This window comes from Hordeum vulgare, chromosome 2H (genome assembly GCF_904849725.1).
Source record: "Hordeum vulgare subsp. vulgare chromosome 2H, MorexV3_pseudomolecules_assembly, whole genome shotgun sequence".
In the NCBI taxonomy this organism is placed as follows: Eukaryota; Viridiplantae; Streptophyta; class Magnoliopsida; order Poales; family Poaceae; genus Hordeum; species Hordeum vulgare.
Window position 1 is genome coordinate 380987864 of NC_058519.1, and position 72089 is coordinate 381059952.

The following is a 72089-nucleotide window of genomic DNA, read 5'->3' on the forward strand; positions in this document are numbered from 1 at the left end:
CTCGGGCAAGTTCTATACCGATAGACAAAGGGAATCGAATACGGGATTGATTGAATCCTTGACATCATGGTTCATCCGATGAGATCATCGTGGAGCAAGTGGGAGCCACCATGGGTATCCAGACCCCGCTGATGGTTATTGGCCGGAGAGGTGTCTCGGTCATGTCTGCCTGTCTCCCGAACCCGTAGGGTCTACACACTTAAGGTTCGATGATGCTAGGGTTATAGGGAATTGTTATACGAGGTTACCGAAAGTTGTTCGGAGTCCCGGATGAGATCCCGGATGTCACGAGGAGCTCCGGAATGGTCCGGAGGTAAAGATTGATATATAGGACGGATGGTTTCGGACACCGGAAGTGTTTCGTACATCACCGGTAACGTACCGGGACCACCGGGACCACCGGAGGTGGCCTCGGTGATCCACCGAAGGCGGGCAACGACCCCGGGAGGTAAGGTGGGCCAAGTGAGGGAGGTAACTAGCCCCTAGGTGGGCTGGTGCGCCTCCCCACTCAGCCAATGCGCAGGGGAGAGGAAAGGAGGGGGGGGGGGGTAAACCCTAAGCCAGGTGGGCCTAAGGCCCACCAGGGGTGCGCCACACCCCTCCTCCCCTCCTGGCCGCCACCTCCTGGCGGAGATGGGGGTTGTCGCACTCCTTAGGGTTGGGAACCCTAAGGGCTGCGCCCCCTCCCCCTCCCCTATATATAGTTGAGGTTTCGGGGCTGTTTTGGACACGGTTTTCTCTCTCTCTCGGCGCAACCCTGCCCTTCCTCCTCCTCCTCTCTGTCGGTGCTTAGCGAAGCCCTGCCGGGAGACCTCGTCTCTCCATCGAGACCAGGCCGTCGTGCTGCTGGAGTTCTTCCCCAACCTCTCCCTCCTCCTTGCTGGATCAAGGTGCGGGAGACGTCACCGGGCTGCACATGTGTTGAACGCGGAGGTGCCGTAGTTCGGCACTAGATCGGAATCACACTGCGATCTGAATCGCCGCGAGTACGACTCCATCAACCGCGTTCTAGTAACGCTTCTGCTTAGCGATCTTCAAAGGTATGAAGATGCTCTTACCCCTCTCTCGTTGCTGGTTCTCCATAGGAAGATCTGAATATGGCGTAGGAAAAATTTGAATTTATGCTACGTTTCCCAACAGGAATAAGTTCCCACTAAGGCCCATAAGGATTGCAAAGAAAAGAACACACAAGGTGGAAAGAGTTTCCAAGTGGGAAGGTGGAATCCTACTCGAAGTAGGATTGGAGTAGGACTCCTCCACCTCCAATTTCGGCCAAACACTCAGATTTTGAGGCTGCCTCCTCCCCTCCCTCCCTCCTATATATAGTGGTGATTTAGGGTTGATTTGAGACAACTTTTTTTCCACATGCAACTCAGATCTAGACACCATAGTTCTTCCTCTAGATCGTATTTCTACAGAGCTCAGGCGGAGCCGTGCAGGATTAGATCGTCACCACCACCGAAGCACCGTCACGCTGCCGGAGAACTCTTCTACCTCTTCTCCCCCTCTTGCTGGATCAAGAAGGTTCACATAACACCACTAGAGGAAAAACAACATACAACGCATCAAAATATCGAACGAATACCAAATTCACATGACTACTTATAGCAAGACTTATCCCATGTCCTCAGGTACAAACGTGACTACTCACAAATCATAATAATATTCATGACCAGAGAGGTATTGAATAGCATCAAGGATCTGAACATATAATGTTCCACCGAGTAATCCAACTAGCATCAACTACAAAGAGTAATTAACACTACTAGCAACCTTACATGTACCAATCGGAGTCGCAAGACGGAGATTGGTTACAAGAGATGAACTAGGGTTTGGAGATGAGATGGTGCTGATGAAGATGTTGATGGTGATGAGTCCCCTCCGATGAGTGGAGTGTTGGTGATGATGATGGCGACGATTTCCAGCTCCGGGAGGGAAGTTTCCCCGACAGGACGACCCTGTCGGAGCGCTAGATTGGTTCTGCTCAAGTTCCGCCTCGTGGCGGCAACGATTCCTCCCGAAAGCCTCCTCTTGATTTTTTCTAGAACGAAACCCTCCTTATAGCAAAAGAGGGGAGCCAGAGGGCCAACAGGGAGCCCACAAGCCCGCTAGGCGCGGCTAGGGGGTAGGCCGCGCCTAGCAAGCTTGTGGCCTCCTGGTGGCTCCCCTCTGATACTTCTAACGCCCAGTATTTTTTATAAATTCCGAAATAATTCCTCGTTGATTTTCACGGCTTTTGGAGTTGCATAGAATAGGTATCTCAAACTTGCTCCTTTTTCAGGCGAGAATTTCAGCTGCCGGCATTCTCCCTCTTCATGTAAACCTTGCAAAATAAGAGAGAAAAGGCATAAGTATTGTACCGTGAAGTGCAATAACACCCCATAAAGCGATAAATATCAACATAAAAGCATGCTGCAAAATGGACGTATCAACTCCCCCAAGCTTTGACTTCGCTTGTCCTCAAGCAGAAACCGAGATCAATAAATATGCCCACATGTTTAGAGAGAGAGAGGTGTCGAAAAAACAAGATATGGACATGCATGCATCATGATCATAGTTAGAACAGCAATATCATCATATAATCTCTTATGCTAAAGTGATAATTCCTTCACAAAGTAAAGTAAGGATGAAGAACCTTATTGAGAATTAACAACCAATAGCCTTTAGTAATTGAAGCAATTGCAATTTATCATAACATCGGAAAGAGTCAAATAAGAGCTTGTAAAGAAAATCCACATACTCAATCATCCTTTCGTCTTCTATAATTGCAACAAGTCACGTGGTACTCATGAGATCAAAGTTTCAGTCGGACACAGAGAAAGATAGGGGCTTATAGTTTTTCCTCCCAACTATTTACCTCAAGGGTAATGTCAACAATAAAAATTCATGAATACGTACTTCCAAGTTGACATATGAATATAGATCTTTCCCTAGCATATGACGCTAGCCAATATAAAGGCGAAATAAGGAATTGGTGTGGATCACCATGATTCTTTTAGGGACAAAAAGTAAAGGTACAAGATAGGCCCTTCGCAGAGGGAAGCAGAGGTTTTCATGCGCTTTTGAGGTTTGGATGTGTGTCCTCTTAGTGTAAAGGAACGTCACTTTATATTGCCCCCTGTGATAAAAAACTTTATTATGCAGTCTGTCGCTTTTATGTCTTCCTCATCACAGGTTCGTACAAAGCTTATTTTCCACACACTAATAGATCATACATATTTAAGGAGCAATTTTTATTGCTTGCACCGATGACAACTTACTTGAGGGATCTTCTTCAATCCATAGGTAGGTATGGTGGACTCTCATGGCAAAACTGGGTTGAAGGTTTATGGATGCACAAGTAATATCTCTACTTAGTGTGGAAGTTTTGGCTGATATGAGGTGGAAGCAATCGTCACATGCTAAGGGATCTCTAGTCATATAATCATTGTTCGGAACCAAGCAGACATAATTCATTATGTTGTCTTCCTTGTCCAACATCTACTTCTAAGCATGTAATAGTTTAGTGAGTGTTCACAATCATAGATCGTGTCAAAGATGATATATTTATATCTTAACCTCTCCTTCTTTATTACTTCCTATTAATTGCAGCTATGACCAAGGTCTACGTTTCTCCACCCACAACAAGTTTCAATCAACATTCTTTTTATATCTGAAGCCATCACTTCCCATAAGATCATTACATGATCTTTCATGCCTTTGTTCTCTTATCATTCTTTTGATCATGCCATGAGGCAAGGCCCTTAACTAAAACACTCTTTATTATATGACTCACGATCTCAAATACATCGGGGGCGACACAAAGAAAAACTCAAGCCTAAAACACTAAGAACTTTATTCTACTCGAGAAAGATAAAACCAAAAAGGATCGAACTAAGAAAAGGTAAAGACAAAGGGGCCAATGACAATACCGGGGCAACAAAGATGTGATGGTGATACAATACCCGTGCTTAGTTGTCTTCCTTCGGAGGTGATGGTGGTGGAGTTGTTGCAATCTGGGTTTGATCCTCCATCTCCATCATGGAAAGATGACCGAGTCTCCGGAATCCTCAAATCTGCAGCCAACCATATTGATTTAAATCTATACTCATACTCACAGTTTTGGTTCTGCAGGTCATAGATCTGGGCTTGGAGGTGACCAATTCTGTCATAGAGCCTCGAGAGGTGCTTCCCGATGTCATTGGCATCGATCTTGTGCTTGTTGGTGAACTCCGTGATCATCATGTGGTTGGCGTTGAGTCCGCGTTCCACCATCCCTTGGCAATTGAAGACTTGTTGCTCCATTGCTTCGAGCCTCACCTCCACGCTTCCGGTCTTCTTGGGCCCCTCAACATCACGGATGTGCAGCACCCCCTCACGCATATCGATAGATTGAGGGTGTTGCAGCACTCCCGCGAGGTAGGGATTGATGACCTTCTCGAAGAACTTGTCCCTCGGAGCTTTTGGGGACGCCATAGCAATCTAGATCTGTTTGCACAACAGCTCGAAAAGAAAACAGAGGAAATTTGCGTGATACGAGGGTCAGACCTTTCAGGAGAATATATAATGATTTTTTCTGACCAGAAGGAGTACTCCGCAAGAAAACGGAGTCCGGGAGGCACAGGAGTGGTCAGAAGCCCCCCAGGCGTGGCTAAGGGGGTGGCCCACGCCTGGCAGGCTTGTCGCCTCCTTGTGCGCTTTCTGGACTACTTTAAATTTTTCTATTTTTCTAAAAATTCCAAAACAGAGAAAAATTCCTACTGGAAAAGTTTTGGAGTTGGTTTACTTACCGAATCACATACCTCTTCGTTTTCGGAGTCTCAAACAGGCTGATAAATATCCCTTATGTACTCCTCCGGAGTGATTGTATTGATAATATTGCTTTCAGCATTTATGGGTGTACCTGAGATATAATGCTTGATTCTTTGCCCATTTACCACTCTTGGAAAATTACCTTTCGTGTTGTTGATCTTGATGGCACCGGAATGATACACTTCCTCAACAATGTAAGGACCTTCCCATTTAGAGAGAAGCTTGCCTGCAAAAAATCTTAAACGAGAATTATATAGCAAGACATAATCACCTACATTGAACTCACGTTTTTGTATCCTTTTATCATGCCACCTCTTAACCTTTTCTTTAAACAACTTGCATTTTCATATGCCTGAGCTCTCCATTCATCAAGCGAGCTAATATCAAATAACCTCTTCTCACCAGCAAGTTTGAAATGAAAGTTGAGTTCTTTGATTGCCCAATAAGCCTTATGCTCCAGCTCAAGAGGTAAATGACATGCTTTACCGTAAACCATTTTGTATGGAGACATGCCCATGGGATTCTTATAAGTAGTTCTATAAGCCCACAGTGCATCATCGAGCTTCTTAGACCAATTCTTTCTAGACCTATTAACAGTCTTTTGCAGAATTAGTTTAATCTTTCTATTACTTAGCTCTACTTGACCACTAGACTGAGGGTGATAGGGAGATGCAATTCTGTGGTTGACATCATACTTAGCAAGCGTTTTACGGAAAGAGCCATGAATAAAATGTGAACCACCATCAGTCATTAGATATCTAGGAACTCCAAATCTAGGGAAAATAACTTCTTTAAGCATCCTGATAGAGGTGTTGTGATCAGCCCTACTAGTCGGGATAGCTTCTACCCACTTAGTAACGTAATCAACAGCAACTAGGATATGAGTATACCCGTTGGATTTTGGAAAAGGTCCCATATAATCAAAGCCCCAAACATCAAATGGTTCAATGAAAAGTGAATAATTCATAGGCATTTCATGACGTTTACTGATATTACCTATTCTTTGACATTCGTCACAAGACAAGACAAACTTACGGGCATCCTTGAAGAGAGTGGGCCAATAGAAACCTGATTGCAATACCTTGTGTGCAGTTCTATCTCCCGCATGGTGTCCTCCGTAAGCCTCGGAGTGACACTTCTATAGGATCTGTCCCTGTTCATGTTCAGGTGCACAACGTCTAATACTACCATCTACTCCTTCCTTATAAAGGTGAGGATCATCCCAAAAGTAATGGCTCAAGTCAAAGAAGAATTTCTTCTTTTGCTGGTATGTGAAACTAGGTGGTATAGATTTGGCAACGATATAGTTTGCATAATCAGGATACCATGGTGTACTACGTGAAGCATTGATGACATTCAATTGCTCATCAGGAAAGCTATCATCAATAGCTCCAACCTAGACAAGTTATCTGCTACGGGGTTCTCAGCACCCTTCCTATCAACAACATGCAAGTCAAGTTCTTGTAGCAAGAGAACCCATCTGATAAGTCTAGGTTTAGCGTCTTTCTTTTCCAAGAGGTACTTAATAGCAGCATGATCAGTGTGAATAGTAACCTTGGAATCTACAATGTAAGATCTAAACTTTTCACATGCGAACACGACTGCTAAAAATTCCTTTTCCGTAGTAGCATAGTTTCTTTGGGCACTGTCTGGAGTTTTACTAGCATAGTGAATAACATTCAACTTCTTATCAACTCTTTGTCCTAGAACAGCGCCAACAACATAATCACTAGCATCACACATGATTTCAAAAGGTAAGTTCCAATCAGGTGGTTGAACAATAGGCACAGTTATCAAGGCCTTTTTAAGTAATTTGAAGGCTTCCTCACAATCATCGTCAAAAACGAAAGGAATATCCTTTTGCAAGAGATTGGTAAGAGGCCTACAAATCTTAGAGAAGTCCTGAATGAACCTTCTATAGAAACCAGCAAGACCAAGGAAACTTCTTATACCTTTGATATCTGTAGGGCATGGCATTTTCTCGATCACATCAACTTTAGCCTTATCGACTTCAATACCTCTTTCAGAAATTTTATGTCCTAAGACGATGCCTTCTTTAACCATAAAGTGGCACTTCTCCCAATTCAAGACAAGATTGGTATCTTTACATCTCTGCAAAAATCGGTCAAGGTTGCTGATGCAATATTCAAAAGATGACCCTAAACGGAGAAGTAATCCATGAAAACCTCAACAATCTTTTCACGAAAGTCAGAGAATATAGCCGTCATACATCTTTGAAAGGTAGAAGGTGCATTACGTAAGCCAAAAGGCATACGTCTGTAAGCAAAAGTACCGAAAGGGCAGATGAAAGTGGTTTTCTCCTGATCAGATTGTGCAACAGGTATCTGGGAGAAACCAGAATAACCATCTAGAAAGCAGAAGTGTGTGTTTAGACAGTCTTTCTAGCATTTGGTCGATAAAAGGCAAAGGGTAATGATCTTTCCTAGTGGCTTTATTCAATTTCCTAAAATCGATGACCATCCTATAGCGAGTAATCATCCTCTGTGGGATCAATTCATCCTTATCATTAGGGACAACGGTAATACCTCCCTTCTTGGGGACGCAATGCACCGGACTCACCCAATCACTATGAGCAACAGGATAGATAATACCTACTTCGAGGAGCTTTAGTATTTCTTTTCTTACTACCTCTTTCATCTTAGTATTTAATCTCCGATGATGATCGACAACTGGTTTGGAATCATGATCGGTTTTAATTTTGTGCTGGCATAGAGTGGGACTAATGCCCTTAAGATCATCAAGAGTATATCCAATAGCAGCACGGTGCTTCCTCAGAGTTTTCAATAACTTCTTTTCTTCATGCCCTGAGAGGCTAGCACTAATTATAACATGATATATATATCTTTTTCATCAAGATAAGCATACTTAAGAGTATCAGGCAACTGTTTAAGCTCAAACACAGGATCACCCTTTGGTGGGGTGGATCTCCAAGCAGTTCGACAGGCAAATTATTCTTAATCATAGGATGTTGTTCAAAGATAACTCTATCTATCTCATTCCTTTCATCCATATGCATATCATTTTCATATTCAAGCAAGTATTGCTCTAAAGGATCAGTAGGAGGCACAACAATAGAAGCTAGGGAAATAATTTCATCCTTACTAGGCAACTCTTTTTCATGATGTTGTCTACCAAACTTGGAGAAATTGAACTCATGTGGCACAACTTCAAAGCCAACAGTGACAGTTTGTTTCTCACAGTCATTATGAGCATTGAAAGTATTGAGGAAAGGTCTGCCAAATATGATGGAATAAAAGCTATCTTGTGTGGTAGCAAGAACGAGAAAATCAGCAGGATACTTCGTTTTACCACACAAGACTTCAACATCTCTAACAATTCCCAAAGGGAAGATAGTATCTCTATTGGCAAGCTGAATAGTGACATCAAAAAGTTCCATCTCAACAGGTGCAATCTCGTCTTTAATTTAATCATATAAAGATTGAGGTATTGCACTAACACTAGCACCCATGTCACATAAACCATGATAAGAATGATCTCCTATCTTAACAGAAACAACAGGCGTGCAAACAACAAGCCTATGTTTGTCTATAGCATGTTGTTTAGCAATTCTAGCAGCATCTTCACAAAATTGAATATCATGGCCATCAACATTGTCGGACAGGAGATCTTTGATAATAGCAATGCTAGGTTCAACTCTAATTTTCTCAGGGGGTGTAGGTGTTCTAATGTAGCCCCTACGTATCGCAGTTGAAGCTTTAGAATGATCCTTTATTCTAACAGGGAAAGGTGGTTTCTCAATGTAAGCACTGGGAACAATAGGATCATTATAATCAATGTCTTTCTCTTCAACTGGATTGGGTTTAACTACATTGAATTCTAAGGGAGGATGATATTTAAACCACTTCTCTTTAGGGAGATCAATATGAGAAGCAAATGATTCACACAGTGAAGCTACTATCTCAGAGTCAAGTCCATATTTAGTGCTAAAATCACAAAAAGTATTTGTTTCGACAAAGGATTTAACACAATCAAACTTGAAATTCATACCTGACTCCTTACCTTCATCAAACTCCCAATCTTCAAAGTTCCATTTAATTCTTTCCAATAAATTCCATTTGAAGTCAATATCTCTCTTCATAAAAGAACCGGTACAAGAAGTGTCAAGCATGGTGCGATTATCATGAGAAAGCCGAGCATAGAAGTTCGGAATGATAATTTCTCTCGAGAGCTCATGGTTGGGGCATGAATATAACATTGATTTAAGCCTCCCCCAAGCCTGAGCTATACTTTCTCTGTCACGAGGCTAAAAAATATAGATATAATTCTGATCATGATGTACCAGATGCATAGGATAAAACTTTTGATGAAATTCCAATTCAATCAGTTGTAGTTCCATAATCCAGTATCATCACATAGCCTATGCCATGTCAATGCTTTATTCCTCAAAGATAAGGGAAATACCTTCTTCTTGACCTCATCCTCGGGAAAACCTGCAAGCTTAAATAAACCACAAACTTCATCTACACATATTAGATGCAAGTCGGGGTGTGATGTTCCATCTCGTGTAAAAGGATTAGCCAACAGTTTCTCAAGCATACCCGAAGGAAATTCATAGCAAATATTTTCACTAGGTGCATAAGGTTGAGGATCAACTCCTTGTGCTTCCGTTCGAGGGGAAGATACCCCGAACAAGCTCCTCAAAGGATTAGTTTCCATAGTAACAAGTGACAATAAATTTCAGCACACTATATAAATGTTTCCTTACCAAATTCCACTTACCAAAGGCGCTTCACTCCCCGGCAACGGCGCCAGAAAAGAGTCTTGATGACCCACAAGTGTAGGGGATCTATCATAGTCCTTTCGATAAGTAAGAGTGTCAAACCCAAAGAAAGGAGCAGAAGGATCTGACAAGTGGTTTTCAGCAAGGTATTCTCTGCAAGCACTGAAATTATCGGTGACAAATAGTTGTGTGAAAAGATGATTCGTAGAAAGTAGCAAGTAACAATAGTAACAAAGGTGTAGCAAGATGGCCCAATCTCTTTTGTAGCAAGGGACAAACCTAGATAAACTCTTATAGGAGGTAAAGTGCTCCCGAGGACACATGGGAATTTCTGTCAAGCAAGTTTTCATCATGTTCATATGATTCGCGCTTGCTACTTTGATAGTTTGATATGTGGGTGGACCGGTGCTTGGGTGCTGCCCTTACTTGGAAAAACCTCCCACTTATGATTAACCCCCCTCGCAAGCATCCGCAACAACGAAACAAGAATTAAGACAAAGTCTAACCATAGCATTAAACTAGTGGATCCAAATCAGTCCCTTATGAAGCAACGCATAAACTAGGGTTTAAGCTTCTGTCACTCTAGCACCCCATCATCTACTTATTACTTCCAAATGCCTTCCTCTAGGCCAAAATAATGGTGAAGTGTTATGTAGTCGACGTTCACATAACACCACTAGAGGAAAAAACATACAACGCATCAAAATATCGGACGAATACCAAATTCGCATGACTACTTATAGCAAGACTTATCCCATGTCCTCACGAACAAAAGTGACTACTCACAAAGAATAATAATATTCATGACCAGAGAGGTATTTAATAGCATCAAGGATCTGAACATATAATCTTCCACCGAGTAATCCAACTAGCATCAACTACAAAGAGTAATTAACACTACTAGCAACCTTACAAGTACCAATGGGAGTCGCAAGACGGAGATTGGTTACAAGAGATGAACTAGGGTTTGGAGATGATATGGTGCTGATGAAGATGTTGATGGTGATGAGTCCCCTCCAATGAGAGGAGTTTTGGTGATGACGATGGCGACGATTTCCCTCTCCGAGAGGGAAGTTTCCCCGGCAGGACAACCCTGTTGGAGCTCTAGATTGGTTCTGCTCAAGTTCCGCCTCGTGGCGGCGGCGATTCCTCCCAAAAGCCTCCTCTTGATTTTTTCTGGAACGAAACCCTCCTTATAGAAAAAGAGGGGAGCCAGAGGGCCAACAGGGAGCCCACAAGCCCCTAGGCGCGGCCAGGGGGGTAGGCCGCGCCTAGCAGGCTGGTGGCCTCCTAGTGGCTCCCCTCTGGTACTTCTTCCACCCAGAATTTTTTATAAATTACAAAGTAATTCCTCGTTGATTTTCACGGCTTTTGGAGTTGCGCAAAATAGGTATCTCAAACTTGCTCCTTTTTTAGGCCAGAATTCCAGCTGCCGACATTCTCCCTCTTCATGTAAACCGTGCAAAATAAGAGATAAAAGGCATAAGTATTGTACCGTGAAGTGTAATAACAGCCCATAAAGCGATAAATATCAACATAAAAGCATGATGCAAAATGGACATATCAACGGTTCGTGGGGCGGTTCGAGGGACGTGAAGACGTTCCACTACATCAACCGCGTTTCTTAATGCTTCTTACTGTGCGATCTACAAGGGTACGTAGATCGAAATCTCCTCTCGTAGATGGACATCACCATGATAGGTCTTCGTGTGCGTAGGAAATTTTTTGTTTCCCATGCTACGTTCCCGAACAACGATCACTTAGGAGTATTGACCTGTCTGCTCCAAACAGGATGGTGAATGCTACTCGCACCAGTACCTTCGGCAACCCCAGCACTTGTGATTCTAGCCAGCAGCCAGGAGCCGGTGGGTCTGCCCAAGCTGGAGGTCACCCGGAGCAGCAGCAATGCGACATTCCCCCGCCACCACCTCCTCTAGAGATCATGACTGTGGCTTAGTTCCTCCAGTCTCTCAGAGAGGAACGTCATGCCAACAACACTGCCATCCAGCAGATAGCTCAGGCCCTAGTGAACAACCCGCCACAGGGCGGAAATGGCACTGGTCGCTCCACTCTGTATGAGTTCATGAGGACTACGCCCCCAATATTCACTGAGACAACTGAGCCCTTGGATGCCGATGACTGGATCCGCACCATTGACGACCTCCTTGCGCTGGTTAAGTGCACCGAAGATCATGACAAAGCCCTTTATGCTTCTCACTATCTCGGAGGCACAGCCAGGGCTTGGTGGGACGGGTTCCAGATAATCTAAGACACGAAGGCTATCACTTGTGTTGTCTTCAAAAAGGGGTTCCGCGCTGCTCACATTCCTCTGGAATGATGACTATCAACAAGCGGGAGTTTCGTGCTCTAAAGCAAGGCAGTGGCACAGTCAGGGAATACATGCAGAAGTTCAACCTCTTGTCGAGGTATGCGCCAGAAGATGTCAGCACTGAAGCCGCTAAGGTGGAACGCTTCATGGAAGGAATTCAGCATTCGCTGCAATATCGGCTTGTTATGTGTGACTGCCTGACCTTCTATGATTTGGTAAACAAGGTCTCATGCTGGAAGACAAGCGTCGTGCTATGGATGATACTCGCAAGCGTAAGCTGATGGGCAATGGTGGTTCCAGCAACTAGAAGGCTCGTCTATGGCAATCTGCCCTGACAAGGCCTAACTATCAGCAGCAGAAGTACAAGACTCCTGCATTTCACCCAAACTATCAGCCTCAGCAGCATGCCAACCCCAAGCTGGCAATCAATACGCCCAACAACAGTGGGGGCAAGCCAACATCCCAGGGCAGGTCACCTGCTTTGGATGTGGTCAGCCTGGACACTACTCCAGGCGATGCCCCAACAAGAAACCCGATGCACCGCTCCCCAATGCACCAAATCAAGGACAAGGCCATGGAGCGCCGAACAGGAATCAGGCTCCCCGCAACCAGTAGTACCACATCAGGGGACGTGTGAATCACATCTCCGCTGAGGAAGCCCAGGAGGACCCGGAATGCATTCTCGGTACATTCATCATGAACTCCACCCCAACAACGATATTGTTTGACCATGCTGCTTCACATTCTTTTGTCACCCAAAAGTTTGCTGCAAAGTGTGGTTTGAAGCCTACCCTCCTTAATGGGAAAATGGCAGTACAGACCCCGGGAGCAGTGCTAAGGACCAACCTAGGATGTAGAGGAGTTGGGATCAACATAAATGGGATAGACTTCGTAGCAGATCTCATCGTCCTTAATTAAGTCGCAAGGCTTGGACGTGATCCCTGGTATGGATTGGTTGGCCAGACACCAAAGCATACTGGACTGCACCAAGAGGGTTGTTACCATGACAAGTGACCAAGGGGTCAAAGTCAAATGCATCCCTAAGCCTACCTCCACTCATGTACCTCACGTTAATTGCCTTTCGGAATAAGAGTTGGACTGAGTACCAGTAGTATGTGAATAACCAGACATCTTTCCTAATGAGCCGCTTGGGATGCCTCCTGACAGAGACATCGAGTTCATCATTGAGCTCATGCCTGGATCAAGGCATATCTATAAGAAGCCCTATAGGATGGGATCTGAGGAGCTAGTGGAGTTGAAGAAGTAGTTGCCCGAGCAACGCAGGAAGGGATTCATCCGTCAAAGTGCCTCATCTTGGGGATCACCTGTTCTATTCGTGCCCAAGAAGGATGGGACTATCAGGCTCTGTGTCGATTACCATTCCCTCAATGTAGTCATGATAAAGAACAAGTATCCACTCCCCAAGATTGAGGACCTATTCGACCAGTTAAATGGTGCCAAGGTATTCTCCAAGATTCATCTCAGATCTGGGTACTACCAACTGAAGATTCGGCCTGAGAACATACCTAAGACGACATTTGTGACCCGGACGGTCTATACGAGTGCACGGTCATGTCGTTTGGGTTGACCAATGCCCCAACATACTTAATGTACCTCATGAAAAAAGTCTTCAGGGAATACCTGGACAAGTTTGTTGTCGTCTTCATCGATGACATATTAATCTTCTCCAAATCAGAAGAAGAGCATGAGCAACACTTGAGGCTGGTGTTGGAAAAACTTCAAGAGCACCAACTTTATGTCAAGTTTAGCAAATGCAAATTATGGCTGCATGAATTTGGATTCTTGGGTCATACCATGAGGGCAGATGGATTGGCAGTCGATCCCGCCAAGATTACTACGGTAACCAATTGGGAGTCGCCAATCAATGTAAAGGAAGTTAGAAGCTTTTTCGGACTCGTAGGATACTACCGCAAGTTTGTGGAAGGCTTCTCCCGCATCGCCCGACCAATGACACAACTCTTGAAGAAGGACAAAAAGTTCAAATGGACACCGGAGTGCGAAGAATGTTTCCAGCAACTAAAGAAGAGATTGACCACCACTCCGGTACTGGCCACTCTAGATATCAACAAGGAGTTTGTGATATACTATGATGCCTCAAGAATCATCTCGATGGCATACTGATGCAAGGCGGCAAAGTCGTGGCTTATCTCTCATGGCAACTGCGCCTGCACGAAGAGAACTACACCACTCATGACCTCGAGTTGGCAGCGGTAGTTCATGCCTTGAAGACGTGGCGGCATTATCTCATTGGGAAGCGATGCGAAACATACACCGACCACAAGAGTCTGAAGTATATCTTCACCCAGAACGAGTTGAATATGAGGCAACGAAGGTGGTTGGAATTGATTAAGGACTACGACCTCAACATTCAATACCACCTCGGTAAGGCCAATGTGGTGGCTGACGCCTTGAGTCGTAAGGCTTGCACTTTGAATTCTATGATTAAGGAAAGGCTACCCGCCCTATATGACAAGATGGAGAGCTTTGGGTTAGAGCTAGTTGAACAAGGATTCATGGCTAACCTCAAAGTCAAACCCACTCTGGCAAACGACATTAAAGAGGCCCAGAAGTGACACGAGAGCATCGAAGGCATCAAGAATAAGATCAAGGAAGGCAGGGCCCCATGGTTCTTAGTGGATGAACAAGGAGTTGTGTGGTTTGGGAAACGTTTATGCATACCCAATAAGGCTGAACTCAAGAACTTAATCTTGCAAGAGGCCCACGACACTCCCTACTCAATCCACCCTGGTGGGACCAAGATGTATCAAGACCTCAGAGAGATATTTTGGTGGTATGGCATGAAGCATGAAATTGCCTCATATGTCGCCAAATGTGATGTGTACCAACGTGTAAAGGCTGAGCACCACCGCCAGACGGCTACAATCTCTCCAGATGCCCGAATGGAAATGGGACAAGGTCGGTATGGACTTAATCACCGGTCTGCCCAAGTCACGCAAGGGACATGACTCCATATGGGTCATTGTTGACCACCTAACCAAGGTGGACCATTTCATCCTGGTCAACACCACGTAAGATGGTAGCCAGCTAGCCAAACTATACATCCATCATATTGGGAGTCTCCACGGAGTTCCCAAGGAGATCGTATTCTGGAAGAAGTTCCAAGAAGCTCTGGGAACTAAGCTCTCCTTCAGCACCGCCTTCCACCCAAAGACGGGCAGAAAAATGGAGCGAGTAAATCAGATACTGGAGAATATGCTCCACGCTTGTGTCTTGGCACATGGAACCAAATGGGAAGATTGTTTGCCTTTCGCTGAGTTCTCATACAACAACAGCTATCAGTCCAGCCCCCAAATGGCCCCATTCAAAGTGCTATACAGACGTAAGTGCCGCACCTTGCTCAACTGGTCCGAAACTAGTGAAGGGTTGATTTTCAGGCCAGACATACTCCGTGAAGCTGAAGACAAGGTGCAGCTTGTTAGGGAGCAGTTAAAGGCTACCAAGTCGCGGCAGAAGAGCTATACAGATTCCCACCACACGGAAGTGGAGCTCAACCCCGGAGACCAGGTGTACCTCCACGTCACACCTATCAAGGGGACTAAGCGTTTCCACGTCAAGTGGAAACTTGCTCCAAGGTACATTGGACCTTTTAAGATCACGACAAGGCGTGGAGAAGTTGCTTAGCAGTTGGAGCTACCTCTAGAACTTTCGGGCGTGCACAACGTCTTCCATGTGTCACCACTTCGGAAGTGCCTTCAAGCGCCAAACTGTCCAGATCATTATAAGGACATCGACCATCAAGCCATTGACCATCAGCCTGAACTCACTTATTGCGAGAAACCGATCCGCATCCTGGACGAAGCCGAGCGTTGTACTAGGAACCGCACCATGAAGTACTTCAAGGTCCAGTGGAGTAACCACACCAAAGCAGAAGCAACATGGGAGCATGAAGACTATCCCAGATCAGAATTTCCATACCTTTTTGGCACCTAGCTTAGGAATCTCGGGGACAAGATTCTTATAAGGGGGATAGGTTTGTCACACCCTATTTTCACTTTGCCTCAAGTGTAATCTTTTCAAATTTGGATTTAACAAAAACTTTTTAAGCAAATGCTATGAGTGACATGATTGTCATTGATTGTCAATATGCTTGAGTGTGTTGATCTAAAAATAATTTTATAATATAATGTTTCCATAAAAATTCATCTTCTCATTTTTGTTAATTCAAAACCTTGCTTTGGGGTTTGCACTACAAGTCCCTGGTTTCAAGGGGGTGCCTTCACCCAAAGATTGTATTCTGATTCTAGCACTATTATAACACTCCAAAATCATAAAAAATATTTTATAAAATATTTTCCTATTTTATTTGCATGTCCTTTTCTCAGGCCAGAAATGATATTTCTGAGTGGAAAATTATGTTTCTACCTTAAAAAATATGAGAAAATTTGGAGATACTCAAAGGACATATATTTTCCATATATATGATTTTCAACCCCTATTTATATTCAAAATATTTGAGCAAACCTTCAAAAACCTATTATGTCTGTTTTGACCTTTTGAAATATTTCCAAAAGAAAAATTCTCAATAAATTCCCAGAAAATTCTAGCATGTTCCCCAAGCTATATTTGGTGATCATGCCAAGTTTAACCTCATTCCAAGGTGGTTTGGTTCACCAAATAATCCTAAAAACTTTCCTGTCCAGATTGAAGTTGAAGCAACTCTACATTGCAAAGTTTGTCCAAATATGGCCTAATACTTTGAAGGAGTGCTCAATACCCCAAATGAGGAGACCCTGCCAAGAATTAGATTTGTGGTGATTAATTTGCTCACATTTCCTCTTAATAAGGTACAACTGCCCATTTTGTCTAATGGAGCTCAATTTTGGTAGAGCATCCTAATTTTTCCTAAAATACAATCCTATTACCTTTCAACATCATTGGTGAAGGTTAGCTGCCCCAAACCGAGATCAAACACCTTCAGCCAGACTGGTCAAACAGCATCTAGCACTCTCTACACCCACACCCTTCACTCCAAACTCCTAGCATAGACTGCCAGCACCACTCCTCAACTACACACGAGTGGCCCCTTCTTGATTCAAAGTGAGTAAGCCCAAAAACCCAATTTACCTCTTGGTCCAATGCTGGCAGAACCTCTTTAAGCAGCTCCCTTTGACCAACGTTGGTTCTCTTAGTTCCTAGAAACCGCATGGCATCTAACCCACCCCACAGACACACTAGACTAGGCCAAAGCACGCCAGAGCGCGCCAGCTTGCCGTGGCATGCCAAAGCTGCACTCTGGACGCGCTACAGAGCACACCCGAGGCTAGGGAGGCCAGACCCGACTGATTCTCACCTCCCCTCGATGTCTCTCCTCGCAACCGATAACAACCCGACTTATGGCCACCTATGCCATTGCCCATCATCGCGGGCAAAAAGGTAACCGCCCCATTCATCCAATCCACGACGCCACGTCAACTGCCACGACTAGGACTTTCAGTCACGTGCACCCACCACGAGATTCGTGCAATGTATGTGGTGCACATGGCGGAGACAACCTAAGGAGGTGGGATGGCGTGGAACGACGGGATTTTAGTTACCTCTTTTTGAATTCCACGCACGAGCACGAACTTTGGGCCTGACCCAACAATGCTAGGCAAGCGAGTATGGGTCAGGCCCGGGGGATCCTGTCGGTGCACTAATAATAGAGTTCCTAGTGCCCCTGACTTATGCATGGGCGTCGGAAGCATCCCCAATCTCAAGACCAACACCAATAGTCCAAGACGCGCCAAAGACCCCCATCACTTACCGGGAGCGAAGGCGCAACCATCCTCACCAAGACCTGTCAAGGCGCCTCCCCGGCAAGCGTGGGCGAGCTTGCCACATTTCCACCACATCGCTACACTAGTCACTTGTCGATGAGGTGTCGAGCCCCCAGATGGCTAGGTGGCTCTCGCTAGCTACGTGGCGCCATGCTGGAAGACAGGTTGCATCCTGTTGACACCCATACAGAAGCGTGTCAAGACCTCAAGCTACGGCCATCTCATGGGTCGCAGAAGCCTACCGGGGACGCATCCCCGCTTGCTACCTAGGACCGCATTTATGGCGCTGTGTATTAAGTGCCAGAGTTAGGTATGATAGCATTGTTAGCTATCTGATCATGTTAGTTGCTGATGACCCACAAGTATAGGGGATCTATCATAGTCCTTTCGATAAGTAAGAGTGTCGAATTCAACGAGGAGCAGAAGGATCTGACAAGTGGTTTTCAACAAGGTAATATTTGCAAGCACTGAAATTATTGGTAACAAGTAGTTGTGTGGTGAGATGATTCGTAGCAAGTAGCAAGTAGCAAGTAACAAAAGTAACAACGGTGCAACAAAGTGGCCCAATCCATTTTGTAGCAAGGGCAAGCATGGAAAAAGTCTTATAGGAGGTAAAGCGCTCCCGAGGACACATGGGAAATTCTGTCAAACTAGTTTTCATCAAGTTCATATGATTCACGTTCGCTACTTTGATAGTTTGATATGTGGGTGGACCGATGCTTGGGTACTGCCCTTACTTGGACAAGCATCCCACTTATGATTAACCCCTCTCGCAAGCATCCACAACTACGAAAGAAGAATTAAGACAAAGTCTAACCATAGCATTAAACTAGTGGATCCAAATCAGCACCTTGTGAAGCAACGCATAAACTAGGGTTTTAGCTTCTATCACTCCAGCAACCCATCATCTACTTACTACTTCCCAATGCCTTCCTCTAGGCCCAAATAATGGTGAAGTGTTATGTAGTTGACGTTCACATAACACCAGTAGAGGAAAACAACATACAACACATCAAAATATCGAACGAATACCAAATTGACATGACTACTTATAGCATGACTTATCCCATGTCCTGAGGAACAAAAGTAACTACTCACAAAGCATCATCATATTCATGACCAGAGAGGTAATGAGTAGCATCAAGGATCTAAACATACAATCTTCGACCAAGTAATCCAACTGGCATAAACTACAAAGAGTAATTAACATTATGTGACAGCCCGAGACCGACGTTCCAGAAGATTCCCCCCTTCTATTCCATTTTCGTCGTGTGATTTATTTTATTTGTTGCATCATCATCGCATCATGCACATCGTCAGCATTGCATTGACATCTCCGTTGCCGCCAGCATTCAAACCTGCATCCGTTGTTAGTTGCCGGTTCACGTCGTTGTCCGTTCTGAGTCCGACCGCACTCGCACGCGCCCGCAGCACGTTTAAATCTTGTTTTTAAAAGTGTGTGTAAAACTTTCTCTGTTGGGGTTGAGATTTGACGTGTGGTCTTATTTTAATATAGATAGGCCCCCTACCAGTTTTTGTCGCAATCGGAGTCCGTGTGTTACCCGAACCGTCGACCGTAGCGGCACCGTCTTCGGTTATTGTCGGACGTATCGGTGTTTTAAAACTCTGTCACGGGTCACACCCGTTCTTTCTCTTCTCTCCTCTAGCCCACTTCGTACGCAGCCTATAGTCGACCTAGCCAATCCCCACAACTCGAGCCATCCGATTGCGATCGCACGGCTCAAATGATGCAACCCCCCCTCTTATTAGCTACCTGCTATAAATAGTAGATGAACCCTAGCTAATCAGCATAACCCCAGCCCCAGGGAGACAAACTCCCTCAATTCCCAAGCAGCGCCGCCACCCACCTCCCTCTCCTCGTTGTGACAGCCAGCCAACCATCACACCCAAAGCCCTGCTCAATCTGGACCATCGGATTCCAGATCCAACGGCCCGGAGAGCTCCCTTGCAACCTCAGATCCAACTGCTTCAGATCGAGAGGAGGTCGTTCTGGAGCTTTTTCCACGACCAGCACCGCCCCCGTCTCGAGCTCTTCGCTGCCTTGCCATACCGGGCACCGTCGCGACCACCTGACCAGATCAGAGCCGGACCCTCCCCTGTTGCTTCTCCTTTCCTTCCCCTTCTCCCGTTCATGTTTTCCATTCTCACATCGCTCACTATCTCGCTCCCGTATCTGTGCAGGTGACTCAACGACGCCATGAGCAGGAGCTCGATTCCGAGCATGTCCGGCCCCTGCCTCCATTGGGAAGAGATCCTCGCCCTTGGATTTGGCCTCTCCAAGTCCCATTGTTCCATTCCTGGCCTCCTCGCCCGCTGTCATCGCCGGAGCAGCGTGCAGCGTGCCGGTCTCTGAATCTGGCTGTAAGCAGTTCTGCCATGGCCTGAACGTAGATTCAGTTCCTGGACCCCGTTTCGTGTACTAGTGTTATATGTCTCAGTAGCGACCATATTTGCACACGAGCACATCAGCAGACGAGTCGGCTAGCACCGCTGGTTACTTCCCACAGGTCTGGGGTTCGAATCCCAGTTGTGCCAATATAATTTTTACACTTTTTGCGTTACCTGCACCCTGTGGAAATGCTACTACATCTGCTTAGAATCCTATGCTATATCACAAAATGAGTAGTAGTATAGTTGGCTAGCGCAACCAACCCTTATGCAAGGGCTCCTACGATCGAATCCTAGCTTTGCCCCATATTTTGTTTCTCCTCTCATTTCTTTTTTTTGCTGCACTAGGATTTTGTGAATTTCAGAAAAGACATCGATTTTCAAACACCCGTAGCTTTTAGACCGTGCACCGGATTGAGACAAGTTTTATATGAAACTTGACTAGAATTTCGCGTAGATTGACAATTTCCAACTCTCATGCATGTTTAAGGCTGTTAACGTGTTGTTTGTGTCGGTTTGCGTGTCGACGCAATAGAAACGGTTTAGGTCGTAACTATTTATCTGTAGCTCCGTTGGAGATGAGCCATATATGTAAATGGACTAGAACGGTGTGTAGTTTCACGTCAACCACTTTGTTTTTCCGTTTAACAAACCTAAAATGTGATTAGGACAAATCTGGACAGAATTAAGATTTAAAAGGTGGGGTCATTTCGGAGATTCTATATGTCGTATCCGGCCTCATTTAAAATGCCTAGATAGGTAGTTTAATTTGTGCTTCACCCCTTTGCATGTTAACAACATTTAATATTGCCGTGTACCTAATTGGGATAGAACTAAATAACTCGTATGTGGAGTTTCGTCAATTTGCACCTCTTTGCAAATTGAACTTCACTTAATGTGTAGGTTTCATTGTGTGAATTTTCATGCCATGTCCTGCTTATATTCAGCCTGATCATACATCATATGTGGATTGCATCTTGTCGTGCATGTGTCGTGGTGGATATCTGTGTTGATGCTTGTTTCCGGTTTATTCCGTCTCGATAGAGTTCCGCAAGCGTGTCTCAATATGAGGACCCGTTCGACTACATCGGTTCGTCTGCTTCACGGAGTCATTCTTCTTCCAAGCGGGATCTCATGCAAGATGACCATTTCCCCAGATACCATTACTATCATTGCCATGCTAGTTTTATCGTTTCTGTCAATTATGTCGCGTTGCCTACCACATGTTAAATATCAGCCTCTCAACAATCCCATGAAAACCTTCAACCTGTTCACAACCTAGCAAACCACTGATTGTCTATGTTACCGCTTTCTTAAACCATGTGTTAGCGTTGCTAGTTGCTGGTGCAGATGCTTCCATGTGATAACATGGGTTCCTTGTTATATCACCATATTAAATGCTATTTAATTTAATGCACATATATACTTGGTAAAAGGTGGAAGGCTTGGCCTTTCTAGCCTGGTGTTTTGTTCCACCTTTGCCCCCTTAGTTTCGGCTACCGGTGTTATGTTCCATAATTGAGCGCTCCTAACACGATCGGGGTTGTTATGGGGACCCCCTTGATAATTCGTTTTAGATTAAAGCTGGTCTGGCAAGGCCCAACTTTGGTACTACATTTTCCCAACATAATAACTTTGTTAATACTGAAAGCATAGGGCATCATGAACCCGAGGAGTAATTTTACATAATACAGGGGGGCAGTGTTGATGGTGCTGGTCCAAAACTAGAGCCGTTTGCGGGGCCAACCCGGGGCAACTCGGGAGATTTCTATCAGGCCATCGTATGCTGTGCTTATCCGTCTTGTCCTAAGACCGAGATACGCGGCTCCTATCCGGATCGTCGACACGTCGGGTGGCCTTGCTGGATTAGTTTTACCTCTGACGAGATATCTTGTGCATCGGGATTCCGGTGATGCTTTGGGTAATCTCAGAGTTGAGGTTTTCCACTAAGGAATCCGACGAGATTGCGAGTTTCGTGATTGAGGATTTTTATGCGGCTTGTGGTAATTTGTGATGGACTAGTTGGAGCACCCCTACAATGTTAAATCTTTTCGGAAAGCCGTGCCCGCGGTTATGTGGCAACATGGAAACTTTGTTTAAAACTGGTTCTAGATAACTAGAAGTCAACTTAAATAAAATATGCCAACTGTGTGCGTAACCGTGACTGTCTCTTACGTGAGTTCCTTCTCCGATCGAGGACACGGTGGGGTTATGTCTGACGTAGGTAGGTGTTCAGGATCATTCATTTGATCATGAGTAGTTCACGTCCGTTATGCGTAAATCTTCCCCCCTCTTATTTCTTGTACTCGTAAGTTTAGCCACCAAATATATGCTTAGCCGCTGTTGCAACCTCACCACTTAACCATGCCTCACCCATTAAGCTTTGATAGTCTTGATACCTTTGGAAATGAGATTCCTGAGTCCCCTGTGGCTCACAGATTACTGCAACACCAGTTGCAGGTACAGGTGAAGGTTACTTGACGCGAGCGCGTTGATTGTTGATTTGGAGTTGTTTCTTCTTCTTCTGCTTCATCGATCTAGGATGGGTTGCAGGCCGGCAGCCTGGGATAGCAAGGATGGACGTCGTTCTTCTTTTCTCGTTTGTTTTCGTCCATAGTCGGACCCTGCTCTTCTTCATGTCGATTATGTATTGTACTGATGTGACTCTGATGTAGCTTGTGGCGAGTGTAAGCCAATTATCTCTCTCTCCCTCTCTATCTCTCTCTCTCTCTATATATATATATATATCTTCTTTTCAGTACATGTACTTGTAACGATATCCATTCTTGCGACACGAAGAGATGCGCTTCTATCCCTGACGAGGCCTTCGTGCCAAATTGAGGATAGGGTCGCATGTTGGGCGTGACAAGTTGGTATCAGAGCAGTACCGACCTAGGAGCCCCCTTGATTGATTGAACTTGGCCGAGTCGAGTCTAGTGAAAAACTACTTTGAGTCTAGTTATATATCGAAGAATAGGATTCCTTTTCTCCTCTTCTATGCTCTGGTGAGGAATCTTGACGTAATAATTTATTCTACTCCTCTTCTCACTCAAAATTTATTTAGGATCACGCGGATATTTTTGGAATCTATATGATGCCGATGTGACGGAGTTCTGTCTTGGTGCCTCCTGTCTGACTTGATTTCTTCTGGGGAGTTGAGCTCCAGGGGATTCTCGAGCACATCATTATCATTCAGGTTTCTTTGTATCTCAGGACGAAGGATGTTTGTAATTGCTTCAATACTAGTAGTGGAGAGATAACCCCGATGTCCCCAGTACTGGTGCAGATTGTTCGGGAGTACCGCCATACTTTGTATCGTTGTGATCACGAGGGTCTGTAGTAGATGAAGGTCCGAGATTCTGGTTATGTGTTGACGGATGTGATACAGGTGACAGGTTAGTATAGGAGTTGTGTGATTATTACTCCTTGTATCTGTGTACCAGATTGCATGAGAAGAAATTTCGGGAATTCTTAGGTGGGAATTCAAGTAGTTGCTTATAGGACAATCTTCCAACAAATGCATGATGTTAGGTTGGGGTTCGACATCTAGTGGATTTATTTGTTGACGGTCGACTTACAGCGGTTCTCGTTGTGTCTTAAAGAGTCCTTGTAGCTTGCTACGACTCGGGGACGCTTCGTATGTCGGGTGCACTGCCTTATACTTGATGGCTATTGTAAGGTTCGAGCCCGTGTGATCCTGTCCACGAAAATATCGAACGAGATCTTTCTCATGAGTTTGTTCTGGCTTGTTTCGTAAGCCTCATCTCTTTGTTTTGTTGGAGTTTGGTAATCCAAGTTGCTTCGATGTCAAGTGGTGATTTCAGATCTTTCATAAGAGGTGTTCTCATATTTTTATGTGAGAATACAAATCCTTGTGCTCAAATCAACTTGTCATGTCAATTCTTGTCATCCGGAGTCGTCATGTTAATTCTTTTCCAACTGGTGTGCTTCTGTGCAACTGAATTCAACCCTCTCTAGTTTCTGCAGATCATTCTCCCAATTCTTTTCCAGAGTTCATCTCGTCTATCTAAAGTTGTCTTTATTTTTCCCCGCCCTCCCACCCTTTTCTTCAGTGATTCAATTTTCATCCAAGAGTTTTCTCTTCTTTGTGCTTCCGCTATCTCTTCTTCCTTTTGTAGCCGGTGATTCATTGTGTAGATTCTCAGGAGCTTCATGTTCATCTTTATTCAGTCTTGTTATCTTTTCCGGTGAATTCAATTTAGTTGTTCGTGTTCATTATATCCTATTCATCCTTGTAATTCTGTCCCGTGTTGGAGTTTCCTGTCAGCCTATCTTGTTGTCTTTTCTCTCTATCCTATCCGGAGTGTTGAAGATATCTCTGAGTTTCTGTTGCAGATCTTTCATTATTTCGAGGTTCTCAACCTCATCTAGTTTTCTTATTCTGGTGCAGTATCTCTCTTCTAAGCAATCTTTTCTAACGGTGGTTTCCTCGAGTGGGCCCATAACCCACAGGTTTTTTCCCAGGATCTTACCTGGCTCTTTTAATCTTTTCCCGGAGACTTCTAGTTATTTCAACTATGACGTCAGTATGAATTTTTCATCAGTCATATCCCTTCTTCAAGATCTATTTGAATTAAATCTCCTATTGGCTCAACATTTCATTCTTCTCTATTCTGGAGTGTCTCATTAATTCTTGGTGGTTTTCTTCTCATCATTCTCTTCTTTCAAGACCAAAGGAGTGTTTCTCTCGAATCTTGGTCCATTCTCTTGCAGATTCTTCATTTCAGCTTTGTGGCATTATCTTATTTGTTCCAATCATGAGTAATCCCTTTCGTGCTATTCGGTGCTTCTTTGAGTTGTTTTCATTCTTGATCCTCCGAAGGCCATCATTTTAGAAGATTCTTCGTTCTCAGCTTTCAGCTTTCATCCTCAATTCTTCTCAATTGTTGTCTCTTCGTTCGTCTCTCAATTATTTCGGTGCCTTGTTCAAGTTTTCTCTCAGGTGATTTATGATCTCTTCATTCTCATATATGTCCATTCATGCATGATTGCCTCATTCGTCTCAATTCTTGTCGGTGGTTGTTTCGAGACTTCTTAAGTTTGGCTTTATCTATCTCTCTTTAGTCTTTTCAAGAAGAATAAGTGTTATGTTAAATCCGTTGCTTGTCATCGATTAAACTTGATGAAGGATTAGCATAACATAATTCTTCTTCTTGTTTCATCAAGTGATCTGAATTCTTCTTCCGTAGTGGCTCTTGGTATCAATTCCTTTTTCTCAAAGTGTTCTTATCTTTTCTTCTCCGGAGTTCCAAGTTTTCTCAAGTATATCTTTGTGTAGCTTCATCTAAATCTTGGCAAGGTCATAATCTTATTCTTTTCTACCTTCATATTTGTTGCATCATTCAGTTGTATACGGATGTCCTTCTTGGTGATTCGTCAAGATTTCATTCATTCTGAACTGTTCTTCAAGATTCTTATTGGATAACCTAAAGTATTCTTTCTCTTGCATTTCTGTGCATTTGTTCTTCCTTCATCCTTTGAGGTGGTATTATAGCATTCTTGTTAGTGTAGGAGCCTCGAAGAGATTTCCTTTCAAGAATGAGATAATTAAACCCACCAATTCTATGTTCATCGGATATTTTCAACCCATGATTTCTTCATTGAGCTATCTTGGTTTCGATTTCACCTAAAGCTTTTCCTATGGATGTTGCTATTATGATGTTTATCATTGATCCAAGTTCTCAATGCACCCTCTTGGTGTAAGAAGTTTTGTTATCTTTGCTTTCAACTATCCTTGTTTCTTTAGTGGTTGGATGTCACCTCATATATGTTGAGATGATTTTCATAAGCCCACTACTATCTTGTTCTCTTCGTTGTTGGTTTTCCAACTACTACGTCAATTCTTTGTCCGGAGGCTCTTCAATTATATTGTGATGATAGTTGGCATTCTTTTCTTCATTCTCTTCTTCCGCTTGAGCTAGTTCATATTCTCTTGTTCTGGAGGCTTTGTGATGTTGCTGTTTTGGGTCTATTATGTTGTTCTATCAAGATCATGGTGTTCCCTTGCTCTACTTAGTTGTTTGTTGTGAATATTGTCTATTTCTTCCATCTTATTGATTTTTTTGTCCCATTTTCCTACCGAAGTGCTGCCGAAATTTTCCGTGAATTCTTTCTTGTTTCTCATATCAGTCCTCATCTCTTTGGAACCTTCAAGGATTGTTGGTTTCACTCGTTTGCCAAGAAGCGACTAAGTTTTACCTATTGCTTTCTCATCCTCTCCCCTTTCATTCTTGGATCTCGGGGCGAGATCCTCTTGTAGTGTAGGAGAGTTGTGACAGCCCGAGACCGACGTTCCTGAAGATTCCCCCCTTCTATTCCGTTTTCGTCGTGTGAATTATTTTATTTGTTGCATCATCATCGCATCATGCACATCATCAGCATTGCATCGACATCTCCGTTGCCGCCAGTTTTCAATTTGCATCCGTTGTTAGTTGCCGGTTCACGTCCTTGTACGTTCTGAGTCCGACCACACTCGCACGCGCCCGCGACACGTTTAAATCTTGTTTTTAAAAGTGTGTGTAAAACTTTCTTTGTTGGGGTTGAGATTTGACGTGTGGTCTTATTTTTATATAGGTAGGCCGTCTACCAGTTTTCGTCGCAATCGGAGTCCGTGTGGTACCCGAACGGTCGACCGTAGCGGCACCGACTTCGGTTATTGTCGGACGTTTCGGTGCTTTAAAACTGTGTCACGAGTCGCACCAGTTCTTTCTCTTCTCTCCTCTAGCCCACTTCGTACGCAACCTATAGTCGACCTAGCCAATCCCCGCAACTGGAGCCGTCCGATTGCGATCGGACGGCTCAAACGATGCAACCCCCCCCATCTTATTAGCTACCTGCTATAAATAGTAGATGAACCCTAGCTAATCAGCACAACCCCAACCCCAGGGAGACAAACTCCCTCAATTCCCGAGCAACGCCGCCACTCACCTCCCTCTCCTCGTTGTGACAGCCAGCCAACCATCACACCCAAAGCCCTGCTTGATCTGGACCGTCGGATCCTAGATCCAACGGCCCGGAGAGCACCCTTGCAGCCTCAGATCCAACTGCTTCAGATCGAGAGGAGCTCGTTCTGGATCTTTTTCCCCGACCAGCGCCGCCCCTGTCTCGAGCTCTTTGCTAACTCGCCATACCGGGCGCCGTCGGCGACCACCTGACCAGATCAGAGCCGGACCCTTCCCTATTGCTTCTCCTTTCCTTCCCCTTCTCCCGTTCATGTTTTCCACTCTCACATCGCTCTCTATCTCTCTCCCGTGTCTCTGCAGGTGACTCAATGGCGCAACGAGCAGGAGCTCGATTCCGAGCTGCTCCCGCCCGTGCCTCCATTGGGAAGGGATCTTCGCCCTTGCATTCGGCCTCTCCAAGTCCCATCGTTCCATTCCCGGCCTCCTCGCCCGCTGTCATCGTCGAAGCAGCGCGCAGCCTGCCGGTCTCTGAATCTGGCTGTAAGCAGTTCTGCCATGGCGTGAAGGTAGACTCAGTTCCTGGATCCCTTTTCGTGTACTAGTGTTATATGTCTCAGTAGCGACCATATTTGCACACGAGCACTGTCGTGGGTATAAGTCTGACAGTAGATGTGTAGGGTACGAAAGGATGGGCAGAGCCTTAGCTACGGCGAGGTTGTATGAGTTCAGGCCCCTCTACGGTGGAGGTAAAAGCCCTACGTCTCAGTGCTCTTAGGAGCTTGATGTCGAGTGGAATATGGATTACAGTGAAATGCTAACCCCTGCACCAGTGGGAAAGGGCGGCTTATAAAGAGTGCGCTGCCCTTCACAATGGTTCGGTGCACAGTGGTGATGTAGTGGCGAATAAATGCCTACGTTACAGGTAACGTATGCCTTAAATGCTAATAATGGTACATGAAAACATATGACCGTTGCCCTCCAGGGGGGTTACGATGTACACAGTGGAATCCAGTCGGTAAGTTTGATACGCTCCGAATGCTCATCTCCGACTGGATGATGGAGGAATCGTCACCGACTGGATGATGGGAAGTCCTTAATTCAGTCGGAACTGACTAAGGGCCTTGTCCCTTATGAAGGGTAGTCCTAGGGTAGGACCTATAGGGTAGGCCTATGACCCTACCCTGGGACTATAACCCCATCATTAGTCCCCGAATGGACTGGGGTTGGAACGACGAGGCGATGCTTGGAGTACGGATCCGACTGGTATGGATGCGACTTTGGCGTTGCTTGCCTCGATCCATTTTATCCTCTTGACCAGTGATCCGAGTGGATTTGTTTGTGAAACGAACCGTCAGAGACCGAGTGCTTCCGCGGAATCTTTTGACGTGACCGGTCAACTGACAGTGGCGGATTTTCTGGGATCCTCAAATTTCGGTTGCCGCGCGCTCAGCGGGGGTGACGACATCGTCATCGAGTAGTTTCTGCCGCCTCGATTACCGCGCCTTCATCTCCTCCACTAATATCGCAGTGTACCGAGGCTTCTCTCTGCCTCCTCATCCCTTCTTCAGAGGTATCATGAACCACTTCGGGGCGCAGCTCCACCATTTTCCTCCCAACGCAATAGCTCATCTTTCTGCCTTCGTCGTGCTTTGCAAGTGCTTTATCGGTTGTCCTCCCCATTGCGGGCTCTTTAAGTACATCTTCTCCGCTAGATCCCAAACCGTCAAAAGACTTAGCCAGTCGGATGAAAAAACTCATATACTCCAGCTCTGCGGAGGCTTAGGCTTCCAGAACAAAACCAAAAGTAGCTATCCCGCTCTCTAGTTGTCCGAGTCCGTTAGGAACTGGCAGTCGACTTGGTTCTACTGCCAGGACGTTGCTTGCCCGAATGCTGCGACTAGACTGCCACCTTTTAGCCTAGACCGACCGGCTCCGCATAGGCAGCTAGCGCTCACAAAGATGGAGAAGATCCAGATTCAGCCTCTGGTCGACGCGCTCATAGATGTCGTCCGCAAGGGAGTCACCGGCACGGATCTGCTGGAGATTTTTCTTGGTCGGCGCATCCAACCTTTGCAAGCTCGACACCGCGCCATGTGGCACTACATGGGGCCTGAGGACTCCACTCGGACTCACCCCGAATGCGTGACCGGGGAGGTTGTGACGGCGTGGGTCCGCAGCATCACAGGCGCCTGTGATAACACCAGAAGAGCCCGATGAGTGAAGCCCTTCTGCGCTGACAACCCTCCTCCGAATGAGGTGTGTATATCTTGTAAAGTGCTTACAATTCTCTTAGATTTATCGCTTTTTCTTGCATCACTGTCTGACGTCTCATGTTGTCGACCGTATCTCGTGCAGCCGTGGACTAACTGGTTTTCTCCCGTCTCGAACGGGAATCTGGCTGAGGAAGAGGAAGGCAGCCAGGAGGGCAGCGTGGAGAGCGTCGAGTACGTCTCCGACAGTGGGGAGACGGAGGAGGAGTCCGAAGAGGAGGAGGGGGAAGATGGGGAGCAGAGCTCGCCACCCCCACCACCAGAGCCTCGAACCAAGCACCGTCACGAACCCGTGACTCCGTCGGCTCCTCCACAGCCCCGAGTGCCCCGCCAGCTCCTCCCGTGGTTCCGAGCGCCTTGCCAGCAACTCCCGCGGTTCCGAGTGCTCGGAGCACAAAGAGGACCAGGGACGCTGCTGCTGAGCCCGCGGGCCAACCTTCCAAGGTGGCCAAACTGAGTGGATCCAAGCCTCGGAAGGCTTTGCCTCGGATGAGGATCGCCGTTCCCGTTGCCTCAGCGTAAGTGTCTTGTTCTCCTATCTTCTTTGAGTATTTGATTGAACTCATGTTTATTGGTCGAGTGGATTTTACTCGACAGAGCTGCTACCTCCGCCACTTCTCCGCCATGCCAGGAAGACGATCCCATGGATACGGACAACGTTGCCACATCCCAACAAGGTACGTCGTGATGACTCCGAGAGCTTAAATTATTGTTTCCCGAATTCTGTCTTTGATCTTGCCCTTTTTCTGTGGTCTCACGTCGTTCAGTCGGGCTTCCTTCAGAGGTGATTCATCTGGAGGAGGACGACCAGAAGGGGTCCGGGCAAGCTTCAGTGCCTATCCTTGAGGTCGTTCCATCTGCTACCGCTCCCGCCATGGACGCGCCGCCAACCAAGACGATACCGTCAACTGAAACGGTGCTCATCGGGGCTGAACCGACTGCAGTAGGACTTGGGATGCCCAAGGAGTCTCCCGTGGTGCCGGGCCCGTCGACTGTCCAGTACGACGCCCGACATCTCCCGGAAGATCAAGTGGGAGCCCCCAAGGAGGCTATGGTGCAGGTGGAGTTGATGGCGGGTGATGCGAAGGGGGCGTACGACTCCATCGCATCTTTGTACAAGAGAAGCTTGGAGCTCCGGGACGATATCCGAGTAAGTGCGCTAGTAAGTATTTGCTTTTCTCTTGTAACCCACTGGGGGTTAAGCGATATACTCGGAGATAGTAGGATTATTTTGCAATGGGTTCACTCTGAGTGAACCCAGTGGGTGTAGTCCCCGAGACTTCTATCGAGTGCTTGCACCGGCAGTTGTCTTTATATACATTGTCTTTGACTTGATCTGATGAAAACTAATCTATTCGAATGGTGCCAGTGGGTGCACTCCGAGTGCACCTACTGGAAGTAGTCCCCGAGAGTAATTTTACTCAGGTCGGGTAGTAGTAGCCTCATAGGCTTGTTTTTTGTTATGTAGCTCAATAGGGAGGACCTGTTTGAGCTTCATGCCAGTGGGGTCACTCTTAGTGAACCCACTGGGTGTAGTCCCCGAGACCGCTGTCGACTGCTTGCGTCGGCAGGGGTCTGAAGACCTTTGAGGTTTTATTGTTTTCCTTGTTGAATTTGTCTTATCTTCTCTTCGCGCTGATTTGCAGAAGACTTGCGAGATGGGATCACCGTACAACGCTCTGAAGGTTGAAAAGATTCAGCTTGCTGCGGAACTAGAGGCAGTTGTGCATGACTTAGCTGGCGTGAAGGGTGCTCTTGCTGAACGAGAGAAGTCCTTGGAGGAGTCCCGTGAGGCAAACAAGGCATTGGTGGCCGAAATTGAGAAAATGGGCAAACAAAGGACTGAGCTGATGGGGCAGATGAAGGTGATGAACAGTCGGTGCATATCGCAGGAGAAGTACGTTAGTGACTGGGCAAGGAAGATGATTGCGCTTCTCGGTGGTATGTATTTTTTCGAGTGCTTCTTGACTTTGTATTTCATGCTGCGCTTACTTTCTGCTCGTATTGTCTTTGCAGAATTTTGTATGGATGCTGAGGCTGAAGCAGCTGACATTGAGCGGTCGGTTATTCCGAATGTTCCACTCGGCGACGACGCCAATCGAGACATGCTCTGAGCGCACATTCGCCTTGGCAGAGTGGGACCTTTCATCGGCCGCCTGAGAGAAGTTGTCGGCCGAATTGACAAGGAGCTGTGGCCCGAAGACGAGTCCCGGCGGGAGATAGAAGGGTTGATGACTCGGCTGGAGGACGTCCCGAACCGAGTGCAGGCGTGGAAGAAGTCAGCTGCGTGCTGTGGTGCGGATGTGGCGCTGTCGCTGGTCCGAGTGCACTGCAAGGAAGCTCGCGAAGAGAAGCTGAAGGCGTTGCAGGTTGCCAACACCAAGAAGCTTCGATTCAAAGATTTCATGGAGACCTTCCTTGAGAGCGCCACTCGCATCACAGACGGGATCGACCTCGACACTTTCATGGAGCCTGCAAGTCCCAGTGCCAGTCCTGACGACGCTTGAAAAACTTAACCTCGGTATGCCGAGTGGTATTTGTATCAATCTTTGGCCACTGCTGTTGGCTGTCAAATCCGTGGTTCGGTGTGGATAAGCTTGATCTACACTGAACCGACTATCGTTGAACCAACTTTGAATTCGAATCGAATATCTTGCTCTTCCTTCGCCAAAAAATTGTTGACACGATTTTGGCTCGTGGTTTCTGTTTGGCGTTTCTTGGTGAAGCCAGTGGCAAACATGCGGAGCATGTAGTTGTCAGTTGTCTTGACATCTGCATGAACCTCAATGAGGGTCTACTAAGCCTCCGAGTGGATCGCGAGGATACACTCGAAGGAAGCTTTTCACTTAGGCGATTCTGGATCGCAGCTAAGTCCCCGAGTGCGGCATGTCGTGCGCACTCGGAGCGAGTTGATACTCATGTAGTTGTCAGTTGTCTTGACATCCACATGAGCCTCGATGAGGGTCTGCTAAGCCTCCGAGTGGATCTCGAGAATACACTCGAAGGAAGCTTTTTACTTAGATGATTATGTATCACAGCTAAGTCCTCAAGTGCAGCATGTCGTGCGCACTCGGAGCGAGTTGATACTCATGTAGTTGTCAGTTGTCTTGACATCCACATGAGCCTCGATGAGGGTCTGCTAAGCCTCCGAGTGGATCTCGAGAATACACTCGAAGGAAGCTTTTTACTTAGGTGATTCTGTATTGCATCTAAGTCCCCGAGTGCGGCATCTCGTGCGCACTCGGAGCGAGTTGATACTCATGTAGTTGTCCGTTGTCTTGACATCCACATGAGCCTCGATGAGGGTCTGCTAAGCCTCCGAGTGGATCTCGAGAATACACTCGAAGGAAGCTTTTTTACTTAGGCGATTCTGTATCGCAGCTAAGTCCCCGAGTGCGGCATCTCGTGCGCACTCGGAGCGAGTTGATAGTTAAGCAATTCTAGATCACATCTAAGTCCCCGAGTGCGAATTTTAGTGCACACTTGGAGAGAGTTTGTACTTAGGCGATTCTGGATCGCAGCTAAGTCCCTGAGTGTGACGTTTAGTGCACACTCAGAGAAAGTTTGTACTTAGGCAATTCTGGATCGCAGCTAAGTCCCCGAGTGTGACGTTTAGTACACACTCGGAGAAAGTTTGTACTTAGGCGATTCTGGATCACAGCTAAGTCCCCGAGTGCGACGTTTAGTGCACACTCGGAGAAAGTTTGTACTTAGGCGATTCTGGATCGCAGCTAAGTCCCCGAGTGCGATGTTTAGTGCACACTCGGAGAAAGTTTGTACTTAGGCGATTCTGGATCACAGCTAAGTCCCCGAGTGCGACGTTTAGTGCACACTCGAAGAAAGTTTGTAGTTAGGAGATTCTGGATCGCAGCTAAGTCCCCGAGTGTGACGTTTAGTGCACACTCGAAGAAAGCTGTTGTTTTTTTAAGACCGGAGTCTGCCAACGCGGAAGAGTTTTGAATCTGCAAAAACTCAATCTGCTTTGTATTACTTCAACAATACTTGTTCTTTACATTGCTTCAATCGATGGTCACGTGTAGAAGCGCTTCAGGAGATCTCCGTTCCATGCTCGTGGCTCGTCCGTTTCCCTGTCGAGGTTGTATAGTCTGAAACACTTTCTTTGTACAACTGGCCATCAATGACGGTGAACGACTTCGACCTGCGGACGATCTGTCTGGGTTGGACTTCGTCTTCTGGTAATTCTTGCCTCAGGATGTACGTAATGAACGGCACCGTCCAATCGGGGATGATAGCAAGAATCTCCATGATCAGATCAACCACAACGGGGACCTCGACTTCAGTCAGATCTGTCAAGCTCTTTGGTTGTACTGGTTCCTCTATGAAGGGATCTTCGTTCACTGAGGGAAGGTGTAGGTGCTCGAGGCAGACATCACTCGGGACTGGTCTCCGAGTGGATCCAAGTTTCGCCAATTCATCAGCTGCTTGGTTTTTCAGTCGCGGAACATGGTGGAGTTCCAGACCTTCAAACTTTTTCTCGAGCTTCCTCACCGCGTTGGAGTAGGTAGTCATGGTGGGGTTCCTTACGTCCCACTCCTTCATCACTTGATTAGCCACCAAATCTGAATCGCCATAGACCATCAGGCGACGGACGCCGAGTGCGATGGCCATGCGCAATCCATAAAGGAGAGCTTCATACTCTGCCTCGTTGTTGGAGGAATCGAAATGTATCTGCAACACATATTTGAGCTTGTCACCCTTTGGCGATATGATCACAACGCCAGCGCCGGAGCCATTCAACATCTTGGACCCATCGAAGAACATTGTCCAATGAGCCGAGTAGATGTGAGTCGGTTGCTGTTGTTCTACCCATTCTGCTATGAAGTCAGCCAGAGCTTGAGACTTTATAGCCTTCTTGGCCTCGAACTTGATGTCGCAGTATGGCATCTCCATTGCCCACTTCGCCACTCGGCCTGATGCGTCCCGATTGTGGAGGATTTCTGACAACGGAGCATCAGAAACGACAGACACCAATGGTCTTGGAAATAATGAGCCACCTTCTTCGCAGTCATGTAAATCCCGTAAATAAGTTTTGGATAGTGGGGATACCTCTGCTTGGAAGGACTCAGGACTTCGGAGACATAATACACTGGCCGCTGAACCTTGTATGCTTTGCCTTCTTCTTCGTGTTCGACTGTGAGAACAGTGTTGACGACTTGATTTGTAGCCGCGATGTACAGAAGAAGGGGTTCTTTACTGAGCGGAGCAGTAAGAACCGGTTGGGTGGAAAGTAGGACTTTGAGGTCGTCGAATGCGATTTGGGCTTCGTCTGTCCACTCGAAAGTATCTGATTTCTTCATGAGTCGGTACAGAGGTAGTGCCTTCTCGCCGACTCGACTGATAAACCTGCTCAAAGCCGCTAGGCAACCTGTTAGCCTTTGAACATCGTGTATTTTGACCGGCCGCTCCATTCGGATGATGGTCCCGATCTTTTTGGGGTTGACATCGATCCCTCGTTCGGAAACGAAGAAACCGAGTAACTTTCCGCTGGGAACACCGAATGAACACTTGGCTGGGTTGAGCTTGATATCGTACCTTCGAAGGTTGGCGAATGTTTCTGCCAAGTCAGTCAGCAGGTCGGAACCTTTGCGTGACTTGACTACGATATCATCCATATACGCCTCCACATTTCGACCTATCTGGTCAAGGAGGCATTTTTGGATCATGCGCATAAAAGTTTCTCCTGCATTCTTCAAACCGAATGGCATAGTGATGTAGCAGAAGCACCCGAATGGGGTGATGAAGGCTATTTTTAATTCATCGGGGCCATACAGATGGATGATACCCCGAGTAGGCATCAAGAAATGACAAACGCTCGCAACCCGCAGTCGAATCGACAATTTGATCAATGCGGGGGAGCAGGAAATGGTCTTTCCGCCAGACCTTATTGAGATGCTTGAAGTCGATGCACATTTGGAGAGACTTGTCCTTCTTGGGCACCATGACAACATTGGCGAGCCACTCGGAGTGGTGTACCTCGTGAATGAAGTTGGCTGCCAAAAGCTTAGCCACCTCTTCTCCGATTGCCTTCCTCTTGTGCGCGGCAGACCGACGCAGGCGTTCTCGGACAGGCCGAGCAGCAGGATCCACATGCAGTCGGTGCTCAGCCAACTCCCTGGGTACACCTGGCATGTCAGCGGGATTCCATGCGAAAATGTCCCAGTTCTCAAGGAGGAATTGGATGAGCTCGGCTTCCTATTTTGGATCGAGGGTGGTGGAGATGTTCGTCGGGGCAGCGGTGTCATCCGTCGGGTGGATGCTGACCTTCTTCGTTTCCCCCGCCGACTGGAATGCGGACTCCGAAGCCGGCTACTTCGAACACATCAAGTAAGCGGGGTCGGCTCTCTTCTTGTACTCGTCGAGCTCGAGGACATCCATCTGCTGATCGGCGATCCTCGAACCCTGCTGCAGACACTCTTCGGCCCGCTGACGATTGCCTGTGACAGTGATCACAACTTTGGGACCTGGCATCTTCAGCTTCAGGTATATGTGACATGGACGGGCCATGAAACGCGCATACGCCGGACGGCCAAGAATCGCGTGGTATGCACTCTGGAAGGCCACCACCTCGAATGTCAGCTTTTCCTTGCTGAAGTTCTTGTCGGAGCCGAAGACGACGTCCAACGCGATTTGGCCGAGTGACTTGGCCTTTCGTCCAGGGACGACTCCGTGGAACTGCATGCTGCTCTCGCTAAGTTTGGACATCGGAATGCCCATCCCCTTGAGAGTGTCAGCATACATGATGTTCAAGCCGCTGCCGCCGTCCATGAGGACTTTGCGCAGTCGGACTCCTTCCACCACCGGGTCGACGACCACAGCCTGCCTCACTGGGGTGGGCACGTGTGCTGGATGATCCGACTGGTCAAAGGTGATCGCAGTCTGAGACCCTTTGAGGAACGTGGGGTTGGTTGGGGTGGCCATGTTCACCTCCCTGTTCACCAGCTTCAGTCGACTCTTGCTTTCCACGTCAGCAAAAATCATTAGTGTTGCATGGACTTGGGGAACGGATCCTCCTTGTCCTCCTCATCCTGTTCATTGTCCTTTTCACTCGGTTGCCCTTCGCCGAACCCTTGGATCAGGAGGCGACATTGCCGAGTGGTATGCCTTGGAAATATGGCGTTGCCTTCTTCATCCATCTTCGTGTGGATTGGACATGGCTGATCCAGGATGTGGTTTCCGAACTGCTTCTTCTTGGGGGTGAACTGAGCCTTCCCCTTGCTCTTGAACTTGGCATTGGTAACGGCTGCGGCCTCTGCTTGTGGAGTGGACCGTGCTTTCTGCTTCTGCTTCCGAGTGCTGTTCCCATCTCCATCGGCGACTGCTTTATGCTTGCCGCTACGAATGCGATCCTCTTCTTCGCCATTGGCATAGCGTGCTGCTATCTCCATCATCTTGCTCATGGAAATGTCGCCTGTCCGACCGAACTTCAGGTACAGATCTCTGTACCGCACGCCTGCCTTGAAAGCGCAGACTGCTTGGTGCTCTGTGACGTTCTCCACCGTGTGGTAGAGGGTTGTCCAACGCTGGATAAAGTCGCGCAGGGGCTCATTCTGCTTCTGGACACAGTGCTGGAGCTCCACGAGACCAGCAGGGCGTTTGCACGTCCCTTCGAAGGTCCTGATGAAGACTCGGGCCAGATCTGCCCAGCTGTAGATGCTTGAAGGGGCTAACTGGTTCAGCCACGCCCGTACCGAGCCGTCGAGCATCAGGGGGAGATGTTTCATGGCGACCTGGTCATCTCCGCCACCGATCTGGACTACCACTCGGTAGTCGTCCAGCCACGTTTCTGGCTTGGATTCTCCTTTAAACTTGCTGATCCCCGTCGCCAATCGGAAGTTGGGAGGGATGTCAGCCGAACTGATGGCCCGACTAAAACACTCGGGACCAGAGATGATGGTCCTGCTTCCACTCGGACGGTCTCTATCGTGACCATCACGGTGGGCTCGGCTCCTGTCGACCTTCCTCTAGGCGATGTATCCTCTTGCGTAGGGCCTTGGATCATAAGTGTCACCGACCAAACGCCGATCATCATGATGTCGGGGCCCGTAGGGCCCACCCAGCGAAGGCGTGCGTGAACGGCGACGATCTTCGGGATTCATGGAACGGCTGCCTCCTTTGTGTCACTGATGAGAATCGGGGCTGAAAACTGACCGATGCGTGTTCGCGTGAACAGAACCGTTGTGGATCCTGTTGTGTGACTGGGAGACCGCCGAATTCTGCTGTTGTGCGGGGCTGACGGCGAGCACCGGACGTCTCGCCGACCTCGTGCTCGTTCCGACTGGTTTGGCGGGGACTTTCATGGGAATTGGCCATGTGAACTTCGGCGGCAGGCCCGCGACCCAAGTACTCGGAAGGCAACTCAGTCGGAACTGAGTCCGTGCGCTGGGATGGTGGCACAACCACAATGGACTCGAGGACCGCCACTTGAGAGGACGCGTTCTGGTGCGCCTGGGCGTGTCGCACCCAACGCTGGAGCCGCGGACGGCGGGACCGCTTGTTGCGGCGCGTGATGGGGGCGAAGATCGACACCGGAGCCGACTACTGGAGAAGAAGGATGCCGCGGGCGCCGGCACGGAAGTGCGTAGCCCCGCGACTGGGGAGTGCCTCGACGTCGAGAGGCGCATCCTGAAGCCATGCCGAATCATCGACAATGAAGGAGAGTGCGCTGAAGAGGATCTCACGACCCATGCACGAATCTCCACCGGACGACATGACGAAAGGATGTAGTCGCAAACTCGCCGGAAGTCGCTTAGACGCCTGCCACACAGTGGGCGCCAACTGTCGTGGGTATAAGTCTGGCAGTAGATGTGTAGGGTACGAAAGGATGGGCAGAGCCTTAGCTACGGCGAGGTTGTATGAGTTCAGGCCCCTCTATGGTGGAGGTAAAAGCCCTACGTCTCAGTGCTCTTGGGAGCTTGATGTCGAGTGGAATATGGATTACAGTGAAATGCTAACCCCTGCACCAGTGGGAAAGGGCGGCTTATAAAGAGTGCGCTGCCCTTCACAATGGTTCGGTGCACAGGGGTGGTGTAGTGGCGAATAAATGCCTACGTTACAGGTAACATATGCCTTAAATGCTAATAATGGTACATGAAAACGTATGACCGTTGCCCTCCAGGGGGGTTACGATGTACAGAGTGGAATCCAGTCGGTAAGTTTGATACGCTCCGAATGCTCATCTCCGACTGGATGATGGAGGAATCGTCACCGACTGGATGATGGGAAGTCCTTAATTCAGTCGGAACTGACTAAGGGCCTTGTCCCTTATGAAGGGTAGTCCTGGGGTAGGACCTATAGGGCAGGCCTATGACCCTACCCTCGGACTATAACCCCATCAAGAACATCAGCACACGAGTCGGCTAGCACCGCTGGTTACTTCCCACAGGTCTGGGGTTCGAATCCCAGTTGTGCCAATATAATTTTTGCACTTTTTGCGTTACCTGCACCCTGTGGAAGTGCTACTACATCTGCTTAGAATCCTATGCTATATCACAAACAGAGTAGTAGTATAGTTGGCCAGCGCAGCCAACCCTTATGCAAGGGCTCCTACGATCGAATCCTAGCTTTGCCCCATATTTTGTTCCTCCTCTCATTTCTTTTTTTTGCTGCACTAGGATTTTGTGAATTTCAGAAAAGGCATCGACTTTCAAACACCCGTAGCTTTTAGACCGTGCACCGGATCGAGACAAGTTCTATATGAAACTTGACTAGAATTTCACGTAGATTAACAATTTCCATTTCTCATGCATGTTTAAGGCTGTTAACGTGCTGTTTGTGTCGGTTTGCGTGTCGACGCAATAGAAACGGTTTAGGTTGTAACTATTTATCCGTAGCTCCGTTGGAGATGATCCATATATGTAAATGGACTAGGACGGCGTGTAGTTTCACGTGAACCACTTTGTTTTTCCGTTTAACGAACCTAAAATGTGATTAGGAAAAATCTGGACAGAATTAAGATTTAAAATGTGGGGTCATTTCGGGGATTCTATATGTCGTATCTGGCCTCATTTAAAATGCCTAGATAGGTTGTTTAATTTTTGCTTCACCCCTTTGCATGTTAACAACATTTAGTATTGTCGTGTACCTAATCGGGATAGAACTAAATAACTCGTATGTGGAGTTTCGTCAATATGCAACTCTTTGCAAATTGAACTTCACTTAATGTGTAGGTTTCATTGTGTGAATTGTCATCCATGTCTTGCTTATATTCAGCCTGATCATACATCATATGTGGATTGCATCTTGTCGTGCATGTGTCGTGGTGAATATCTGTGTTGATGCTTGTTTCCGGTTTGTTCCGTCTCGATAGAGTTCCGCAAGCGTGTCATTATGTGAGGACCCGTTCGACTACATCGGTTCGTCTGCTTCATGGAGTCATTCTTCTTCCAAGCGGGATCTCAGGCAAGAGGACCATTTCCCCACATACCATTACTGTCATTGCCATGCTAGTTTTATCGCTTCTGTCGATTATGCCTTGTTGCCTACCACATGTTAAATATCAGCCTATCAACAATGCCATGAAAACCTTCAACCTGTTCACAACCTAGCAAACCACTGATTGGCTATGTTACCGCTTGCTTAAACCATGTGTTAGCGTTGCTAGTTGCTGGTGGAGATGCTTCCATGTGATAACATGGGTTCCTTGTTATATCACCATATTAAATGCTATTCAATTTAATGCACATATATACTTGGTAAAAGGTGGAAGGCTTGGCCTTTCTAGCCGCGTGTTTTGTTCCACCTTTGCCCCCTTAGTTTCGGCTACCGGTGTTATGTTCCATAATTGAGCGCTCCTAACACGATCGGGGTTGTTATGGGGACCCCCTTGATAATTTGTTTTAGATTAAAGCTGGTCTGGCAAGGCCCAACTTTGGTACTACATTTTCCCAACATAATAACTTTGTTAATACTGAAAGCATAGGGCGTCATGAACCCGAGGAGTAATTTTACATAATACAGGGGGGCAGTGCTGATGGTGCTGGTCCAAAACTAGATATGTTTGCGAGGCCAACCCGGGGCAACTCGGGAGATTTCTATCAGGCCACCGTACGCTATGCTTATCCGTCGTGTCTTGAGACCGCGATACGCGGCTCCTATCGGGATTGTCGACACGTCGGGTGGCCTTGCTGGATTAGTTTTACCTTTGACGAGATATCTTGTGCATGGGGATTCCGGTGATGCTTTGGGTAATCTCAGAGTTGAGGTTTTCCACTAAGGAATCCGACGAGATCGCGAGTTTCGTGATTGAGGATTTCTATGCGGCTTGTGGTAATTTGTGATGGACTAGTTGGAGCACCCCTGCAGGGTTAAATCTTTTCGGAAAGCCGTGCCCCCGGTTATGTGGCAACGTGGAAGCTTTGTTTAACACTGGTTCTAGATATCTTGAAGTTAACTTAAATAAAATTTGCCAACTATGTGCGTAACCGTGACTGTCTCTTTCGTGAGTTCCTTCTCTGATCGAGGACACGGTGGGGTTATGTGTGACGTAGGTAGGTGTTCAGGATCATTCATTTGATCATGAGTAGTTCACGTCCGTTATGCGTAAATCTTCCCCCCTCTTATTTCTTGTACTCGTAAGTTTAGCCACCAAATATATGCTTAGTCGCTGCTGCAACCTCACCACTTAACCATGCCTCACCCATTAAGCTTTGATAGTCTTGATACCTTTGGAAATGAGATTGCTGAGTCCCCTGTGGCTCACAGATTACTACAACACCAGTTGCAGGTACAGGTAAAGGTTACTTAACGCGCATGCGTTGATTGTTCATTTGGAGTTGTTTCTTCTTATTCTTCTTCATCGATCTAGGATGGGTTCCAGGCCGGCAGCCTGGGATAGCAAGGATGGATGTCATTCTTCTTTTCTCGTTTGTTTTCGTCCGTAGTCGGACCCTGCTCTTCTTCATGTCGATTATGTATTTGTATTGATGTGACTCTGATGTAGCTTGTGGCGAGTGTAAGCCAATTCTATATATATATATATATATATATCTTCTTTTCAGTACATGTACTTGTCATGATATCCATTATTGCGACACGACGAGATGCGCTTCTATCCCTGACGTGGCCTTCGTGCCAAATTGAGGATAGGGTCGCATCTTGGGCATGACACACTACTAGCATCCTTACAAGTACCAATAGGAGTCGCGAGTCGGAGATTGGTTACAAGAGATGAACTAGGGTTTGGAGATGAGATGGTGCTGATGAAGATGTTGATAGTGACGAGTCCCCTCCGATGAGAGGAGTGTTGGTGATGACGATGGCGATGATTTCCCCCTCCGGGAGGGAAGTTTACCTGGCAGGATCGTCCTGCCGGAGCTCTAAATTGGTTCTGCTCAAGTTCCACCTCGTGGCGGCGGTGAATCCTACGAAAAGCCTTCTCCTGATTTTTTCTGGAACGAAACCCTTCTTGTAGCAAAAGAGGGAGGCGAGAGGAACAAGTGGGAGCCCACAAGCCCCCTAGGCGCGACCAGGGGGGAGGCCGCGCCTAGGTCTACTGCTGGCGCCCCTCTGGTACTTCTTCGGCCCAGTATTTTTTATAGATCCCAAAAAAAATCCTCGTTGATTTTCACGGCTTTTGGAGTTGCACATAATAGGTATCTCAAACTTGCTCCTTTTTCAGGCCAGAATTCTCCTACTACAACAAAAGACCTTCCAACGGCGCCAGAAATAGGTATCGACGGCACCAGGAATCCCTATGCTACAGCTACGCCTTAAGGGACTTCCTAGGCAAATATGCAAAGGATTTCCCCCGTGGCCTTGGAGCCTTGCGTTGGTGTTCCCTCGAAGCGGAAAGGGTGATGTAGCGCAGCGGTGGTAAGTATTTCCCTCAATTTGAGAACCAAGGTATTGATCCAGTGAAGGAGTATCACAAGAGCCTGCGCAAACACAAAAAGCTTGCTCCCAACGCTATGAAGGGGTTGTCAATCTCTTATAGATTGTTCGCCAAGTGAGAACTGAAAGCAACAAAGTAACAAAGGAAAGTAAAAGTGAAAGTGTAAACGATAGGTGTGAATAGACCCCGGGGCCGTTGTGTTTACTAGTGGCTTCTCTCATGAAAGCAAATAGACGGTGGGTGAACAAATTACTGTCGAGCAATTGATAGAACCGTGCAAAGTCGTGACGTCATCTTTGGCAATGATTATATCTATAGGCATCTCGTCCAAAACAAGTAGAACGATACTTTCTGCATCTACTACTATTACTCCACACATCGACCGCTATACAGCATGCATCTAGTGTATTAAGTCCAAGAGAACAAAGTAACGCCTTAAGCAAGATGACATGATGTAGATGGACAATCTCATATCTACGACACAGCCCACCTTGTTACCCTTGATGGCAACTACACAATGTGTGCCTTGCTTCCCCTACTGTCACTGGGAAAGGTCACCACACGGTAAGAACGCAAAACCAAGCACTTCTCCCATTGCAAGAATCATAGATCTAGTTGGCCAAACAAAACCCAAGACTCGGAGAGACTTACAAGGATATCAAATCATGCATATAAGAAATCAGCAAGACTCAAATATATATCATAGATAATCTGATCACAAATCCACAATTCATCGGATCTCGACAAACACACCACCAAAGAATATTACATCGGATAGATCTCCATGAAGATCATGGAGAACTTTGTATTGATGATCCAAGAGAGAGAAGAAGCCATCTAGCTACTAACTACGGACCCGTAGGTCTGAAGTGAACTACTCACGAGTCATTGGAGGGGCGATGATGACGATGAAGAAGCCTTCCAACTCCAAAGTCCCCTCCGGCAGGGCACCGGGAAGAGTCTCCAGATGAGATATCGCGGAAACGGAATCTTACGGCGGCGGAAAAGAATTTTCGTGGATCCCTTGATTTTTTTTCTCATTTTTAGGGAATATATAGGCGCAGGATCTAGGTCAGGGGGGCACAAGGGAGGCCACAAGCCTGCCCACCACCGCCCTCTGGTGGCGGAGTGGGGGCTTGTGGGCTCCCTGTAGCCCTCCTGGCTTGGCCCACAAGCCCCCTGATCTTCTTTCGTTCGGGAAAAAAATTATTTCAGGGATTTTATTCCGTTTGGACTTCGTTCCAAAATCAGATCTGAAAAGAGCCAAAAACACAGAAAAAACAGGAACTGGCACTTGGCACTGAATTGATAAGTTAGTCCCAAAAAAGATATAAAAGGTACATAAAACATCCAAAGATGACAAGATTACAACATGAAACCATAAAACTTATAGATACGTTTGAGACGTGTCAAGCATCCCCAAGCTTAATTCCTGCTCGTCCTCGAGTAGGGAAGTGATGAAGAATGAATTTTTGATGCTTTCATGCTACCTAGCATAGATGTCCTTTGTAACTCCTCTTATGTGACGTGAATGTTCAGATCCATTAGATTCAAAACAATAGTTTGCTATTGACGTGGAAACAATAATAATTCAAGCAAACTAGCAAGGTAATCATGAACTTTCAAAATAACAAGGCCAAAAGAAAGTTATCCCTACAAAAGCATATAGTCTGGCTATGCTCTATCATCATTGCACAACGAATATAAATCATGCACAACCCCGGTATTGGCCAAGTAATTGCTTCACACATTTACTTTCTCAAACCTTTTCAACTCTCACGCAATACATGAGCGTGAGCCATGGTTATAGCACTAGAGATGGTGTGGAGTGTGGTGGAGGTTGCAAGACAAAAAAAGAGAAGATGGTCACATTAACTAGGCATATCAATAAGCTGTGGAGATGCTCATCAATAGATATCAATGTGAATGAGTAAGGATTGCCATACAAATGATGCACTAGAGCTAAGAGTATGTGAAAGCTCTTAAAGAAAACTAGTGGGTGTGCATCCAACTTGCTTGCTCACGAAGACCTAAGGCAATTTTGAGGAAGCCTATCATTGGAATATACAAGTCAAGTTATATAATGAAAATTTCCCACTAGATATATGGTGGTGACAAAACGAGAGACTCTCAATCATGAAGATCATGGTGCTTAATATGCACAAGTGTGGAAAAGGTGGTAGCATTGTCCCTTCTCTCTTTTTATCTCATTTTTTTGTGGGCTCTTTGGCCTCTTTTTTTTGGTGGGCTTCTTTGGCCTCTTTTATTTCCTCACATGGTACAATGCTCCATCAATGATGATCATCACACTTTCAACTGAAAACTTAGAGCGACTATGACTCTATATGGAATGCCTTCGGTAGGGTACCGTGGCAATGATCTAGGATGTCATAGACATTAATGGAAACATCATGCTAGCTATCTTACGATCATCCAATGGCAATGTAGACGTGACGACACATGTCATGGTGGTAGTTGCATGGCAATATATCTCGGAATGACTTTGAAAAAATCCATAATAGGTAGGTATGGTGGCTGTTTTGAGGGAGGCTAATGGTGGGTTTTGTGCACCGGCGAAAGTTGCACGACACTAAGAAGATAGTGATGGTGGAAGGTGAAAGTGCATCTAAACCATGGACTCAACATTAGTCATGAAGAACTCATATACTTGTTGCAAAAGTTTTATTAGTAATCGAAACAAAGCATTGAACGCATACTCCTAGGGGAAGGGTTGGTAGGTATAAACCATCACGCGATCCCGACCACCACGCAAAGGATGACAATCAATAGACTAATCATGCTCAGATTTCATCACATAGCGGTTCACCATACGTGCATGATACGGGAATAACTAACTTCAACACAAGTATTTCTAGATCCACAACACCTTACTAGCATAACTTCAATATTACCAAAACCACAACTCAAAATTAATTGAGATGAATCAAACTTCTCTAACTATTCAATGCACATGAAGGTGGAAGTTTTCGTATCCCTTTGGATAATTACCCCTTTTGAGACTACTGTCAAAGCATAGTTCAACTATCAAGACACGCGCTGCTGTGCTCTAAAAGATATAAGTCAAGCACCTAGAGCAAAAGTATCTAGCTCAAAAGATATAAGTGAAGCACATGTGAGCTGAATTGTCTACCAAAAGATATAAGTGAAGCTCGACAAAATCACGGTGAGTGCATGTCTCTCTCTCTAGGTGTGCAGCAAGGATGATTGTGACGCAAAAAAATAAAAGACTCCTATGATACAAGACACTCCAAGCAAAAACACATAACATGTAATGAATAAAAATAGAGCCCAAGTAAAGTTACCGATGGATTGAAGATGAGAGAGGGGATGCCTTCCCGCGGCATTCCCAAGCTTAGGCTTTTACGGCATCTTTGAATCTCTTGGGGTGCCTTGGGCATCCCCAAGCTTGAGCTCTTGCCACTCTTTATCTCTTTGTCCATAAGAACTTCACCCAAAACTTGAAAACTTCACAACACGAAACTTAAACAGAAACTCGTGATAACATTAGTATGAGAAAGCAAACCACCACTTCCTTAGGTACTGTAGCAAACTTAAATTCTACTTATGCTGATGTTGGGTTACTGTATTTTCATTCTTCCATGGCTAATACCCCCTGATACTATCCATAGTTTCATCAAAATAAGCAACCAACAAAACAAAAACAAAATCTGTTAACAGCAGATCAGTCTGTAGAAATCTGTATATTTTGTATACTTCTGCTACTCCAAAAATTCTGACAACTTACGAAAATTTGAAGAATTTTCTTAGAAATCAGCATAAAAAAGAATCGACTCAAAAGCTCCTACAGAAAAATAAGTAAAATTCTTTTCGTGAGCAGAAAGTTTCTGTCTTTTCCAGCATGACCAAACGATCATCCCCAAGACTAACCATAACGGTTTTGCTTGGCACAAACGCAAAAATAAAAACAAAAAACACAATCATAACAGAATTATGAAAGTGTGGAAAACACAAAACAGAAATAAAAAGGATAGATTCGTTGGGTTGCCTCCAACAAGCGCTATTGCTTAACGCCCTTAGCTAGGCATTGATTTCAATGATGCTCACATAAAAGGTAAGGATTGAAACACAACGAGAGCATCATGGAGAATATGGCTAGCACATTTAAGTCTAACCCACTTCCTACACATAGGGATTTTATAGAAAAACAGATTGTCAAGACAACCAATAGTTGCCATATGCAAGGAAGAAGAAAGAGACAATAGCAATCTCCACATAACGAGAGGTGATTTAGTGATATGGAAGTTTCTACCACCGTATTTTCCTCTCTCCTAATAATTACATGTGGGATCATATTCGAATTCAACAATGTAACTATCACATAGGATATTCTTTTCATGATCCACATGCATGCAAAGTTGACGCTCTTCAAAAATAGTGGGATTATCATCAACTAAAGTCATGACGTCTCCAAACCCACTTTCAATAATACTGCAAACATCATAATCATCATGAGGCTTGAACAAATTTTCAAGATCATAAGAAAGATCATCACCCCAATCATGATTATTGCAACAAGTAGGGGACATAGCAAAACTAGCATCCCCAAGCTTAGGGTTTTGCATAATTTTAGCATGATTATCACTAATAGAATTTATAGTGAAACCATTGCAATCATGCTTTTCATCCAAGGAGACCTCGTGAATCACTTCATAAATTTCTTCCTCACAATTTTCGGATTCACGCATCTCAAGGAAAAATCCATAAAGATAGTCAAGTGCCCTCAACTCACTAGCAATTCGTTCCAGATAAGTGGGTCTCTTAAAGCGATTATCTAGTGGATGAGGATCCATATCACTAGATTTTCAGCAAGCGAAGATGCAAGCATATTGAAGGCACATAGTACACAAGCGAACAGAAAGTAAGCGAGAAAAAGGGCGAACGAAGAAGGCAAAAGAAAACAGCAAAGGAGAAAGGCAAATGAAAACGGCAAATGTGAAGTGGGGGAGAGGAAAACGAGAGGCAACTAGCAAAAATAAATAAATGCAAGAGATGAGTTTGTGAGACCTACTAGGATAGATCTCTCCTTCCCCAGCAACGGCGCCAGAAATACTTCCGCTACTGCAACAAAAGACCTTCCAACGGCGCCATAAATAGGTGTGTCGACGGCACGAGGAATCCTTGTGCTACGGCTATGCCTTAAGGGACTTCCTAGGCAAATATGCAAAGGATTTCCCCCGTGGCCTTGGAGCCTTGCGTTGGTGTTCCCTCGAAGCGGAAAGGGTGATGTAGCGCAGCGGTGGTAAGTATTTCCCTCAGTTTGAGAACCAGGTATCGATCCAGTGAAGGAGTATCACAAGAGCCAGCACAAACACAAAAAGCTTGCTCCCAACGCTATGAAGGGGTTGTCAATCCCTTATAGATTGTTCGCCAAGTGAGAACTGAAAGCAACAAAGTAACAAAGCAAAGTAAAAGCAAAAGTGGAAACGATATGTGTGAATGGACCCGGGGGCCGTAGTGTTTACTAGTACCTTCTCTCATGAAAGAAAATAGACGATGGGTGAACAAATTACAGTCGAGCAATTGATAGAACCACGCAAAGTCGTGACGTCATGTATGGAAATGATTATATCTATAGGCATCACGTACAAAACAAGTAGACTGATACTTTCTGCATCTACTACTATTACTCCACACATAGACCGCTATCCAGCATGCATCTAGTGTATTAAGTCCAAGAGAACAGAGTAACGCCTTAAGCAAGATGACATGATGTAGATGGAAAATCTCATATCTACGACATAGCCCACCTTGTTACGCTTGATGGCAACTACACAATGTGTGCCTTGCTGCCCCTACTGTCACTGGGAAAGGTCGCCACACAGTAAGAACCCAAAACCAAGCACTTCTCCCATTGCAAGAATAATAGATCTAGTTGGCCAAACAAAACCCAAGACTCGGAGAGACTTACAAGGATATCAAATCATGCATATAAGAAATCAGCAAGACGCAAATATGTATCATAGATAATCTGATCACAAATCCACAATTCATCGGATCTCGACAAACACACCACCAAAGATGATTACATCGGATAGATCTCCATGAAGATCATGGAGAACTTTGTATTGAAGATCCAAGAGAGAGAAGAAGCCATCTAGCTACTAACTACAGACCCGTAGGTCTGAAGTGAACTACTCACGAGTCATTGGAGGGGCGAAGATGATGATGAAGAAGCCCTCCAACTCCAAAGTCCCCTCCGGCCGGGTACCGGGAAGGGTCTCCAGGTGAGATCTCGCAGAAACGGAAGCTTGCGGCGGCGGAAAAGTATTTTTGTGGATCCCTTGATTTTTTTCTCATTTTTAGGGAATACATAGGCGCAAGATCTAGGTCAGGGGGGTGCCAGGGAGGCCACAAGCCTGCCCACTGCCGCCCCCTGGTGGCGGAGTGGGGGCTTGTGGGCTCCCTGTAGCCCTCCTGGCTTGGCCCACAAGCCCCCTGATCTTCTTTCGTTGAGGAAAAAATCATTTCGGGGATTTTATTCCGTTTGGACTCCGTTCCAAAATCATATCTCAAAAGAGCCAAAAACACAGAAAAAACAGGAACTGGCACTTGGCACTGAATTAATAAGTTAGTCCCAAAAAAGATATAAATGGTACATAAAACATCGAAAGATGACAAGCTAACAACATGAAACCATCAAAATTATAGATACGTTTGAGACGTATCAAATTCCAGCTGTCGGCATTCTCCGTCTTCATGTAAACCTTGCAAAATAAGAGAGAAAAGGTATAACTATTGTACCGTGAAGTGTAATAACAGCCCAAAAAGCGATATCAACATGAAAGCATGATGCAAAATGGACGTATCAACTCCCCCGAGCTTAGACCTTGCTTGTCCTCAAGCGAAAACCGAGATCAATAAATATGCCCACACGTTTAGAGAGAGAGGTGTTGACAAAACAAGATACGAACATGCATGCATCATGATCATTGTCAGAACAACAATACTATCATATCATCTCTTATGCTAACATGACAATTCCTTCACAAGGTAAAGCATGGATCAAGAACCTTACCGAGAATTAACAACCGGTAGCCTTTAGTCATTGAAGCAATTGCAATTTATCACAACATAGGAAAGAGTCAAATAAGAGCTTGTAAAGCAAATCCACATACTCAATCATCTTTTTGTCTTCTACAATTGCTACAACTCACGTGGTACTCACGAGATCAAAGTTTCACTCGAACACAGAGAAATATAGGGGCTTATAGTTTTGGCTCCCAACTATTTACCTCAAGGGTAATGTCAACAATAATAATTCATGAATACTTACTTCCAAGTTGACATATGAATATAGATCTTTCCCTAGCATATGATGTTAGCCAAGATAAAGGCGAAATAAGGAATTGGTGTAGATCACCATGACTCTTTCAAGGGCAAAAAGTAAAGGTACAAGATGGGACCTTCGCAGAGGGAAGCAGAGGTTGTCATGCGCTTTTGAGGTTTGGATGCGTGTCCTCTTAGTGTGAAGGAACGTCACTTTATATTGCCTCCTGTGATAAAGAACTTTATTATGCAGTCTGTCGTTTTATGTCTTCCTCATCAGAGGTTCGTACAAAGCTTATTTTCCACACACTAATAGATCATACATATTAGGGAGCAATTTTTATTGCTTGCACCGATGACAACTTACTTGAAGGATCTTATTCAATCCATAGGTAGGTATGATGGACTCTCATGGCAAAACTGGCTTGAAGGTTTATGGATGCACAAGTAGTATCTCTACTTGGTGCAGGAGTTTTGGCTGATATGAGGAGGAAGCAATTGTCACATGCTAAGGGATCTCTAGTCATATAACATTGTTCGGAACCAAGCAAACACAATTCATTATGTTGTCTTCCTTGTCCAACATCTACTTCTAAGCATGTAATAGTTTAGTGAGTGTTCACAATCATAGATGGTGTCCAAGATGATATATTTATATGTGAACCTCTCCTTCTTTATCACTTCCTATTAATTGCAACGATGACCAAGGTCTACGTTTGTCTACCCTCAACAAGTTTCAATCAACATTGTTTTTATATTTATCATGCTTTTGCTCTTTTCTCATTCTCTTGATCATGGCATGAGGCAAGGCCCTATATGACTCACGAACTCGAATACATCGGGGGTGACACAAAGCAAAACTCAAGCCAAAAACACTAAGGACTTTAATCTACTAGAGAAAAATAAAACTGAAAAGGAACGAACTAAGAAAAGGTAAAGGCATAAGATGTGATGGTGATACGATACCGGGGCAACTCCCCCAAGCTTGGCACAAGCCAAGGGGATTGCCCATAACCATGCTTAGTTGTCTTCCTTTGGAGGTGATGGTGGTAGAGTTGTTGCAGAGGTATTGAACTTGTTTAATTTCCTCTTGAGCATAAAACTCTGCTCCTTCAGAATATTAATTTCCTCTTCAAGCCTCAACACCCTTTGGCATAATTCCTGCTTACTCTCCTGGAAAAGACGAGAAGGGATAAACAAAATCATAGGCTTCTTCCTTGAGTCAGGGAGGCTCGACTTCTTGAACTCCACATGCGTGTCTCCAAGTTGAGGTAGAGGAGCCTCCTCCTCATCGGAACTTGTTCCTTTCGTCCCCTTGGGATCATAATCTTCTTCCTCATCAGTGGTCAATCCATAAGGATCCAAGTCCCCATAGATCTTGGGGTTAGCAAGGTAATCTACCACATAGATCTCCCCCTCTGAATCTTGAGAAGACATCCTCGCCCTAAATCTGCGGCAGAAAGAGGCTCGAAATGAAAACAGAGGAAATTTACGTGATACGAGGGTTAGACCTTTCGGGAGAATATATAATGATTTTTTGCAGACCAGACGGAGTACTCCGCAAGAAAACAGAGTCCGGGAGGCACACCAGGTGGCCACAAGCCCCCCAGGCACGGCCAGGGGGTGGCCCGCGCCTGGCAGGCTTGCCGCCTCCTCGTGCGCTTTCTGGACTACTTCAATTTTTTCTATTTTTTTCAAAAAATTCCAAAATGGAGAAAAATTCCTACTGGAAAAGTTTTGGAGTCTGTTTACTTACCGAATCACATACCTCTTCGTTTTCGGAGTCTGAAACAAGCTGATAAATATCCCTTATGAACTCCTCCGGAGTTATGGTATTGATGATATTGCATTCAACATTTATGGGAGTACCTGAGATATAATGCTTGATTCTTTGCCCATTTACCACTCTCGAAAAATTACCTTCCGTGTTGTTGATCTTGATGGCACCAGAACAGTATACTTCCTCAACAATGTAAGGACCTTCTCATTTAGAGAGAAGCTTGCGTGCAAAAAATCTTAAACGAGAATTATATAGCAAGGCATAATCACCTACATTGAACTCATGTTTGTGTATCCTTTTATCATGCCACCTCTTAACCTTTTCTTTGAACAACTTGGCATTTTCATATGCCTGAGTTCTCCATTCATCAAGCGAGCTAATATCAAATAACCTCTTCTCACCAGCAAGTTTGAAATCAAAGTTGAGCTCTTTGATTGCCTAATAAGCTTTATGCTCTTGCTCAAGAGGTAAATGACATGCTTTACCGTACACCATTTTGTACGGAGACATGCCCATGGGATTCTTATATTCAGTTCTATAAGCCCACAATGCATCATCGAGCTTCTTAGACCAATTCTTTCTAGACCTATTGACAGTCTTTTGCAGAATCAGTTTAATCTCTCCATTGCTTAGCTCTACTTGACCACTGGACTGAGGGTGATAGGGAGACGCAATTCTATGATTGACATCATACTTAGCAAGCGTTTTACGGAAAGCACCATGAATGAAATGTGAACCACCGTCGGTCATTAGATATCTAGGGACTCCAAATCAAGGGAAAATAACTTCTTTAAGCATCTTGATAGAGGTGTTGTGATCAACACTACTAGTTGGGATAGCTTCTACCCACTTAGTGACGTAATCAACAGCAACTAGGATATGAGTATACCCGTTGGATTTTGGAAATTGGCCCATATAATCAAAGCCCCAAACATCAAATGGTTCAATGACAAGTGAATAATTCATAGGCATTTCCTGACGTTTACCGATATTACCAATTCTTTGGCATTTGTCACAAGACAAGACAAACTTACGGGCATCCTTGAAGAGAGTGGGCCTATAGAAACCTGATTGCAATACCTAGTGTGCAGTTCTATCTCCCGCATGGTGTCCTCCGTAGGCCTCCGAGTGAAACTTCCGTAGGATCTATCCCTGTTCATGTTCAGGTACACAACGTCTAATAACACCATCTACTACTTCCTTATAAAGGTGAGGATCATCCCAAAAGTAATGTCTCAAGTCAAAGAAGAATTCCTTCTTTTGCTGGTATGTGAAACTAGGTGGTATATATTTGGCAACCATATAGTTTGCATAATCAGCATACCACGGTGCACTTCGTGAAGTATTGATGACATTCAATTGTGTTGGAATTATGCCTTAGAGGCAATAATAAATATAGTTATTATTATAATTCCTGTATCAAGATAATCGTTTATTATCCATGCTATAATTGTATTGAATGAAGACTCATTTACATGTGTGGATACATAGACAAAACACTGTCCCTAGCAAGCCTCTAGTTGGCTAGCCAGTTGATAAAAGATAGTCCGTGTCTTCTGATTATGAACAAGGTGTTGTTGCTTGATAACTGGATCACGTCATTAGGAGAATCACGTGATGGACTAGACCCAAACCAATAGACGTAGCTTGTTGATCGTGTCATTTTGTTGCTACTGTTTTCTGCGTGTCAAGTATTTGTTCCTATGACCATGAGATCATATAACTCACTGACACCGGAGGAATATTTTGTGTGTATCAAACGTCGCAACGTAACTGGGTGACTATAAAGATGCTCTATAGGTATCTTTGAAGGTGTTAGTTGAGTTAGTATGGATCAAGACTGGGATTTGTCACTCCATGTGACGGAGAGGTATCTCGGGGCCCACTCGGTAATACAACATCACACACAAGCCTTGCAAGCAAAGTGACTTAGTGTAACTTACAGGATCTTGTATTACGGAACGAGTAAAGAGACTTGCTGGTAAACGAGATTGAAATAGGTATGCGGATACTAACGATCGAATCTCGGGCAAGTAACATACCGAAGGACAAAGGGAATGACATACGGGATTATATGAATCCTTGACACTTAGGTTCAAACGATAAGTTCTTCGTAGAATATGTAGGATCCAATATGGCCATCCAGGTCCCGCTATTGGATATTGACCGAGGAGTCTCTCGGGTCATGTATACATAGTTCTCGAACCCGCAGGGTCTGCACACTTAAGGTTCGCGTTGTTTTATGCGTATTTGAGTTATATGGTTGGTTACCGAATGTTGATCGGAGTCCCGGATGAGATCACGGACGTCACGAGGGTTTCTGGAATGGTCTGGAAACAAAGATTGATATATAGGATGACCTCATTTTATTACCGGAAGGTTTTCGGAGTTACCGGGAATGTACCGGGAATGACGAATGGGTTCCGGGAGTTCACCGGGGGGGGGGGGGGGGGCAACCCACCCCGGGGAAGCCCATAGGCCTTGAGGGTGGCGCACCAGCCCTTAGTGGGCTGGTGGGACAACCCAAAAGGGCCCTATGCGCATTGGAAGAAAAATCAAAGAGAAAGAAAAAAAAGAGGAGGTGGGAAGGGAAGGAAGGACTCCCACCCACCAAACCAAGTCCAACTCGGTTTGGGGGGGAGACCTTCCCCCCTTGGCTCGGCCGACCCCCTTGGGGCTCCTTGAGCCCCAAGGCAAGGTCCCCTCTCTCCCACCTATATATACAGAGGTTTTAGGGCTGATTTGAGACGACTTTTCCACGGCAGCCCGACCACAAACCTCCACGGTTTTTCCTCTAGATCGCGTTTCTGCGGAGCTCGGGCGAAGCCCTGCTGAGACAAGGTCATCACCAACCTCCGGAGTGCCGTCACGCTGTCGGAGAACTCTTCTACCTCTCCATCTCTCTTGCTGGATCAAGAAGGCCGAGATCATCGTGGAGCTGTACGTGTGCTGAACGCGGAGGTGCCGTCCGTTCGGTACTAGATCATGGGACTGATCGCGGGATTGTTCGCGGGGCGGATCGAGGGACGTGAGGACGTTCCACTACATCAACCGCGTTCACTAACGCTTCTGCTGTACGGTCTATAAGGGTATGTAGATCACTCATCCCCTCTCGTAGATGGACATCACCATGATAGGTCTTCGTGCGCGTAGGAAAATTTTTGTTTCCCATGCGACATTCCCGAACAAATTTCTCATCAGGCAAGCTATCATCAATAGGTTGTGGGTCATCAAGAACATTCTCCAACCTAGACAAGTTATCTGCTACGAGGTTATCAGCACCCTTCCTATCGACAATGTGCAAATCAAATTCTTGTAGCAAGAGAACCCATCTGATAAGTCTAGGTTTAGCGTCTTTCTTCTCCATGAGGTACTTAATAGCAGCGTGATCAGTGTGAATAGTGACTTTGGAATCAACTATGTAAGATCTGAACTTTTCACATGCAAACACGACTCCTAAAAATTCCTTTTCCATAGTAGCATAGTTTCTTTGGGCACTGTCTAGGGTTTTACTAGCATAGTGAATAACATTCAACTTCTTGTCAACTCTTTGCCCTAGGACAACACCAACAGCATAATCACTAGCATCACACATGATTTCAAAAGGTAAGTTCCAATCAGGTGGTTGAACAATAGGTGCAGTTATCAAGGCATTCTTAAGTATTTCGAAGGCTTCCTCACAATCATCATAAAAAACAAAAGGAAAATTCTTTTGCAAGAGATTGGTAAGTGGCCTAGAAATCTTAGAGAAGTCTTTAATGAACCTTCTATAGACACCAGCACGACCAAGGAAACTTCTTATATCTTTGATATCTGTGGGACATAGCATTTTCTCGATTGCATCAACCTTAGCCTTATCGACTTCAATACCTCTTTCAGAAATTTGATGTCCTAAGACGATGCCTTCATTAACCATAAGGTGGCACTTCTCCCAATTCAAGACAAGATTGGTATCTTTACATCTTTGCAAAAATCGATCAAGGTTGCTGAGGCAATATTGAAAAGATGACCCGTAAATGGAGAAGTCATCCATGAAAACCTCAACAATCTTTTCACAAAAGTCAGAGAATATAGCCATCATACATCTTCGAAAGGTAGCAGGTGCATTACGTAAGCCAAAAGGCATACATCTATAAGCAAAGGTACCGAAAGTGCAGGTGAAAGTGGTTTTCTCCTGATCAGATTGTGCAATAGGTATTTGGGAGAAACGAGAATAACCATCTAGAAAGCAGAAGTGTGTGTGTTTAGACAGTCTTTCTAGAATTTGGTTGATAAAAGGCAAAAGGTAATGATCTTTCCTAGTGGCCTTATTCGATTTCCTAAAATCGATCAGCATCCTATAGCTAGTAATAATCCTCTGTGGGATCAATTCATCCTTATCATTAGGGACAACGGTAATACCTCCCTTCTTAGGGACGCAATGTACCAGACTCACCCAATCACTATGAGCAAGAGGATAGATAATACCTGCTTCCAGGACCTTTAGTATTTCTTTTCTTACTACCTCTTTCATCTTAGGATTTAATCTCCATTGATGATCGGCAACTGGTTTGGAATCAGGATCAGTTTTAATCTTGTGCTGGCATAGAGTGGGACTAATGCCCTTAAGATCATCAAGAGTATATCCAATAGCAGCACGGTGCTTCCTCGGAGTTTTTAGTAACTTCTTTTCTTCATGCTCTGAGAGGCTAGCACAAATAATAACATGATATATCTCTTTTTCATCAAGATAAGCATACTTAAGAGTATCAGGCAACTGTTTAAGCTCGAACACAGGATCACCCTTTGGTGGGGGTGGATCCCCAAGCAGTACAACATGCAAATTATTCTTAAGGATAGGATATTGTTCTAAGACAACTCTATCTATGTCATCCCTTTCATCCATATGCATATCATTTTCATGCTCAAGCAAGTATTGCTCTAAGGGATCAGCAGGAGGCACGCCAATAGAAGCTAGGGCAATAATTTCATCCTTACTAGGCAACTCTTTTTCATGAGGTTGTCTACCAAACTTGGAGAAATTGAACTCATGTGACACACCTTCAAAGCCAACAGTGACAGTTTGCTTCACACAGTCAATATGAGCATTGACAGTATTGAGAAAAGGTCTGCCAAATATGATGGGACAAAAGCTATCTTGTGTGGTAGCAAGAACGAGGAAATCAACAGGATACTTTGTTTTACCCCACAAGACTTCAACATCTCTAACAATTCCCACAGGGCAGATAGTATCTCTATTGGCAAGCTGAATAGTGACATCAATGGGTTTCATCTCGACAGGTGCAATCTCGTCTTCAATTTCATCATATAAGGATTGAGGTATTGCACTAACACTAGCACCCACGTCACATAAACCATGATAACAATGATCTCCTATCTTAACAGAAACAATAGACATGCCAACAACAGGCCTATGTTTATCTCTAGCATGTGGTTTAGAAATTCTAGCAGCATCTTCACAGAAGTGAATTGCATGGCCATCAACATTGTCGGACACGAGATCTTTGATAATAGCTATGCTAGGTTCACCTCTAATTTGCTCAGGAGGTGTAGGTATTCTAATGTAGCCCCTACGTATCATAGTTGAAGCTTTAGAATGATCCTTTATCCTAACAGGAAAAGGTGGTTTCTCAATGTAAGCACTGGGAACAATAGGATCATTATAGGTAATGACTCTCTCTTCAACTGGATTGTGTTTAACTACATTGACTTCTAAGAGAGGATGATATTTAAACCACTTCTCTTTGGGGAGATCAATATGAGCAGCAAATGATTCACTCAATGAAGCTACTATCTCAGAGTCAAGTCCATACTTAGCGCTAAAATCACAAAAAGTATTTGTTTCAACAAAGGTTTTAACGCAATCAAACTTGAAATTCATACCTCACTCCTTTCCTTCATCAAGGTCCCAATCTTCAGAGTTGCATTTAATTCTTTCCAGTAATTTCCATTTGAAGTCAATATCTCTCTTCATAAAAGAACCGGTACAAGAAGTGTCAAGCATGGTGCGATCATCATGAGAAAGCCGAGCATAGAAGTTCTGAATGATAATTTCTCTCGAGAGCTCATGGTTGGGGCATGAATATAACATTGATTTAAGCCTCCCCCAAGATTGAGCGATGCTTTCTCTGTCACGAGGCCAAAAATTATAAATATAATTCCGATCACGATGTACTAAATGCATAGGATAAAACTTTTGATAAAATTCCAATTTCAAACGGTCGTAGTTCCATGATCCAGTATCATCACATAGCCTATACCATGTCAACGCCTTATCCCTCAAAGATAAGGGAAAGACCTTCTTCTTGACCTCATCCTCGGGCAAACCTGCAAGCTTAAATAAACCACAAACTTCATCTACATAGATTTGATGCAAGTCTGGATGTGATGTTCCATCTCCTGTAAAAGGATTAGCCAGCAGTTTCTCAAGCATACCCGAAGGAAATTCATAGCAAATATTTTCAGTAGGTGCAGAAGGTTGAGGAGCAACTCTTTGTGCTTCCGTTCGAGGTGAAGATACCCCAAACAAGCCCCTCAAAGGATTAGTTTCCATAGTGAAAAGTGACAATAAATTTCAGCACACTATATAAATGTTTCCTTACCAAACGCGCTTCACTCCCTCGCAACGGCGCCAGAAAAGAGTCTTGATGACCCACAAGTATAGGAGATCTATCTTAGTCCTTTTTATAAGTAAGAGTGTCGACCCCAACGAGGAGAAGAAGGATCTGACAAGTGGTTTTCAGCAAGGTAATATCTGCAAGCACTGAAATTATCGGTAACAAGTAGTTGTGTGGTGAGATGATTTGTAGCAAGTAGCAAGTAAAAAAAGTAACAACGGTGCACCAAAGTGTCCCAATCCCTTTTGTAGCAAGGGAAAGGCCTAGACAAAGTCTTATAGGAGGTAAAGCGCTCCCGAGGAGACATGGGAAATTCTGTCAAGCTAGTTTTCATCAAGTTCATATGATTCGTGTTCGCTACTTTGATAGTTTGATATGTGGGTGGACCGACGTTTGGGTACTGCCCTTACTTGGACAAGCATCCCACTTATGATTAACCCCTCTCGCAAGCATCCGCAACTACGAAGAAGAATTAAGACAAAGTCTAACCATAACATTAAACTAGTGGATCCAAATCATCCCCTTGCGAAGCAACGCATAAACTAGGGTTTAAGCTTCTGTCACTCTAGCAACCCATCATCTACTTACTACTTCCCAATGCCTTCCTATAGGCCCAAATAATGGTGAAGTGTTATGTAGTCGATATTCACATAACACCACTAGAGGAAAAACAACATACAACACATCAAAATATCGAACGAATACCAAATTCACATGACTACTTATAGCACGACTTATCCCATGTCCTCAGGAACAAATGTAACTACTCACAACGCATAATCATATTTATGACCAGAGAGGTAATGAGTAGCATCAAGGATCTGAACATATAATCTTCCACCAAGTAATCCAACTAGCATCAACTACAAAGAGTAATTAACACTACTAGCAACCCCAATCGGAGTCGCGAGATGGAGATTGGTTACAAGAGATGAACTAGGGTTTGGAGATGAGATGGTGCTAATGAAGATGTTGATGGTGATGAGTCCCCTCTGATGAGAGTAGTGTTGGTGATGACGATGGCGACGATTTCCCCCTCCGGGATGGAAGTTTCCCCGACAGGATCGTCCTGTCGGAGCTCTAGATTGGTTCTGCTCAAGTTCCGCCTCGTGGCGGCAGCGAATCCTCCAAAAAGCCTCCTCCTGATTTTTTCTAGAACGAAACTCTTCTTGCAGCAAAAGAGGGAGGCCAGAGGGCTAAGTGGGAGTCCAAAAGCCCCCCTAGGCGTGGCTAGGGGGAGGCCGTGCCTAGCAGGCTTTTGGCCTCCTGCTGGCGCCACTCTGGTACTTTTTCGGCCCAATATTTTTTATAAATCCCAAAAAAAATCCTCGTTGATTTTCACGGCTTTTGGAGTTGCGCATAATGGGTATCTCAAACTTGCTCCTTTTTCAGGCCAGAATTCCATCTGCCGACATTCTCTCTCTTCATGTAAACCTTGCAAAATAAGAGAGAAAAGGCATAAGTATTGTACCGTGAAGTGTAATAACAGCCCAAAATGCGATAAATATCAACATGAAAGCATGATATAAAATGGACGTATCAATTGCCACTCTGGATGCCCCTTGAGCTATATAAGGAGGCCGAAAGCAACCTAGCAAAGGATTCAGATCTTTGGGAATTTGAGCACCTAGAGATTCAACATTTGGTAGATTAGGTCCTCGCGGGATTAAAGCCAAGTGTAAGCGTTCACACGTGCTAGCTCTCCCCGGAAACCCTTGCCGGTGCATAGCTCCGTGCGAAGTTCATCTCCCCAATCAATCCACCAAAGCAGGAGTAGGGTTTTACGCTTCACAGTGGCCCGAACCTGAATAAAAACCCCCGAGTCTCATCACGGTGATGTCTCTGTACTCTCTTCTCATTGTGTGATATGACCTCCCCGCCGAACTACAAGGGGCCCGAAGGTGCCATAGGTGACCGTGTGCACATCTGCACTGACACATGGTGACAATGAAGTATTCTATTTATTCACTTGATATATGTTATGGCATCAACTTGCGGATTCCGGTGACCTTGGGGATCTATGCATAGCGTTTGATTGCACCTTCTCATACTATGATCTCCGATAGAAATATTGGGGTACTCTTTAAAGTTCTTTGGTTTGGATTGAATATGATATATCTGAAATGGTTTGATGCATGTCGTATAATTAATCCATGGATATTTGAGGTGACATTGGAGTATCTATCTGACATTAGGGTTGATTAATATGTATCATGGGTGTTATTCTAGTACGAACTATAGGGTTGTTTGTGACACTTATAGGAATATCTCAAAATATTGATCGGAAATAATAACTTTGAGGTGGTTCTACTACCTACGCCAATTTCATATTATATTATCCGCTACTTATGAACTTTGGAGTGATTCTTTGTTGCACGTTAAGGGATGATCGTATGATTCTACTATGTTAGCATTGTTGAAAGATTGCACTAGTGAAAGTATGAAACTTAGGCTTTCTTTCCAACCATTTATACAATGTTTTGCTCGTTGTTTTTCACTTGCTACCTTGTTTTTTATATTTCTGTATTACAAAAACCTATATCTACTATCCATACTACACTTGTATCACCATCTCTTCGCCAAAGTAGTGCACCTATACAATTTGTTGTTGTATTGGGTGACTTGGAGACACAAGAGATTTTTTGTATTTGATTGCAGGGTTGGTTAAGAGAGACCATCTTCATCCTACACCTCCCACGGATTGATAAACCTTAGGTCATCTACTTGAGGGTAATTTGCTGATGTACTACTAAACTCTACACTTTGAGGCCCAACAATGTCTGCTAGAACAAGGTTGCATAGTAGACATCAGGGACAACCTTCGTCATTTCCCTTTCTTCTACCGTGGTCGAGCTTTGAGTGTTACTCAAATCCACACCTTACAATACAGGTTACAACTCCTTCTATGTTCAAGAGAAAAGCCTCTAGTGAAAACTATGGCCCCCGGGTCTACCTAATCCTATTTCCCAAAACCCAAATTCCCTCGCTGCACTTTTACTTTTATTTACTTACTTTTTCTTTTTATATTATATGTCTATTAGAATTATCCTTGCAAGTAACAAGTTCAAGGGGCTTGACAACCCTCTTACCTTCGTTGGTTACAAGAATTAGTTTTTGTGTGTGTAGGAGCCGATGACGAGAGTTTGTGTGATTCACCTATTGGTAAGATAACCTTGGTTCGCACTTAGGGAAATACTTATCTCTGCTATACAGCATCAACCCTCTTGTTCAGGGAAAAACCCAACATAGTTTACAAGTAGCAGGATGAATTTCGGGTTCTGTTGCCAATGAGACATCATCAAATTCTCATGAGGTTCCTTCATAAAAAAATTCATTCACTTATTCTACTTTTTATTTGACTTTATTTTTGCTTCTCAAAAATATCAAAAACACAACAATATTCACCTTTTCTGGTTTACTTGTTTTGATTATTAGGTCTCTTGCTCATTAAAATGTTTGGCCCACCCGTTAGCGTTTCCCCGAATTTCAAAGTACTTTATTTTAAATAGAAATATGGGGACGGCCTCAAGGATGCATGGTATCATATAATAGAGTCCCACTGTAAGACTACTATAAACAATGATATTAAGATCCTCCTTCATAACTTTTACATAGGACTTAGTATATCCAATAGGCAAATTCTAGATTGTTGCGAAAGGAAATCTTATCGAGATCGATTCAAACGCTGCCCACGAGATAACGGAAGGGATGGTAGGAACTTCTCCACTCTGTCAAATTTCACATTTTAAAAATTAAGGTATTCAAATATTAGAAAATCTAGGGGATTGTTAACCCACAAGTATAGGGGATCGCGACGGTCTTGACGGGTAGTATTTCACCCAAATTTATTGATTTGACACAAGGGAAGTCAAAGAATATTTATAGGCCTTGACAATTGAGTTGCCAATTCAACCGCACCTAGGATATCTCTGTGTAGCAAAGGTATATTAGCATGGAAAGTAATAGTAATAGCAGTAACTGTAATAGCAGCAATTTTGGTAACAGTCGTAACAATAGCAATTGGGTAGTAGGTGTGACAGTAACAACATCAACAATAACTTAGCAAGATTCAGTATATGTAAAGCATAGGCACATGGATCAGTGATGGAAAGATATGGAGGACATCAATCATGTAACAGTTACACATTAAAGAGGCACAAAACTAGCTCCAATTCATCAATATAATGTAGGCATGTATTCCATATATAGTCCTATGTGCTTGCGAAAAGAACTTGCATGACATATTTTGTCCTGCCATCCCGTGGAAGCGGGGTCCTATTGGAAACTTAGGGATATTAAGCCCCCCTTTTAATAGAGAACCGGAGCAAAGCATTAACACATTGTGAATACATGAACTCCTCAAACTACGACAATCACCGGTAAGAATCCCAATTATTGTCACCTCGGGGTATGCGGATCAAGACACGTAATAGGTGCATACAACATGCAAGATAGGATCCAAATCACTCTTATATTCATGACAACATAATTGGTTCAGATCTGAAATCTTGGCACTTGGGCCATAGTGATAAGCATTAAGCATAGCAAAGTCATAGCAACATTAATCTCATAACACAGTGGATACTATGGATCAAGCCCTATAAAACTTAACTCGATTACATGATGAATCTCATCCAAACCTCATCACCATCTAGCGATCCTACCAAGGAATTACTCACTCCTGGTGGTGAGCATCATGGAATTGTTCATGGAGAAGGGTTGGTGATGACGACGGCGACGAATCCTCCTCTTTAGAGCCCCAAACGGACTCCAGATCATCCCTCCCGAGGAATAATAAGAGGTGGCGCCGGCTTCTTCTCGTAAAAATGGGATAAAATTTCTCTTTGATTTTTTCTCCGAAGATGCAAATTTATAGGACTGGAATTACGGTCGAAGGACCCATGTGGGCCACATGAGCCATCTGAGTGCGCTTAGGGGGGTGGGCGGACCATGTTGGCTTGTGGCCCACACGCAGCCCCCTCCGGTGGATCTTCGCTCCAAAATTCATTATGTATTCCAAAAATAATTCACAAAAAGTTTCGTCCAATTCCAAAAACTTTTATTTGTGCACAAAAAACACCAAGGTAGTTGTGCTCAAAACAACGTCAGTCCGGGTTAGTCCTAGTCAAGTCAAGCAAATTCTAGTCCAAAACTAGAGAAAAGTGTTTGGGAAAGTAAATATGTTGGAGACATATTAGGGATTTGCAGAACAATTTGAGCACAATACAAAACTTTAACGAACACATCAAAACCATAAGCGATAGCCTTCATCGCATGAATTCCTTCCTCACTACTTCCAATAAAAGACATGATTCCCTAGAGAAATTGGTGGCATCACTTTCAGAGGTTAGGCTAAATGGAAGGAACCTCCAAGGTTTGAGAAAGTCCCTGCTAAGGTAGACAAAGTGGATGACAAAGATGGCAACACTTGATACTATGCATTATGCCTAGGTAAGAGCATAAAACAATAACGCTTCTTGGGAGGCAACCCAATAGTTACCTTAAATTCTTGCTTTTACTTTCTGTTTTGGGGGTGAAGACATGATTGTTTCTATTGTAATCATTGAGTTTTTTTAATTAGTGTATGTGCCAAGTAAAGCCTTTGGGGTCATTTGGAAGATAGTAGAATTGATCTTGTGCAAAAAACATAAACTTTTACGTCGACCGCAGAAATTATTTGATTTTACTAGAACGTATTTTTTATCTGAATTTTTAGATAGGATTGGTATGCAAATTTCCCAGGTTGCACTAACTTGTCAGAATACTCAGAGTTACAGAAGTATGGTTTTGGTTCTGATCATTACACATTGTTTTGTTGTAGACAGATTCTATTTTTTGCTTGCATAGTTTGCTTATTTTGGTGATGCTATGGATTATATCCGTTGGTACAAGTCATGGATAATTTAGTATAAAGTAGATTATGCAATAATTAAATATGAACCAATTAACAATAGTACCTAAAGCTTATGATTTACCTATTATACTAACGGATCTCACGAGGTTTATTTTGAGTTTTGTGTGCTGAAGTTCTTAAGTTTTGGGCGAGGCAACACTGAATGAAGTAATAAGGGGTGGCAAGACCCTAATCTTAGGGATAAAAAAGGAACACCAAGGTAATATTTAATTAAGACCCAAGCGTCTAAGCTTGGGGATGCCCCAGATGGCATCCCCTCTTTTATCTCCAATCTATCGGTATGTCACTTGGAGCTATATTTATATTCTTCACATGATATAAGTTTTGCCTGAAGCCCCATGTATTATAGTTTTCTCTTATTTTAGTTGGCAAAAATCATTGTTTTCTCTACACACCTATTTGAGGGAGACACATGTTCATCATAATTTGTTATAATACTCTAATACTTCACTTATATCTTCTGAGCTAGGCAATTTCTCTAGTGCTTCACTTATATCTTTTAGAGAACGGTGATGTTTAGACTTCAAAGAAATAATTGTACTCTCATAAATCACTTCAGTCTTTTTGAGAGTCTAATAAATATGTACGGTAATGTGCACGTGTTATAAGACTAGTCCAAAAATGATAGGTATTCAAGGGGGTATAATAAAAACTTTCATGTAGCTCATCAAATAAGAGAAGTGTGGGTTAATTGTATTGATGTAGAAATATAAAAGGACATGAGCACATGATCATTTCTTAGTAGCAATATAAAATTAAACCTTGTTATTTGTTTCTAATCTAAATATTGTTATGGCATAGTGATGAGGTCTGAGCATTCTTATGTCTGAACGGAATCATATCGTGTTGTTCGAGTCGGGGGCGCGCGATGGTTAACTCCTGCCGACCTCATCCCTAGGGGCATGCGCTAGTACTTTGCTTCGAGAGAGCTAATAAGGCTTTACAATAAGTATGCGACTTATTTATGAATAATGTGAATCCATGGATATACGCACTCTCACCTTTCTGTAATTTGCTAGCCTCTTTTGTACCATGCGTTGCCCATTCTCACCTTGAGAGTCGGTGCATCCAAACCCCATGGTATGATACGCTATATCACTCATCAGCCTCCCTATATCTTCCTGAGAACAGCCACCATACCTACCTATTATGGCATTTTTCATAGCCATTCCGAAATATATTGCCATGCAACTTCAGGTTGCATCAAATGACTTGTGTGTTCATCATCATATTGCTTTGCATGATCATGTACGTGAAATAGTATTTGTGGCAAATCCACCATTCATCATTCTCTACATGTTACGCAAGAGACATCCAGTTACACTACCAGAGACATTCATATAGAGTGATTTTGAATATTTCTACCGAGTTGTAATATTGAGTTGTAAGTAAATAAAAGTGTGATGATCATCATTATTAGAGTATTGTCCTAGTGTGGAAAGGATGATGGATACTATGATTTCCCCACAAGTCAGGATGAGACTCGGAATGGAAAACAAAATAAAAATAAAAAAATAAATGGGAGAGGCAAAAAGGAAGAAAAAAAGAAAAGACCACCATTAAAAAATGAAAACAAGAGAAAAGAGAGAAAGGGAAGTGTTACTATCTTTGTCCACACTTGTGCTTAGAGGGAGCACCATGTTCTTCATATAGAGAGTCTCTTGAGTTGTCATTTTCGTAAGCTAGTGAGAAATTTTCATTATAGAACTTGGTTTGTATATTCCGATGATGGGCTTTCTCAAATGCACGTAGTCTTCATGAGTAGGCAAGTTGGACGCATGTCCACTTAGCTTGATTTGACCTTTCATGCACTTATAGCTCGTGTAATCCATTTCATGTCAATCCCTACACCTAGCATCGATATCGACCAATGGGTGAAAGGACGCGGATGTCGCCTAGAGGGGGGTGAATAGGCGCTTTAAAATAATTAAGGTTTAGGCTTGGACAAATGTGGAATAAAACTAACGATTAATTTGTCAAGCACAAAACTTAAAACAACTAGGCTCACCTATGTGCACCAACAACTTATGCTAAGCAAGATTAAACAACTAAGTGATAGCAAGATATATGACAAGAAACTATATGGCTATCACAAAGTAAAGTTCATAAGTAAAGGGTTCGGGTAAGAGATAACCGAGGCACGTGGAGACGACGATGTATCCTGAAGTTGACACCCTTGCCGATGCTAATCTCCGTTTGGATTGGTGTGGAGGCACAATGCTCCCCAAGATGCCACTAAGGCCACTGTAATCTCCTCACGCCCTCGCACAATGCAAGAAGCTGTGATTCCACTAAGGGACCCTTGAGGGAGGTCACCGAACCCGTACAAACAAGGTTGGGGCAATCTCCACAACTTAATTGGAGGCTCCCAACAATACCACGATGCTTCATCACAATGGCATATGGCTTCGAGGTGGCCACAAATGCTCGAGGCAATCTCCACAACTTAATTGGAGAACCCGATGCTTGCCTGGAGCTTTATACCACTTTGATTGAGCTCCGAGGCACCACCAAGATTCTAGGGGTACGAAGTACCCAAGGGTAATAAGCTTCTCAACTTCTCACTTCCACGTATCAATGTGGAGAACTCAAACCGATGCACCAAATGCAATGGCAAGGGCACACGGAGTGCCCAAGTCCTTCTCTCCAAAATCCCACCGAAGCAACTAATCCTAGGGAGCAAAATGAGAGGAAGAACGAAGAAGAACACGAAGAACTCCAAGATCTTGACCCAAGGGGTTCCCCTCACTTAGAGGAGAAAGTGATTGGTGGAAATATGGATCTAGATCTCCTCTCTCTTTTCCCTCAAGAACTAGCAAGAATCATTGGAGGGATTGAGAGTTAGGAAGCTCGAAGAAGTTCAACAATGGGGGCCAAATTCAAGCTTAACGGATAAGGTTCAATGGGGAAGAATACCCCTTTTACAGGTGGGGAAAATACAATCGTTATGCTTCACAGCCCGCACAGAGCGGTACTACCGCTCATGGGAGCGTTACTACCACTCGGTGGTTCACCAGCCATGCTGAGGCAAAAAGGATGCACAAATGAAGTCGGACGGAGCGATACTACCGCTCGTGGGAGCGGCACTACCACTCGGTAGGTTCACCAGCCATGCTGAGGCAAAAAGGAAGCACGAATAAAGTCCGACGGAGCGGTACTACCGCTCGGCACAAGCGGTACTATCGCTCGCCACAGAAACTCCCTTAACTTTCGCATACGGACACCGAATTCAACAAAACCAAGTTTGGTAGAAAGCTTACGACATGATCTAACACAATCTTGATATAAATATCAATAATAAGAAAGTGATAAAAGGCCCATAAGAAAATGGTGAGAACCTTTCCTCAAATAAGACCAGTAAAAACTCCCAACATCGAAAACATGATAGAAGATGCATGGACTCCGTTTTCGATGAACTCGACCTTGTCATGAAGATGACCATAAGCTCTAAAACTAACAAAGAGAAACACCAAACAAGAACCAAGAAGTATGATGCAAGGATGCAAATGGTTTGAGAATCCAATGAATGATACGATCAAGCTACTTACTTGAGAGCCCCCCTTTACAGTACGACAATCTATCCTAAAATAGAAAACCTTTCAAGGGAAAACATATACCTTGCACCTAGTCCTGTTGAGCTAGAGGATGGTGATCTTGGCTTCCTCAAGATGGACCACCTTTCTTGATTGCCTTGGTTTGACGAAGACTAGTTGATTTTCCCCCATACTCACTATGGGTGAGCCACTCTTCAACACATCTTCACAAGTCCATTGCCACCACAATGAACGGCAAGCTTCAAGCATGATATCTCCGTGATGCTCCACTTGAACTTGCACACCGCAATCTTGATGACGATCACCACTTGATGTCATCCTTCATAGGTTGAATGAGATCTTTCTCTTGACGCAAACCCATGGAGATAAACCTAACCCCACATAGAACTCTCACAAGGACCATGGGTTCGTACAGAAAAGCGTTATGGAAAATTCTTGTCATGGTATCACTTGATCCCTCTCTATACATCTTGTACACTTTGTGTGTTGATCATCTTGATTTACTCTTTGCTTAGTCTTGATCAACCTTGTGTCTTTATGACCAATCTTTGGATAATACCTTGAATACCACCTTGGTCATCATATAAACTCCTTGACACCAACAGATGTACTTCAAGAAGTGCCTATGGACAAATCCTTCGAATATAACTTAAGGCAACCATTAGTCCATAGGGATTGTCATCAATTACCAAAACAACATATGGAGAAATATGCTCTAACAATGGGCATCTCCATAGCCTGTTGATCTGCCTAGTTGATGCGAGTCTTCCTTTCCGCTTTTACTTCTTTTTTATGTCTACCACCATACTATATTCCACCCATGTGCAAGATCTATGGTTAACGCTCATGTATTAAGTGGAGTTCAAAATGTTAAAATGTGATAGAAGTATGATCCAGTTGCCTGATTTGACACTGTGGTGCTCATGATTTATACTTATGCGGTGAAGATAGAGTCATGGCGTGCTAATATGACAAAATGAGTAGTAAATAACATTCTTTAAGGGCCATATATTTTGAAAAAGTAATGATTATGATTCTTATGTTTATGCATATTAATATATTGATATCAATTAGTTCATCATTTCTCCAAGATCATACCTAAAATAAATTACATGTTGGGTAGCATGTCACAACAATTTTTTTTTGTTTTTATCATTTACCAACTCGACGATGACTAATACGTCTCCAACGTATATATAACTCTTGATTTTTCCATGCCATTATATTATCAATCTTGGATACTTTATATGCGATAATATGATTTTCATGTCATTTATTTACCAAGCTATTAACCCAGTGTCAAGTGCCAGTTCCATGTTTTTGTGTGTTTTTTACTTTTGCAAATAATAAATGCCAAACGGAGTTCAAACACGATGAAACTTTTTCCTGATTTTTTTGAAAGATTTTGGGCTCACGAAGCTTGGGGGTAGGGGCCCTGTGCTTCTCGGCCCCTCACAAAGCCTAATGACCTAATTCCACTTCCATAAATTTTGAAATATTCTATACAAACATAGGGCAACCAGAAACACTTTCCGCACCGCCCCAAGTCTCTCTTTCGCAGTTATCCCATGTGTAGAACTTTTCCGGTGCCCTACCAGAGGGGGAATCGATCACGGAGGCTATCTACATCAACCTTGCCGCCTCCATGATGATGTGTGAATAATTGGTCCATAGCAAGTATCTAAATGGCTTCTTTTCTCTCTATGATCTTCAATACAATATTTGTCGCGATTCTCGTTGTGATCTATTTCAATGTAATCATCTTTTGTGGTGTGTTTGTCGGGATCCAATGAATTGTGGGTTTATAATTAAATTATTCATTGGAAGTAATTGAGTCCCCTGTGAATTCTATTATGCATGATTATTGTACCTTCGTATTTCTCTCGGATCTATTTGTTTTCTTTGGCCAACTAGATTGACTTATCTTCAGAGGGAGTGGTGCATTGTTGCGGGTTCAATCTCTTAGTGCTCAATATCCTAGTGATAGAAGGGGACAAGACACATATTTGTATTGTCGCTACTAAGGATACAACAACGTGGTCTGAGCATATTGCTATTCTTACTTTGTCTACATCACGTCATCTTGCTCCAAGCATTACTTTGTTAGTCATGACCTTAATACATATAGAGGTAAGCATAGAAGATCTCGCGAAGTGGAGTAATAGTAGTAGATGCAGGATTGTTTCAGTTCATTTGTTAATAGACATGATGCCTATATACACATAATAATTTTTGTGAATAACATGGCATAACTATGTGTTATTCTATCAATTTCCCAACAGTAATTTGTTTATCCATCATGTGTTGTGTTCGAGAGAGAAGCCTCTAATGAAAACTATGCCCCGAGGGTCTACTTAATCCTACTGCCAAAAAACCAAATTACCTTGCTGCACTTTTACTTTTATTTATTTACTTTTGCAATTTATAGTATCAATATCAGAATTAATCCTTGCAAGTAACGATTTCAAGGTGCTTGATAACCCTCTTGCCCGTGTTGGGTGAAAGTGTTTGGTTTTGTGTGTGATTTTCCTATTAGTTCGATAACCTCGTTTCTCACTGAGGGAAATAGTTGTCTCTACTATACTGCATCACCCCTCCTATTCCGGAAAAACCAACGAAGTTTACAAGTAGCAGAGTAGTTGGGTATTCCTCGGGTTTAAGGGTGATGGAACCTACCAATAAGTATTTTCCCCTATTAAAGAACCGAGGTTTACCGAACCACAAGGAGTTTCGAGCAAACAAAGTCACTCGTACCTACACACACAAAACAAACTTATCTCCAACATGTCAAGAAGGTTTTCAAGCTTCTTGTCTTGATATTTACAAGAGTAAATGCAATTGATAATGATAGTTTGATCGGAAAGTAAAATGTTACAACAAAGAATAGCAATTGTAATGAAGATTTCACTAAAGAAGAATAGACCCATGGGCATAGCTTCACTACTCACATCTACCTCAAGCATCCAAGTATGGTGTGGTGAACAAATTACAGTTGGGAATTGATTAAATTGTAATATATATATATATATATATATATATGTATATATATATGTGTGTGTGTCTGTGTGTGTGTTTGTATGGATGTATGTATCTATGACTATGATCATTCATGGTATACTCTCATGTATGCTTTATGTGTGTGATAAGTAGACCGTTATCCAAGTGCATGTAGAGCTAATGCTCCAGTCAAGGACCGCTATCCAACATGCATCCGAAGTATTAAGTTTACAAGAAAAACAAAGGATTGCAATAAGCATGATTACATGATGTAGACAAAAAACACCACTCAATATGACGAGACACCATCGTTGTCCTTAGTGGCAACAATATAATACATGTCTTGTATTTTTCTATCACTGGGATATAGAACACCACAATATTAAAGCCCACTAAAAACTGCCACTCCCTCAAAATAAAATCCCATCAAACTTGGCCAAAGAAGATAGATAGATCACAGAACATGCACAGCTATTTAATTATACAACAATAAAACCTCAAATGATTCGATTGAATTTAGTGAAAAATCTGATCACAAAGTGACAATCCATCATATACCAACAAACACATCCACGAATTATATTAAATTGATCCCAATCATGTGAGGCAGCTAACGGGAACTTGATAATGAATATCAAAGAGATAGAGAGTCATCTAGATATTATGGTGGACGGTCCGAAGGGAAATACTCATAGATGGTCATGGAGGCATCATGGTTGATTAAGAAGCATATGGAAATGAATTCCCTCTCCTACAAAGTACTGGAACATGCATCCAGATTGGATCTTCTCAGAACAAAATCTTGTTGCGGCAGAAAAATTCCATGAAAAGTGGGTTTCCAAATATATGGGATTTATAGGCAGATGAATGGACGTAAGGTGGTATCTGTGGGGCGCACGTGGCCTAGGGGCACAACCTAGGCCTAGCCTGCGCCATTGATCTTGTGCCCCCGTGTATCCTCTTGTCTGCCTTAGAGGTTTCCTAGAACCTTTCTTTGCCGCGATCAAAACTGCGTTAAATACATATGGAATTTTGAGCTCTCGAGATCCAGTTTTCTGTAAAGGAAAAAATATACAAAAAACATCAACTCGCAGCGGGCACTGAATTCATAGGTTAGTCTAGAAAAATAGTAAACTTGGTACAAAAGGTATATAAAAGTGATATTACAATAGCATGCAACAATAAAAAATATAGATAAGTTTAAGATATATCAACATCCACAAGTTTAATCCCTACTCGTCCTCGAGTAAATAAATGATGCAGAAAGACAAATTTTGAAGTTGAATTCTACATAGAATAATCTTGACCAAATAATGTAACACGTGTGTGAATTCAAGACAAAAGTTATTCATGGCAGTAATTGATGACCCACAAGTATATGGGATTAATTGTAGTCTATTCAATAAGTATGAGTATCGAACCCAACAAGGAGAAGAAGGAAATGATAAGTAGTTTTCTGCAATGGATTCTCTGCAAGTGTTGTAACTGACAGTGATAGTTCTTTTGTAGCAAGATAATTCGTAACAAGTGGCAAGTAACAATAGTAACAAAGGTGAAACAAGGTATCCCAATCCTTTTTTATGGAAAAGGACAGGCCTGAAAGTTCTCTTATAGAAAGCAAGCGATCCCAAGGACACGTAGGAATTTATGTTTAATCATATTCATCATATTAAGTTGATTCACATTTGCTAGTTTGATGATTAGATATGTGGGTGGACCGCTGCTAGGGTGTTGTTCTTACTTGAACTAAAAACCTACTTATGATTACCCCTTCTCGCAAGCATCCG